Here is a 72,089-nt window from a genome sequence, read left to right as displayed (position 1 = left end):
TTAATGACTCTGCCAGCCCACCGCCTAAAATCCTTAAATAATATTGATTAATTACCCTCCAAGTCTTCTTTTAATTCAACCGAATTCCTTCTTTAGTAAGAACACGATTTTCCTAGAAGATGCTGTTGACTTATGATGACTAATGCAAAGTTATACCGCCTCATACAATAATATATGATTTAATTGTATATATCTTGCTAATGCTACTAATCCGCGAGTAGTATTAATACACCCATGCGGAAGGTATTGACTCAGCTCAAACGATGCAGTCTGTTTCTTAAGCCTATTTATCCAAGTAGAGTTATGCTACTTATTCAGCATAGCTATACTAGTTATTTTGTCGAGCTGTTACTTGTTTCAGTCATTGGACTGTAGCCATGCTGGGGCACCGCCCTAAAGAGTTTAGTCGAACAAATCGACCTTAGCGCTTATCATTGTTGAGTCAAGTATTTATTCGATTGGTCTCTGTTATGCCGAACTGCTAAGTTACGGAGACGTAAACAAAGCAACACTGGTCGTTAAAAGATGAGTGGTGGGGCATAGAAAGCGCAAAGTCACACACATACACACACGCACACGTACACACACACATATATAGATATGCATATACATATGTATGTATATGCATTTGGTTGTAATGGATATATTTAATCAAGATAATAATTTCACTTATTTTGAATAATGTAATACCATCTGGCTGATAAGTTGTTGATCCCTCTAGCATAAAAAAATCTTCGGGTTTCGGTGCAAAGAAAAATTCAATTTCTGTTTTTACCTCTTCTCGATTTGTGAACTGTTTTCCATTTCCAATAATGTTGCAATGATAAGAAAAGATGATAATCCGATGAGTTAAGGTCTTGTGAATAAGGAGAATGTGGCAAAACTTCCATATTAAGCGTGTGGATTTTGTTCTGCATAATTCGAGCAATATGCGGTCTTGCATTGTCGTGTAGGAGCAACAAACCTTCACGATTAATCAATGTTGGTCGGTTCGTCTGCAACTTTTGATACAATGATTCCAGTTGGTGACAGTAACTTATCAGCATTAATTGTCTCGCAGGAGTTCAGCACTTCATGATAGACTACGCCACTCATGTCTCACCAAAGAAAAAGCGTAACATTTTTGTGGTTTGGTTTTCCCCTTTTGATTGGGTGATAACCATTGTCGTTTCCTTTGGATATTATTGTAAAGCACCTATTTTTCACCACTGGTTATTATTCTATCCCTAAAAAGGGTCACTAGCAAGTCTACTCTTTAATGAAGCGTAAATGGCAGTCAGATTATGTGGCATCCACTAGCCAAGTTTAGACACCTTTTTCAGTTTGTGCAGTTGCTTTACAAGAGTTCTGTGACGTGTATTGAATACTTCTGCCAACTCTAGTGCAGTCTGCTTAGCAGTTTCTTCCACCACATTCCGTAAAACCTCGAGATCGAAGGAACTTGATCGACCTGATCGAGAGGAATCACTGAGGGAAAAGTTTCCTGATCGAAATTGTTTAAATAATCGATGGCATGTTCGGACAGTTGGCGCTTCATTTTTATAGGCAGAACCAATATCTCTTGCAGCGTCTTTTGCTGAGGAACCCTTTTCGTATTTATACAGCATACAATGTCTTACATGTGTTTGGTCAGCACTCATTCTAGAGGGCTCAGATTGCAGAAATATTAAACACTTTAGTATTAAATTAATCTGAAAGAAACAAGAAAAGCATTAGGACAAAAAAGGAAAAGTTTATATTGCATTCAGCATTGACAAAGTGTATTCAAAATTAATATGTCTAAAATGCGACAGAATTTTGTATCCAAGCTAATACTTGATGGTGGTAGAGCTTGGTGTGTTCTGTCCAACATTTGCTTCTACAGTATATTGTTGATTCCATGGACAACAAGAGAAGATTTCTGTGGTCGGTCAAACTATCAAAAATATTAACCAAGTCACCCTCAAATTATACTTCACCATCTTAAAAATTCTAGTGGGGCTGTTGGGGGAATAATTTTACTTGGATTAACGATTAAGTACTAGCGTTGTTGTGTAGTGGTGATTCGTTTAACACGGATTGCTAAAGTTATGGGTGATATTTAACAACCAAAAGAGACTTATGTATGGCTACAATCAATGAAAATCAAAACAGCAACCATGAAAAACTTAAAGTCATACAGTTAAAAGGCTAAACGCTTTGCCATCCCATCACAAAGTCTTTATCTCCCTTCTGTCTACTCTCACCGACCCTCACATAGTGCAGAATAGCCATGTAGTTCCTCTGTAGCAAAACAACTGTACTTGTGTCTCATTGATATTTTAGCCTCCAGTATCTGGCATAAGGCCACCGCCCTTTTTTCCAAATACAATCTCTGTCGAGAGAGATTTCCTTTTCCTTTTCTTTATTTTGTCATATCTTGCGACCTCACTAGTGCTAGTGTCATGAAAAAAAAAGCATCCTGTATAAACTGTAAAGTGGTTGGTTTTAAGTAGGGCATCCAGGTGTAGAAACCATGCCAAAGCTGACTTTGGGGCCTGACGTTTGTGGCACGTTGGATCCTGTCGAACCGTCCAACCCATGCAGCATGGAAAACAGACGTTAAATGGTGACGACGACGATGACGATGATGATGGTGATAATGATTCATGCTCAAGTAAATCAAAACTAAAACTACACCTCAAAGACTGACCTTTTCCACTGAAAGTTTCCTTAAATGTTTCGTTATAAGAAACGGAGGGAAATTTCAGTTGATCAATTATTCAAATAAGAAGAAAGGAAAGCGAGAAGGAGAGAGAGATGGAGGGAGAGAAAGAGAGAGAAAGAAAGAGAGAGAGAGAGAGATGTAGGAAAAGAGGCAGAGAGAGGAGTCAAAAAGAGAGAAGAAAAAGACGAAGAGGTAAAACAAAGGATGATGAAAGAGATAGAAAGAGAAAAGCAAAAAAAATATGTGTGTAAAGGTTTTATATTACTCAGAACGTACGAAGCAAGGACCAACAAAAAGTCTGAAAACAAGCGCAGATATTTAGGACAAGCTTTAAAAATGTTTCGGACAGGCAAAGGGTTAAAAATTAACTGAATAATTTCATCATTTCTGTAATATATTAAAGCGGTCACATTATCTAATTTCCTTAATTAAAGAATTTAATTTTCGTTAATGAAAACTAAGCTCTAAACAACACTGAACTGCTATGTATCTTTATGTGCAGATATGTATGCGAAACTAGATAATTGGTGTCTCGTGTTTGTCTCATTTAGGGTGGACCAGTTCACTGCACATTTGACCGTAGTTTTGTTCATAACCTTCATCGATACTGCACGTGGTGGTCAGATACACGATAGCTGCTTTGGCCGAAAAAAAAGTCTGTAACAACAAAAGCCGACGCAGAAGATTACATAAGCTCAAAGTTATTAGATCTAATCCTATTCGACTATAATCGTGACGATCACACACACACGCACGCGCACGCGCGCATGCACACACACACACACACACACACACACAAACACACACACACACACACACACACACACACACACACACACACACACACACACACAGCTTAATCTTCAGGTGTGATGTTTAAGTAAGACAGAAACGAGTAAATCAGGTTATTAATTAGACTTTATGTAAAGGTTTTTTTTTTTCCTACTGACTGGCTTTACAATTTGGTGGAGTTCAAGTTTGGTATCGAAATGTGTTTAATTTGTGTGAAGCATAATGTCATAGCAATGTTAAGTGTTAACGTATAGCTGCACTGTCTTCCATTTATGCTACCTCCCTGTTCAACGTTCAATATTTTCCCATCGATTTCATGTCGGTCACCACCTCATATAAATGCACGAGTCTTACATTTGTGTGTGTGTGTGTGTGTGTGTGTGTGTGTGTGTCTTACATCTCTGCAGTTATACAACCTTGGCTTATCTTCCAACCTCATCTCTTTCGGATATGCTTTCCACATACGAGAATTCATTTATTTGATCTTATACTTGAAAATAATGATCTCCAACTATCCCTCTCTCTTTCCATACGCCTCCCACTCCCACCCCCACAATCTTCCTCACTCCTTTCTCTCTTCCTTATCTCTCCCTTGTCTCCCTCTCTATCTCTTTTATCGCCTCACTCTCTCTCTCAGCCTCCCTACCTCTTTCTCAGCCTCCTCTACCTCTTCCTCTCAACATCCCCTAACTCCTCCTCTCTCCCATGTCCTTTTTTACCTTATTCCCATTTTCTCTTGCATCCCAAACTTCAACAGTCACCCCATTACCTCATTCGTTGATGCAATCCCTTTAAAACAAACCGTTACAATAATTAAATGGTGAAAATAAAGTGTTCAATAAATACATCGATATACACCGTAACACGACGAGAAACCCTAGTGAGTTATCGCAAGTCGCAGAATTATCAAAAGAATTATCGCCTAAGGCGGCGAGCTGGTAGAAACGTTAGCACGCCGGGCGAAATGCTTAGCAGTATTTCGTCTGCCGTTACGTTCTGAGTTCAAATTTCGCCGAGATCCACTTTGCCTTTCATCATTTCAGGGTCGATAAATTAAGTACCAGTTACGCACTGGGGTCGATGTAATCGACTTAATCCCTTTGTCTGTCCTTGTTTGTCCCCTTTATGTTTAGCTCCTTGTGGGCAATAAAGAAATAAGAATTATCAAAAGAAATTTAGTGGGCTTTTGAGTTGAATCAGAACAGCTACCAATCCTACAAAAAGGAAAGATCCATTTGATTTATTACATGAAAGGGATGAAGAGCTGTTGCAACGGAAAATATTCCAACTACTCACGTTTCAGGACAAAGCACTTACACTAGAAAGCTAGTTACGTTGAGAAGAAATATACTATTCAACCTATGTATATTGATTACTGATAGTGATTAATATTTTCCTCGTCTGTTCTTCTGGTTTCGAATTTCTTGAAATGTTTGGTAATCCAAATGTCGGTACTGGTATTAGTACTGCCAATGTGTTACAGGTTATAGTCTTATTGGACGTAGACAGCTTTGATTTCCATACTTCTAAAGTTAACTGTCGTTACTATTTCTAGTAAAACAGCCATAAAAAATGCACAATAAATGAGTGTCAACAGACCAGTAGATATTGCGTTCCACAAAATTGATAACATAATGAGTTGCCATCAAAATAAACACAAAAGCAATGTCACAGAAATAGAACTGCCACCATTGCAAAGACATGCGGTGGCTGTTTGCAAACAAATAGAGTGAAGAATAGCACAAAATAAAGCTTACAGCAAGATTTGAAGAAACCTCATTAAATTAACAAGCCACAAAATGAACAAACCATTGTAAATGTTTGTGGCGTTAAAAACAGAAGCCCTACTGATTTGATGTTATCTGTGATTGCCCAAGTTGCTTAGATATATAGCATAAATTGAAACCCTCAGTTTTTTTAATATCCTATTGTAGTATGCTGTATTTGGCATTGCCAACAGATAGGAATAGCAGAAATTGGTTGAAGTGATAGCACACAACCAAAATAAGTTGCTTCTTTCCAAAAAACATCGACAGATGAGAGTAAACAACGGATAATCAGATAGTATCATTAGATGCAATAGGAACATTGAAATCATTAATCACCAGCTGCAATTCTATGACAGACTATTCAAAATCTATAGGACCTAATAACAGAATTGCGAATAAACCAGCTGCCTTTAAACACGATCTACGAAATGAAAGTCAAAGTTTTCGTTGTGGAAGGAAACTAAAAAGATTGGAGGACTATCAACTATTGGTTTCCATTAAACTCTCAAAATGTATATCGTAACATCAAAGTTGAAAATGTTCCTCCAGAGAATATTTCGTAGAAGGAGGTGATACTGATGCGGGCTGAGGACTGGAATGTAAATATGCTGCACAACCGCAATCTAATGTGGTTAAATGAGGTACGAAATGAGCATTATGTAAGCATTACCCTTAAAATATATAACGTTACCAGTGAGACTCTACTAACATTTTTTACAAAACTACCGATCGGAAAAATCGCCTGAGAGGGATCTAATAGTTGGCTAATGGCATAAGGAAGCCCAGGTTTCACAAGAAAACTTTCTATCTATTTAAAAAAAAAAAAAATAATGGATGCTGAATTCTATGTGCCTCACGGGTAGCTGCATGGACATCACTCATGTCTAAAAACTAGGAGACGCATGTAGCAAAAAGCCACAAAAAGCTATGCGGTGGTGGTGGACAAACACACACACACGATGGACTTCTTTCCGTTTTCGTCTACCATATGTGTACTCAATAGTGGAAATATTAACATCTTGGGAGGAGATGAAGGGCCCTTTATGTAGAACTGTTCTATCTGAATCAAAGTTATCTGAACTAACCTACATGGTCAGATACATTAGGAAGAAGTACACGTTGTATCAGTAGAAAGTTGTGCAGGGGTAGTTATCCAGCAACCACGAAGATACCGACAACATTGATAAGGAGAGTAAACTTTCTTAGATCTGTGATAATTACATCACATCCTGCCAACGACTTCGCTATCTAGAAACAGGAGAAATTTACTAAATACCTGATCAAAAACTAAGCCTCAAAAACTTCATATTGGGATAGATAATGCTGACCGTGCTAGGCTAGTGTAAAAGATATCACCCACACGATCCTCAGCTATCCCAAAAATGCCTGCATAAGTGTATACACGCACTGAAAACATCCAAAATTTTCCTAAATTTCAATATGTAAATCTTCATTGAGGCGGCGAGCTGGCAGAATCGTTAGCACGCTGGGAAAAATGCTTAACGGCATTTCATCCGTTTTCACGTTCTGAGTTCAAATTCCGCCGAGGTTGATTTTGTCTTTCATCCTTTCGGCGTCGATAAAATAAATACCTGTTGAGCACTGCGATTAATGTAATCAACTTACTCCCTTCCCTGAAATTGCTGGCCTTGTGCCAAAATTTGAAATCTGTATGTAATTCCTCATCGTTGTTTCTTTGTTAAAAAAAACCCCCAGCTCCTTCTTTATAGGAAGAACTAAAATAATCTAAAAGGAAAGAAACACATTCATACATAATGTACAGGCGTATATTACATACATAACGTACGTTGCATACGAGGGGGTACTGGAAAGTTCCTGGATTTGGGTAAAAGAAAACACAGGAGGATCAGTTAATTATGATTTTATTCAACATATTCTCCTCTCAGATTCACACATTTCAGTTTTTCTAAACCCTGTAAAAAGAACTCGGAAGGTTGGGGCTCCAACCAAGCCTCTGAAGCAGCAGTCACTTCCGAATCGCATTGAAATTTCGTTCCTTTGTTTCTTCAGTTTTGGAAAGAGGTGATAGTTGGAAGGGGCCAAGTCAGGGAAGTAAGATGGGTGGTTCACGAATTAGAAGCCAAAGTCGCGTATTTTCCATGGAGTTTCATGTGCTGTGTGTGCTGGTGCATTCTCCTGCAAAAACAGGACTCCATGGTTCAGCTTTCCACGGCGTTTCTGCTTCAGAGCTTCACGCAGTTCGTCCAACAGAGACGTAGTATTCTGCGTTGATGGTGCGACCCTGTGGCAGGTATTTTATGAGGAGAACTTTTTTGTCCTAGAACCAGTATATTTCCAGCTGACTTTTGGGTTCTAAATGTCTTGGGACGCGGTGAACCGCTGTGGCGCCACTCTATTGATTGCTGCTTGGTCTGGGGATCATAATGATGAAGCCAAGTTTCAGCCATGATGACTAAACGATCCATAAAACCAGCCTCTCCCGCTGCAAACCGGTCCAAAATAGCCTTTGATGTCGTCCATCTGATGCGTTTCTGATCTGCGTTCAGGCATTTCGACACCCGTTTTGCGGAAAGCTTTCTCATGTCCGGAATGCTGTGGGTGATGTAGCCAACTCTTTTGCAGAAAATCCCCAGAATCTCGACTATGAATTTAGCTGGAATCCAGCGTTCCTTGAGAAAAATGACGTGCACAGCGTCGGCTTTGTTCTTTGCGGTCGCGGAAACTGATGATTAGTCTGATGATCAAGTTTTCACTGTGGAGTAAGATGGGCAAGTGACCCTTTAAGATTTCCTTCATTTTGCCATGGATTTCCGCCTTTCCTTTGCCTTGCAAAAAGAGGAACTTCATGATCGCCCGTGCTTCAATTTTACCAAAATCCGCTGTAGGAGATGCTATCATGTGTTAAATCTGCAAAAAGGAGAAAGATATATTGCATACAATCATGATTTTTTGCATATCTTCTCTTAAATAGTTGTCCTACTTCTCCTGTAAAGGTAACAGCTCCACCCTTTCGCGATACTCTTAAAGCCAGAAACTTTTCAGCAACGCCTCATACATAGACATTTTGCTATTATTTTAAATCTTTCTTTCAGATGAACTCTAATACAGATACACTTACACCGCTCTTCTCTCTCTCTCTCTCTCTCTCTCTCTCTCTCTCTCTCTCTCTCTCTCTCTCTCTCTCTCATCTACGTATTTCTTTTACTTTGGATCTATCTTTCTCTCTGTGTTTCTTTACGTGTGTGTGTCTCTCTCTCTCTGTTTAATTGCTTATTTCTCTTTCCTTCTCTTCCTAGACAAACGTTCACGTGAATATTTCACACGTGATAAAAGACATTAGAAATAATTGAGAGATTAAGAGGTGAACTGTTGCCAAATATAAGCTGGTTAAGTAGCATTCAACTTGGACGCAAAACATTGATTTGAGAATTTAGAAAGCAAACGTGTGGCTGCTGTGTTTGAGATAAATTACTACATCTATGCATGGCAGCCACTTACTTGTCAAGCACGAAAGGTGGAGTAACAGTGGAATATCGACTCTTAAATAGTATTGAACCAACATGTGTTAGTTCCACAATAGTTTAGTAGATTATCACTAACACTTAATCGAATACATAAAATATTGGTTTCAAATTTTGGCACAAGGCCGGCAAATTCGGGGAAGAGGCAAATCGATTGCATCGACCCCAGTGCTCATCTGGTACTTATTTTATCGACTCCGGAAGGATGAAATACAATCCAGTTGAGTACTGGGGTTGATGTAATTGACTAACTCTCTGTCGCTAAAATAGCGGGCCTTGTACCAAAATTTTAAAACTTTTCTTACAAAAATGGCGTCTGTGAATATTTAGATTCCAATCTCTCTGCCATTCACCTTGTTGTCAGCAATAAGGACTTCCATTACTCTGCTCCACAGCCTGTCTTCCTATATCAGTACTATAAATTAATTTCTTACCACTACTATTCTTCGAACGTTTTCTACAATCAGAAACTCTTCAACCATTTCTCATCCTGCACCGAGAACATTTATCTAACTTCACCTTTCCCTGAAATCTTTATGCTCGAAGACTTCAATGTTCAGAATTCTTTTTGGTTATGGTACTCTTCCCAGAGATACTGACGTAAAAACCAAATCCGATACCATATTAACTCTCTACAACAATTAGTACCATCAGCCGTACGTATCTTTGATCGATACACAGAAAACCTAAATACCTGTGGCTTCAGCTCCCAACATATTCTCACATTTGAACAGGAACCATTCGGGTCTATTGAATCTTTCAACCATTTCCTAATCAAAGATGCCTATCGTACATGTACTACATTATGGCATTTCAAGTCAGTTTACAGGCAAAAACTTCGCAAGTTTTGCACTCGTTACATCTAGCAACTTATATAGGTCAGCTTTAAAGAGGGGACCAAAACATTCCTCCAGACATATACACCTTCACATAATTATATTCCCAAATCCCACAAATACTTCATACACAGCTACACTGCAGAGGTACATGTGAAGATTATAGGTTACAATCTCTGAAGAAATTCACCTGCCGACCAACTAGGAAATGCATTCAAAACTATCGGCTGAAAAAGCAACGTATACTTTCTTTTGCAGCCTGTAAATTCACCTGCCTCCTGGACTGTAATCAATCGTTTTAGTAAATTTCCCAGAGGATCTCAAACAAGTTTGTAGAATCAGCGTATCCACCTGTCCTCAAAGCAAGATGGTTCCGCGGCTATCACTTATGCAAAAGAAGCTCCCAGATCTTCTGTCTACTATGCCTCCACCTCACACGATACATCATAGAAAGGGTGGGAAAAGAGCCTTGCTAGGGTGGAGCCTTGATCAATTTAGATCAGTCGAAAGCTTTAATACTAGGGTCGACCATTAATACTAGGCGACTGTCCTGAAGGTGGATGCCGCCTTCTGAGGCTGGATCGCTGCAATGTACATCAGAATAAATGACCACCTGTCGGAATCGTTCAGTATCATGTGATCAGTCCGTCAAGAGTGACTCCTATCTCTACTTCTGTATGTACTGACTCTAGAGCCACTACTACAGAAGTTGGAGGCTTCGAGGCGTATCCCCGCGAGAACTAGGATGCAGCAGAAGATCTGTGATTGCATATGCGGACATCACTGTGATTGTACCGAACGCAGAACAAATCAAGATGATCAGCATTACTCGAAGAGAATACGACGCGGTGACAGGAGTAAAAATTAACCAGAAGTTGTGGACCGACAACTCGACACCTGGAGAGGCAGGTTTAACGGCATCGTTAGACGCTGGACGGACAGGCCAGCTAAATTGCTCGAAGCTTGGTTTGGTCCAGACCTCCAAGTGAACAAGAACTGGAATGAGGTGATATGATGATTAAGTTGGCTAGTCTTACCCAGAAATGAGCTGAGAGGAAGCTTTCTTAAAGAATCTGGTGAGGGTGGCGAATACCTAGATTGCATTTGTCATCTACTACCGCTTGACCGTCGTACCTTGCCCCGTTTCAACGGCAAATCTGAATGAAGCGCTTACTCCTCCGCTTTTCGTGGAAGGGACGCATCTCGCTAGGCAGAAGGTTTATTTACTGTCAGAATCCGCTGCAGTGGTAGACTGGGCATACCATAGCTGATAATGTAGAGACATGCACTAAAACTACTGCAACTCCAGGTTTTCCTTGACGGTTAGCAGGTATGGTCACCGTTTGTTAGACGTGCTTTTCCGCAGCTTGCCTCTTCAACAGAGTTGCACACTTGGATGAAGCGTTGACTAAGGATGGGTACCTAGCATCATAAGTGCCATGAGGCGCTCACAGCCCTCTTCCGGTCGGGCAATGCGGTCTGTAGATGCTCTACTATGAAGTTCTGTAGGGGATTAGTGCTGCTTAAAAGCGGCGGCGTCCTTACGAAGACTGTGGGTTCAAAGTCTTCGTGGGGAAACTGGTTAATCTAGTCCTTTGGTGCCTGAGCCCATGGATAATTTCCAGAAATCTCTGGCTTGGCAGTGCTACCGGGCTAGGGGTGGTGGCATTGCCAACGCAGGATAATGTGCTACCGATTGTGCCGGCCCGAGATGCGTGCATAGATGAAACTGCTTTGCACGCGTTTGTCCAGTGCTCGAACATTGCTGACTTGTGGAGTTATATCGAACAGCAGCTACCACGTATAGGACTATCAGCCTACTCTATCGTGAAGATCGCCCCCACCGCTTTCCTTTGGTCGGGAAATGAAAACAATTTTCCTCTGTCTGGTGGCTAAGCCCCACTCCAAAAAAAAAAAAAAAAAGACTGTGTAGTGGACGAGATTGTAAAGACACTTTCCTCTTCGGCCAAGCCTTCATCGACTTTTTAAATTCCATTAGAAAAGAGAGATGAGATGGAATATGCTTCTTCCCAATAAATTTGTTGAAAGATGAGTAAATGTGACAAGAATGGTTCGAGAGAGAGAGGGTCGACTCTAACTTGGTACCCGTAGGCTAAGAACTAAGGATGAGAAAGGAGCTCTTGCCATGACATGATACGCCTGGTGAGTTGGGTGGATCGGGTTCTGTGGCGTTTTCCTCCTTTTGATGAATTCATTAAAAAATTCTTTTGTTAATTGCTATTGTCTTTAATTGCTTACACAATTTTTTAATGCGAATCATGACTGTCCTTTCTCTTTGTATTGTCCTAAATGTCTTTTGCGTCCCTTGTGAACCACTACAAAATAATAATAATAATAATAATAATAATAATAATAATAATAATAATAATAATAATAATAATGATAATAAAGAAAAAAAGGCTTTCTAATTGATGTATCAATACCAGCAGATGACAACGTTTCCCTAAAAGAAATGGAAAAACTTTCAAAATACAAAGACCTGGAAATAGAGGTAACTCGAATGTGGAATCTAAAAACAGAAACAATTCCTATCATAGTGGGCGCCTTAGGTATAATAAAAAAATATTCAGACAAATGCATAACAAAAACAGCAGGACTTACAAATATATATAACATACAGAAAATTGCACTACTGGGCATTGAACACATCCTACGCAAAACACTTTCAATACAGTAACCATAAGAGCATCACAGCAAACCACAGCACATACCCAAGGCACACAGAGCTGCGCTCGGTAGTGAAGTGAAAGCACGTTATAAAAATAAAACTACTGAATAATAATAATAATAATAATAATAATAATAATAATAATAATAATAATAATAATAATAATAATAAAGCCAATGAAATAAGAGAACTAGACGAAAGCCAACCATATAAGTATTTAGGAGTCAATGAACTAGATAGGATACAACATACACAAATGAAAGAAAAAATAAAGAAAGAGTACTATAGACGAGTTAGATCAATACTAAAAACAGAGCTCAATGCTAAAAACAAGATAATGGGTATCAACACTTTAGCTGTCCCAGTTATAAGCTACAGCTACAACATCCTTAACTGGACACTAAACGAACTATGTAAAATAGACAGGAAAACAAGAAAAATAATGACAGGATATAGGATGCACCACCCAAAATCTGACATAGAAAGGCTATATATACAACGCACAGAAGGTGGCAGGGGTCTTATACAGCTAGAAAACTATTATAAAATAACCACCATAGGACTGCAAAAATACCTACTCCAGAAGCAAGGGAAACTAATACAAATAGCCACAAAACACGAGCAAAACAAAAAACTGTTTTCAGTAGTTAAGGAAGCTGACAAATACAAACAAGAAATCAATCTACCTAACAAATACGAAGAAGAAGAAGAAGAAGAAGAAGAAGAAGAAGAAGAAGAAGAAGAAGAAGAAGAAGAAGAAGAAGAAGAAGAAGAAGAAGAAGAAGAAGAAGAAGAAGAAGAAGAAGAAGAAGAAGAAGAAGAAGAAGAAGAAACAACAAAAGCTATAAAACAAATGAAATCCAAACTAAAACTAGAACAGCAACGGACCATGATAAAACGATGGCAAGAAAAGCCCCTACATGGTAAATACTGGGCTAAACTAAATGCGAAGGAAATAGACAGAGAAAAATCCCAGCAATGGCTGAGAAGCTCAGGACTCAAAGCAGAGACTGAAGGATTTTTAATTGCTGCACAAGACCAGAGCCTCCCCACCAGAAATTACCAAAAACACATAATGAAAAGAAATATAACAAGTAACTGTAGAATATGTGGAGATCGACAAGAAACAATAAATCATATTATCTCTGGCTGCCAGTCCTGGCTAAGAAGGAATATATTCACAGACACGACAGAGCTGGGACCTATATACACTGGAAGCTATGCCAACACTATGGAATAACAACAGAAAAAAGATGGTATAAACACACGCCAGAAAAGGTCACAGAAAACGAGAAAGCAACCATACTCTGGGATATGCCAATACACACAGATAGAGAAATTAAGGCAAATAGACCAGATATAGTTGTCAAAGATCATGAAGAAAAAAAATGCTTTCTAATTGATGTATCAATACCAGCAGATGACAACGTTTCTCGAAAAGAAATGGAAAAACTTTCAAAATACAAAGACCTGGAAATAGAGATAACTCGAATGTGGAGTCTAAAAACAGAAACAATTCCTATCATAGTAGGTGCCTTAGGTATAATAAAAAAATATTCAGACAAATACATAACAAAAACACCAGGACTTACAAATATATATAACATGCAGAAAATTGCACTACTGGGTACTGCACACATTCTACGCAAAACACTTTCAATACAGTAAACATAAGAGCACCACAGCAAACCACAGCACATACCCAAGGCGCATAGAGCTGCGCTCGGTAGTGAAGTGAAAGCACGTTATAAAAATAAGACTACTGAACAATAATAATAATAATAATAATAATAATAATAATAATAATAATAATTATTATTATTATTATTATTATTATTATTATTATTATTATTATTATTATTATTATTATCATTATTATTAGTGAGTGTGAGAGCAGTGCATGCCATCAAAGTGACAACACTGGTGTACAAATATTCGAAGCCCAGTGTACCCATCATGACTACCCGTCAGATAATGGTACACCAGGCACATGCATCAAAACCATATGTGCGCGACATGGTGATCAGAGGTGCACGTATCGTCAGCCACTAAGGGACATGCTCAACTGGTTAAGGTCAAACAACTGAGAAGCAAATCTGTGGTATTGAACAGAATATTTGCTGTAGCCCATTTTTTATACCAAGACAAAACAATGTACATGATAACACTTCCAATCACTTAAAATCACAAGTTATTATTATTAAGGCGTCGATCTAACAGAATCGTTAGCGCGGTGGACGAAATGCTTAGTGGTATTTCGCCCGTCGCTACGTTCTGAGTTTAAATTCCGCCGAGGTTGACTTTACTTTTCATTCTTTCGGGGTCGATAAATCAAGTACTAGTGAAACATTGGGGACGATGTAATCGGCTCATCGCCTCCCCCAAACTTGCTGTCCTTGAAGCAAAATTTGAAACCATTATTATTATTATTATTATTAAGCGCTGCAGTAGACTATTTCAATGTGAAACATATAGGCGGGGCTTTACAGACTTTTATATTTATTGCAGATTATATTATTTTAACCTCTGTTTTGTTTGTTTATTATGTTTTTAATCTGCTTAGATGGGATTACTAACACAAATGCAAGTTGAATTATTTTTTGTTGTTGTTTGATTGGTTAGCCAATCAAAGCATGACTACAGCTTTGTTTTGTATGTTAAGCTTAGAGAAAAGAATATTTACTATTGCATGTTCCGTTGGTCGTCCTAGTGAGATCGTTGAGAACCTGTGGTCGACATATCAACACGGCAATCATCTGCTTATCAAGTTTTTGAAAACATCAACATAAGCAGACTAGCAAGTTGACTGAACTAAACCGAAACAAACTTTCATTTCATCAGCATGCCGCCAACAACAAGTCCTCCGGCGCCAGCTGTTCAACAGAACCCCATTAAGCCGCCACCCCCAGGAAGTCTTCCGATGGGTCCACCGCCTGGAGCTCCTTACAACATGCCGATGACACCGCCGACGACCCCGGGCCAGCCGCATCAGCAAGGGCCTTATCAAGTTCCGTATGGTCCCCCTCGTCCCCAAGGCCCTCCTGGTCAACCGCCTATGAATTATCCTGCTCAAGGACCACCTCCACGATACCCTGGGCCTCCAGGCCCTCCAGGCCCTCCAATGCAAAGACCTCCAGGACCACCTGGCCCGCCAGGACAACCTGGTCAACCGCCGATGCAATATCCTCCGAGATATCCAGGTCCGCCGGGTCCGCCAGGCCAACCAGGCCAACCAGGCCAGCCTCCGATGCAAAGGCCACCCTATCAATATCCTCCCTATCCACCACCTGGACAACAACCGATGCAACAGAGGCCTCCGGGACCACCTGTTCAAGCTCCAATGTATCCTCCAAGACAAGGTGGACCTCCACCCCAAGGACAACCAGGATACCCTCCTCAAGATCCGCGAATGCAAATGTATCCCTACGGAGTCCCACCGCCTCCACGTCCTCAAGGGCCACCACCACCACCTTCGGGTCCCCCAGTAATTACTATAACTGAAGCACCTAAAGCTGATGAAGAGAAGAAAGACGATGCGAAAAAGACCGAAGAGAAAAAAGCTGATGCGAAAAAGACCGAAGAGAAAAAAGCTGATGCGAAAAAGACCGAAGAGAAAAAAGCTGATGCGAAAAAGACCGAAGAGAAAAAAGCTGATGCGAAAAAGACCGAAGAGAAAAAGGCTGATGCTAAAAAGGCTGAAGAGAAAAAAGACGATGCCAAAAAGCCTGGTGAGAAAAAAACCGAAAGTGGAAAAGTTAGCGACAAAAAAGCTGACGAGAAAAGTGTTGGCAAAACTGTTGAGAAGAAAAGTGATGACAGGAAACCAACGGCAAAAGAAACCGAGCCTGGAAAATCTGAACCGGGTAAACCAGTCAGTGTTCAGAAAACTCAATTTAAACCGAAATCTCCTATGAACCCTGTTGCAAAGTCAGAAAAACCACAAGCAGGAAAATACGGTTATAATCCAGTTGGTGGTCCACCGCCTTCACCAAAGAAAAGCAAGGTGCCAGCAGGTCAAACACAATCCAAGAAAGAAGAGCCGAAAACGACTGGCAAATATGGCTATAATCCTGTTGGAGGTCCACCTCCCTCACCAAAAAGGTCAAGACCACCACCAGTTGTTCAGCCAGCGAAAAAACAAGAAACTTCTACTGCTGGAAAATATGGTTACAATCCAGTCGGTGGAACTCCGACATCACCTAATATCGTAAAATCATCTGTAGTTCCGCGAAAGCATAACTATGTTCCTCCAACTAGTCCAATCTCCTTTATACCGACAGCGAAACCTCCTGTTACGAACACCGGTGAAAAGCCGCGACAATTTGGTTACAAACCCGTCGGCGGGCCTCCGCTTTCCCCCAAAGCCACGCACACTTCTTTCCAACCGACTAATGTAGAGATCGTTAAAGGAACTGATCCTAGAAAGTCAAGATCCCAAGAACCAACTAGACCACCTCCGAAAAAAGTGGTTCCACCACCAACGAGACCTCCACCGATTACAGACCCAAAGAAAGCCCCACCTCCAAGACAAAGCGGGCCAGCGACTAAACAAAGTGCGCCAGCATCAAAACAAGGTGTACCAGCTTCAAAACAAACTGCGTCAGCTTCAAGACAAAGTATGCCGGCACCAAAGATTGAAGTTATTGAGAAAAAACCTGAACCAAAGAAAAGTGAGCCGGCAGTTTCGAAAAAACCTGCACCGGAAGCATCATCTAAACCAACAGACAAACCACCCCAGGCTACGGTAACCAAAGAAAAAAAAGAAGAGAAGTTGGAGCCAAAACCTGCCGAAAAACCGGCGGAAGCGATAGTGTCAAAATCAGAAGAAAAACCGAAAACAGTATCAAAAGAAGACAAAAAAGTAGTTGAAAAAGAGAAGAAAACTGAAGATGTACCGGCTGATAAAAAGGAGGAAGCTACTGGCAGGAAAGACAGTAAGATAATCTATATTCTTTTATTCTTTTATTTTTTTATTTGTTTCAATCATTTGACTGCGGCCATGCTGGAGCACCGCCTTGAAGGTTTTTAGTCAAAGAAATCCACTCCAGTACTTAGTCTTTGTATGCCTAGTACTTATTCTATCAGTGTCTTTTGCCGAACCGCTAAGTTACGGGTACATAAACACACCAGCATCGGTTGTCTATCGATGGCAAGGGGACAAACACAGACTCAGACACACATAGATATATACATACATATACGACGGGCTTCTTTCAGTTTCCGTTTACCAAATCCACTCACAAAGCTTTGATCGGCCCGAGGCTATAGTAGAAGGCACTTGCCCAAGGTGCCACGCGGTGGGACTGAACCTGGAACCATGTGGTTGGGAATCAAGCTTCTCACCACACAGCCACGCCCGCGTGCCAGAAGCCTTTAATAACTCTGTTGTTCTGTTGTTGTTATTTCATGAAGTTTTGTTGTAATGTTATTTCATGATCGTAATCATTCAGTGTCAATCTTAAATGCGTTGTGGTATTAAACTATGTTCTTTAACATTCTACATTCGAGTTTCACCGAATTCGTCTCAGCTTTTCGTGCTTCCAGAGTAAATGAAACACTTACCAGTCATTACCAAAAACATTTAATTGACTATATAGATACGGACGGCGCGAAACTTTTCTGCTTTAAGGTTTTAGCTTTACTTCGAGTAAAAGTTGCACCACAATTTTTGGGGTTAAAATCAAGTATAAAGTAGTGCCGACTTATACGCGAGTAAATACTACACGCGCACGCACGCACACACAGCCACACACACACACACACATGCACACAGACACACACACACACACACACACACACACATCTGCCCTTTCGAATTGTTACCCTAAGGAAATTAGAAAATCGTCAATTCTTTAGTTGTAATCAAAGAAAATAAAATGTCTGTGATGTTGATGTATTTCTCAAAATAATTCAGGACGTCGACAAAGTATCAATATATCGTATTTCGATTCCATTGATAACCATTCTACAACTGTGTTTCGATTCTTGGTAAAAAAACCGGGAATCGAAATAGGGTTGTATCGGAGTTATGCAGCAGTTTCTTGTTAACGGGCGTCCCTTGTTTCTTTACCATGTATCATATTTTACTATTAATGGATACGAGTAACTGTATGTGTGTGTGCGTTTTACATGTAGCTCAATTATTAAAATAGTGTTATACACAGCTCTATCGTATAAACATGTCTATATTCACGTACGTGAGCGTGTGTATGAGCATATACATACATATGTACACACACACACACACACATACAACGGAGTTCTTTCATTTTTCTACCTACCAAATTCTCTCACAAAGCTTTGGTTCGCCCGAAGCTGTAGTAAAAGGCACGTGTCCATGGTGCTACGCAGTAGGACCGAACCCCAAACCATGTGTTTGGGAAGCAAGCGTCATACCACGCACTTGTGCCTGCGCAGATAGATAGATAGATAGATAGATAGATAGATAGATAGATAGATAGATAGGTTACGAGTGAATATTATTATGTTTCCCAACTTATTTTGTAAAGTCATATTTTATCTCCAGTACAATATTCTGGGATAGAATATTTTTTTGAGAAACTCACAAATTATATACGTGTGTGTGTGTGTGTGTGTGTGTGTGTGTGTGTGTGTGTGTGAATATGTGTGTATGTATGTATATATATATATATATATATATATATATACAGGGTTGGCCAAAAGTCATCTGACAGGATAGTAAATCAAAATTCCATAAATGCTTAATATTCAATTTTATTTATTCATTCCAGTTATGAATGCTGTGAGTTAAAATCACCGTTTTTTTTTTTTTGTGTATTTTTTCTTTTTCAACATTTGTTTGTTTATTAGCGAAGTCTCATTCAGTTGTTAAACATAAATAAATCTTGGAATTAAGTGGTTTTGATTTTTTGGCCAACCCTGTATATATATATATATATATATATATATATATATATATATATATATATATATATATATATATATATATATATATATATATACATGTATACATGCAAACAGAAAGGGGAAGCAAAGACTGAAGATTTTCAGACGATGAATATTTAAGTAGAAATATATAGATACTTATATATTAATAGATCAAACTTAAACAGAGTGCAAACGACAGAGAAGATTGAAGGGGTGGAAGTAGTGTTATAAATCCATCGGAGTTTAAGTTCGAATCATTTGAGCGCTACTAAGTGATTTCTATACCGAGAATCTCTGGATCTTATCTGCTGACTATGCATGTGCGTATGTATGTATGTATGTATGTATGTGTGTATGTATGTATGTATGTATGTGTGTATGTATGTATGTATGTATGTATGTATGTATGTATAGATAGATAGATAGATAGATAGATAGATAGATAGATAGATAGATTTATAGATATTGTTGCCGTCATAAAATATAGAAACTTCGAAAGAGCGTGAAATAAATCTTTGTTTGGAAGGTGAGATTCGAAGCAGATAAAGCTATAAACAACAGCTTGTAGATATTAGTTGAGAGAGAGAGAAAGTGAATAATAGAAAGGGAATGATTCAGTTTAAATTATGTATGATAGTGTTGGGAATAGAATTCTTTGGATGGTATTCCAGTCTATTTTTTGCCACCGGTCAGCCTTGTTCACACAGATCCATAGCGAATGCATTTGGTCATCCTATCTTTTTTGCAATCTCGTCCTTCTTTGTGAGAGACGATAGATTCTGATAAGAGTCAGATTTGGCTGCTATTCCTAATATGTCAAGCAACCAGGTCGAAGCTCCTTCATTGGCTTGCTGTTGTCGTGCCAGCATGGGCTGCTCAAGAAGACTAGTTTTTTTTTCTGTGAGTGTCTTTAAATAAGTGGTAGCTAATTGGCAAAGTCGTTAAAGCATCCGATAAAATGATTCGTTGTATGTGTTCTGTGATTCGAAACTCTGAGATCAAATCTCGCCGTAGTCAATATTGTATTTTCATTCTTTCGGGGGTTGATGATAAAAAAGTAACAAACCAGAACGGTGAATTAAAGAACTGTAAAATCGTAGGACTGGATGCTTTGCAGTATTTGTTCCAGGTCTTGCATTCTGAGTTCAAATTCCGCTATGGCCTACATGAATGGTAGACTTCCTCCAACGCCTTAAGCGGAGACCTCTCTGTTTCAAGCATTCAGGGCAGGTTTAAGGATACCTTCCTCGCCACCCCCGCTCACTAATCCCGGAAGGGTCATTGGCACTACTTTCCTTTCTGGCTAAAAGACGTATAAAATAAACTACTCACCAAAAGTGTATGTTTCGGGACATAGGTGATTTACGGATGTGGTCTGTGTGCTGTGACGTATCTAAAGCGTGTGCCGCCAGGAGCAGCCCTTGAGTTTGCCGCCCCACCCCGTGTCACCAAACCATTACAGACTTAGAAAATTACTATTTTTAAATCTCATAACATGAGATATTCAGTACTTTGTAGTAAAGTTTGTTTGCCAACATAACATGGCAGTCCCGGTCCCGGAAATCGCGATACACAGATATTGTTCTGAGCTGATTGGGGGTGCTAGATTCCCTTATTCGAAAATGTAAGGACACAGATCGTGTCATATAGCCAGCTGGAGACGACGTCTCCTGGGGCTAAATTACAGCAACATTCATCCTAACATGGGACTGCCATGTTATGTTGGCAAAAGATCTTTACTACATTACAGGCTTATTCAGCAGTCCCAAAAGTTCCACCCCCGTAAAAGCGTCGCACGGGACAAACCTCCCGCGCCCACACACATATAAACTGGCGCTCCGTCGGTTACGATAACAAGGGTCCCACTTGATTCGATCGACGTAACAGCCTACTCATGAAATTGACGTGCAAGTGGTTGAGTACTCCACGGGTACACGTACCCTTAACGTAATTCTCGTGGAATTTCAGCGTAACACAGAATGTGGTGATGCTGGCCCTTTGAAATACAGATACAACCTATTTTTGTTACTACCATCAAATAGGTTCTATGCAGACCGAGATGATGTTGAAGTGTGAAGCATGTTGAGATTTGCTGTTGCGAGATTGGGAGACGAAACAGGATTGATACAATCTACGGTAGATCTACAGTAAAAGAAAAAGGATAAATATCCTATGGACTCGTAAGGAACGGCTTTCCGATTTCCGTAGCGTATATATATATATATATATATATATATGCGAGTAAAAATAAATACAAAAAAGGTGGGGGTTTTTTGTATGATTGTGTATAGAGGAATATATTATTTTGCTTAAAAGAGTTCCAACACTGTCTGTTTTTTATGTTTTATTTATATTCCGGCAGAACTAATGTGGGGTATAGAATATGGAATATACAATATATAATATGATATACAATATACAATATAAAATAAAATAAAATAAAAATGGATGGCACCATGAAAGAAAGTATTGAATGTAGATGAAATATTGAGTGTTCAATATAAAGGATCAAATATATAAATATATAAATATAAATATATATATATAAAGGCGACTCGAGTTTCAGGGCTATTTCCCTTCGTCATGGCCGGTATGACAGACTTTAACAGACTATATATATATATATATATGTATATATATGTGTGTGTGTGTATATATATATATATATATATATATATGGAAAAAAAGTCAAGGTAGAAAATGCTAAAATAGTTTTATAAAAAACATTTCAGTACCGGTTTCAGTCATTGAGACTTTTTCAACTGTAAGTATGGAAAACAATTAAATTTTAGAAAAATTGAAAGAAAAGTTTTTTAAAAGAATATTTGCATAGTATTCAAACACAAGGTGCATTTTCCTTCTTTCTGCCTGTCTCTGTCTCTCTTGCAAGAAACAGCCAGATTTCTTTCTCTAACATATTACTTAGTTCAACCTACACAAGGGAATGTGTTAAAAACAAAACACGAATGGCTATGGGGATCCACCAGAATATTATAGTAAAGGGGTCCAGAGATAATAAATTGTTGAGAACGCCTGATTTAAACAGTGGTTCTCAACAATTTTTGTTTACCTATGAATCCCTTTTAATAAGATGGACCCCTCCTCATTCGATGTTTTAAAAATTCTATCATTTTCGTAATTAAATATTGTTTTGTAATCTAGACACAAGGCCCGAAAGTTTTTTGGGAGCGGGGGTGCCAGTCGATTATATTGAATTCAGTACGCAACTAGTACTTAATTTATCGATCTCGAAAGGCAAAGTCGACCTCGGCGGAATTTGAACTCAGAACGTAAAGACAGACGAAATACCGTTAAGCATTTCGCCAGTCGTGCTAACGTTTCTACCAACTCGCCGCCTGTAATTAAATCTTACTAGGAATTGTATAAAAATTTGTTAAAATATTTTGCGTTCTGTAGACGTATAACCAATTTATGGCACATAACTCTTAACAAAATTTTGTAGGAATTTCCAAGGGTCATATGGACCCCAATTGAAAACCATTGCTCTATATTTTGCCATCGTTTCCCTTCTAGTCTTCTTACTTGTTTTTCTCTGTCTTCTTTTCTACTTATCTACTCTCCCATCAATCCCTCATCCATCTATTTGATTTCGATTTCTACTTGGAGCCATTTCATTTGTGAATTTAACAGAAGCTGGGAAAGTGTATGGATGACAAAACGAATTTATTGAAATAAAAATATAGCTACACGTCCATAAACTTACACGAACTCGTACTAAGTGCAAAACATTAGATACGTCTGCCGATCAAAATGTACATACACACACAAGTATGTGTGTGTGTGTGTATGGCCATCTCTCTTTCCTTGTCTGTCTGTCTATATATATATGTATATATATATATATATATATATATATATATATATATATATATATATATATATATATATATATATATATATATATATATATATATATATATATATATATATATATATATATTTCTGTCTATCTGTCTGTCTGTCTTCGTGTCTGTGTATCTATCTATCTATCTAAACTATACTATCGTTTTCTAACTCACAGGTTTAAGTGCAAAAGGTGAAAAAAGCAGTCGAAGAGGTTCGCGCGTCTCATTTTCCAGTGCTTCCGGTGCTGCTGCGAAACGGTTGAGTATAGGAAGCCAAAAGGATGAAATGCAGCCACCCATGACACCATTAAGAAAGAAATCCATCCAGCAGTTCCTTATGGAAAAGGCTAAACAAGAAAGACACAGACTATCAGTGTTGCCTGGTGACGCAGGACGAATATCCATATCTCAAGCTAGACCAGGAGAGCGAATCACATTTGCTAACCTCGTTTTAAAAACACAGGTATGTTCACTTAATTATCATCATATCATATTGACAGTTATATACACGTATATACATATACAATTATATGCGTGTGCGTAAGTAAATATATATATATATTGTGTGTGGATAATATGTATCACCTCTCTCTCTCTCTCTCTCTCTCTCTCTCTATATATATATATATATATATATACATATAAGATGAAAGTGGAAACAGCACAGAAGTAAATTTAGAAAGAAATTAATAGAACAATTTAAAATTTTATATATATAGAAAATATTAAATATTACCGGTTTCCATGATGGATTTCATGTTATCAAATATTAATAAAAATTTGGAATTTGAAGTAAAAACAGTTCGTATTTATCTTCTGTTTGGTGGTTAGAACATGTCCGGAGTTTTTTCGTACAATCTTCTTTAAATATAGTTTATTTGTAAATAATTTGGTATAGAGCTCAAGGTGTTAGAAAGAAAGAGAGGGGGGCTGTAGTTGTCTATTGTCTAAAAAAAATCTCTGTAGATTCCTGTCGAGGGATTGGCTTAAAACATTTATTGAATGGGTTTTATGTCCAGCTCCGCTCGAAACGTCAAATTCTCTTTCTTTCCTTTCCCGAGCGTCCAGTAACACAATCTGTATCACGTCTTCACGTTGTTGTTTTTTTTTTTGTGTTTTTCCTTTTTTGAACTTATATATATAAATTTTTTTTAAAAAGCGAAGAAAAAACATAACAAGAAAAAACAACAACGCAAGGACGTGGTGCATGCAAAATATTAGCAGACGCTCACGGAAGGAAAGAAAGGTAGTTTTACGTTTCGAGCAAAGCTCTTCGTCAGAAACAGAAGACGGAGGAAAGTCCAACAGAAAAGGAAGACGGAGGAAAAAATCGCCAACGATCCACATGTGATTACGCATGGATTAGTGGCATTTGGCTCTCGATCATAGCGTCGTGAGTTCGATTCCTGGTGGAACGTTATATCCTTGAGCAAGACGCTTTATTCCACAATGCTCCAATCCACTCAGCTGGCAAAAATAAGTTGTACCTGTAATTCAAGGGGCCAGCCTTGTCACATTCTGTGTCACACTGAAATACTCTGAGAACTACGTTGAGGATACGTGTGTCTGTGGAGGGCTCAGCCACTTGCATGTTAATTTCATGAGCGGGCTGTTCCGTTGATTTTTTAAAAAATTACCAATGAGGGGCGGTGGGTTTGTAGAACTTGTAGCGCCCTCTCAGTTAATTAGAAAGAAATTTTTAAAGGGATGTAGCTTAAGTGACCTTCCGTAGAATGTTCTGGAACATTCTATGAATTTCCGGATGACGTGAAGTGAGGGACGGGACTTCCGCTCCACGTATTATAAAACGAAAAAGCGAAAGTTAATCTTCCGTTTTTGTATTTGAGCTTTGGATGAGGAGCGTTGTGTGTATGTACGTTGTTCTTTCAACCGTCCTCCAATTATAAGATTATCGTTTTTATTTCAAGGTATTCTTATATACTATGTCGCATACACAACATTGAGAAACTATTATCTGTAAAGTTGCTGCACACCACAATGAATAACACCATTATTGTTCCTGTTTAATGATTTTCTTCGTGTTGTTTTGCTCTGTTGAACGTTGAGGAGTTTTCACCTAGAAAATGAATATGTTATAGTGATCCTGCCAAAGTTTCCTTCAAAGCCAAATTAGTGGTTGGCATGCCAGAGATGTCTACTGGAGTAGACAATCCAATGTCTAATTCATTAAAAACTGTTAGAGAGTCGGATTGAGGGCAGTATCATTAGTATGCCGGGCAAAATGCTTAGTGGCATTTCGTCCATCTTTTCGTTGTAAGTTCAAATTCCGCCGAGGTTGACGTTACCTTTCATCCTCTCGTGCTCGATAAAATAAATATCAGTTGAACACTGGGGTCGATGTAATCGACTTATCCTTCTCCCGAAATTGCTGGCCTTGTAAAAGTTGATAGTAGTAATAGAGACATTAGTCTCTCTCTATCACCTTTCAACAGCATTATATATGAAGGAACAGTAGAACAATTCAACAACATAATAAAAATAAGGTTTTACTTTTTTGATGATGCTTGGTTATATAAATCCTGTGTCACTCAGCTTAGCAGCCGCTGATTAATTTGTAATCGGTATTGGAAGATTAAGAGCTTCCTTGATGCATGCCAGAGGAGCAAATAGCTATCATATCGATAGCATCGTGGTGAAGAGTGCTTCGATGATTCCTCAATGGCGGCTATAATTTCGCGCCACTACAGCCTTATTCCAAAATTTGAAGCCAATGTTAATTTTTAGATTAGTGAGAACGTGAGCAATGTTTAAGCGTTTACCTCATGTAAAGGCAAAGGTTTATAAACAAAAACAAAAATACCAAACTGTCAAAATGTCTAAATGCCAACATTTAGAAGTTACTTATTTGTAGCTGTGGATTTTACTTAAAACTAGAATTAAAACTTTTAGGAGTGAACTGTTCTTAATCCTTGTTAATTCTTGTTAAACTTTATTCAAAAACACAGTATCACAATGTCGGAGGCATATATGCATTAAAACAGCATCCTTATAGAGATTTTAAAAAAACCGTAACTATTAGTCAATGAATCTGCTATCGAACGAACTTAACAATCAATGTTTAGATTGCAGCATGTGTTAGACGATCAATGAAGCAGATTCAACGCCCTTAACCACGAGTTTAATAACACAACCTGCTAAATTTTTTTTTTATAATTGTCCAGTTAATATGGTCTTTTGCTTGAAAGTCAATGCGACGAGAGAAGGGGAATAGAAAAAGAAAATTAAAAACAAAACAAAAAAGATGAAAAAAAAGAAAGAAAACACCTATAGAGCCGAGCAGATTAATAATATCAAAATTAGCACTCGGCCCATTTAAGCTGGATAATAAGTAATATTTATATTATTTGGCAAGTATCATCTTCTCGTAAAACCCGATTAACTTAGATGAGTTGCTGTCTAAAACGTGCGCACGAGTTAAATATCAAACACGTTTTTTTAAATTTTACTAATCTCTCTCTCTCTCTCTCTCTCTCTCTCTCTCTCTCTCTCTCTCTCTCTCTCTCTCTCTCTCTCTCTCTCTCTCTCTCTCTCTCTCTTTCCCTTGTCCCCCTCTCTCAATCTAGCTTTCATCTTTCATCTTATCTTTTACTTGAAGGCGTTGAGCTGGAAGAAACGTTAGCGCGTCGGGCGAAATGCCTAGCGGTATTTCGTCTGCTGTTACGTTCTGAGTTCAAATTCCGTTGACTTTGTCTTTCATCCTTTCGGGGTCGATTAAATAAGTACCAGTTACGCACTGGAGTCGATATAATCGACTTAATCCGTTTGTCTGTCCTTGTTTGTCCCCTCTGTGTGTAGCCCCTTGTGGGCCGTAAAGAAATAAGAAACGTTAGCACACCAGGCGGAATGCTTAACAGTATTTCGTCGTTTTTACATTCTGAGTTCAAATTCCGCCGAGGTCGACTTTTGCCTTTCATCCTTTCGGGGCCGATAAATTAAGTACCAGTTGCATACTGTGGTCGATCTAATCGACTGGCACACATCCCCCAAACTTCGGGCCTTGTGCCTAGAGTAGAAAAGATTATCTTTTACTTGTTTCAGTCATTTGACTGTGGCCATACTGGGGCACCGCTTTGAAGGATTTCAGTCGAACAAATCGACCCCGGGACATAATTATTTTAAAGCCTAGTACTTATTTTATCCGTTCTTTTGCCGAACCGCTAGATTACGGTGACGTAAACACGAATCGCTGTAAGAGGATATGATTTGAAGAAAATTTGGTTGATATTTCTAGCAGGTTGAGCCACCACATAGAGGTACATATCGCCCAACGCGTCACTTATATCGTAATAAGTGATAGTAATTCATTCCTTTTGGTTGTTATAAGGTGTTTAGTCTGAACGAGTAATCACTTTACTAATTAATTGAGTAAACATTTTGCTAGTTTCTGGATTGAGTTATTTACACACACACGCAGGCACGCACACACACACACACACACACACACACATGCATACACACATGTATATATATATATATATATATATATATATATATATATATATATATATATATATGTATATATATATATATATATGTATATATATATATATATATATATATATATATATATATATATATATATATATATATATATATATATATATATATATATATATATATATATATATATATATATATATATATATATAAAAGCTGTTTAGTCTGATCGAGTAATCAATTCACTAATTACTTGAGTAAAAACTTTGTCATGTGTGTGTGTGTGTGTGTGTGTGTGTGTGTGTGTCTGACAGATGGGATCAAATGAATCGAGCAGGTTATGAACAAACGAATACAACAGCGATTGGGCATGTTCGCGTTCGAATCTACCGGAACGAATTAAAAATGACGATGCCAGTCATCGTCATTTCATGTACATATATATCTATCATGTATACAGTGACATAGATAAAGCTTGCGCTGCCGGGATAATCGTGCAATTTGCGCATCATCTTTGCTTCCCAAAAAACACGACATGTATTCTCAACCTTTTCTGTCAAAGAGCGTAGGCTCGAAATGTCAAAGACTTATCCATTCTTCATGAGCGTCAAACTAATACATCTCCTCGTTGTTCCCTCACCTCTCTTCGTCTTTTGTTTTCTGTAGATTTCATATATACATATACACACACACATACACGCACACATCTATATATACATATTGGCACGGGAGGGAACTTATCATTATTCAGAAGTTGCATAAGAATGTCTCTAACATAAAATAAATCCGACATTTGTGTACAAAGAGAAAGAGGCAGAGAGGGAGAGACCGAGTTGTTAGAGAAAAAGAGCTAGACAGGCATATAAGAGGTAACGCTAACACTACCTTCCTATCAACCTACCTACCTACCTACCTACCTACCTACCACCCAACCTATCTATCTATCTATCTATCTATCTATCTATCTATCTATCTATCTATCTATCTATCTAGACAGACAGACAGATAGACAGACAAATAGATAGATAAATAGATAAATAGGCAGACAGCCAGACAGCCAGACAGCCAAACAGATAAATAGATAGATAGATAGATAGATAGATAGATAGATAGATAGATAGATAGATAGAGAGAGAGAGAGAGAGAGAGAGAGAGAGAGAGAGAGAAATAGACAGACAAACAGACATAGATAGGTTTCTTTATTAGGCACACAGGGCTCAACACAGAGGGGACAAAATACAGATGTAGAGCTTTTTCTTTTCGAGGGGGGCGAAAACAAAGCAGAAAAAAAAAACAAAAGTGGGGACAACGATGAAAAAAAACATCGCAAAACGTTTGGGGTATTTACAAAAAATACGAAATAATACAGAAAATTCCCAATAAATGGGGAGGTTATCCGTGGAAAGAAAAACCTACGAAAAGACCACGGTAACCTCGGTCCTTAGTGTCACAGTTTGTTAAATAAAATTTCTTTTATTTATGCAAGAAACGTAAGTAACTCTCTGTTTACAAAATTTTAGAACGTTTTATAGAATCATGGTCAAGGTGGCTTCGTCATTTATACGTGCCATTCTTGCTACATGTATCCATCTTTTTTCGAAACATTTGCTAGACAACACTTGCCTCTCTACTCTCACCTTCCTTTTCAAGTGATACTTGAAAAAGTTGATGAGAGATTGACCAGAGAGGAAAGTATTTGTCTCTAATCCTTTCAGACGCGTCCACTAGATGCATTCTTTCGCCATAGCCACAAGTACGATAAATACAGCTCTTCCTTCCCGTTTAAAGGAAGGAGGCGTGACGATATTGACGATAGACTCGGTTGATAAACCGACTCGTCCCACACGCGACAGCAGTCGTTCGACATAAGCCCACAGCTCCAAAATGGTTGGACACTGCACGAGTGCGTGCAGAACGGTTTCATCGCTCTGACCGCATCTCGGGCAGGTCGGCCCCGCATTTCACGAGCCGTGTCTATAGAGCTTATCCCGAACGGGTAGCGCCTCTCGGTAACACTGCCAGGCCAGGGATCTCTGGAAGTTGTCCATAGGTCCCGGCCCGAAAGTCGTCCTGAACAGGCGGGTCAGGTATTCCTCGTCGACGCCCAGGTTCGCCCCGAGATCGTCGTCGTACCTGCCCTCCACTAATCCCCTATAGAATGACTTCGTTGTGATGCAGCCGCTCAAGGTCGACCCGGGACGGCAAAGTTGTTGCAGAGCAACGAGACACTCACGGTGCCATTCGCCATTCCTCGGCCTCTTTTTGATCCACGACTGCAGCTCGGTCATGGAGACGAGCTGCGGGAAAGCGCGTCGCACAAACGGCGACCACACCTGCTCACCGTCGTCTACGTAGAGCCGGAGATGTCGCAGTCTCAGCGCATGTCTGCGCATCATCAACCACGGCATGCCCAGCCCTCCTTTCAGCGGGTGTTGGCAACAAACGGATCGCCTCACCATCGGAACGCTTCCTTTCCACAAAAAGCGGAAGAGGATGCGCTCCATTTCGGTGATGGCGCGATCGGGACAAGGCACGACGGTCAGGTGGTATTCGATGACGGACGCGATGTACGCGTTCACCACCTCCGCCCGACCTTTTAGGGACAGCTTCCTCTCGGACCATTGCCGGCAGAGAGTGGCCACCCTACTCGTTATCTCGTCCCAGTTCTTCTCCGTTTGCAGGTCCGGACCGAACCAGACTCCGAGCAACTTGACCGGACCGTCCGTCCAGCGTCCCACTACTGAGGCGCTGCTGGACGGTATGGGCTTGCTCCTCCAGGTGCCGAGCAGCAAACCCACCGACTTATCCCGGTTGATTTTCGCTCCCGTCACCGCTTCGTAGTCTAGATAGATAGATAGATAGAGAGAGAGAGAGAGAGAGAGAGAGAGAGAGAGAGAGAGAGAGAGAGAGAGAGAGAGAGAGAGAGAGAGAGAGAAAGAGAAATAGACAGACAAACAGACAGACAGACAGATAGATAGATAGATAGATAGATAGATAGATAGATAGATAGATAGATAGAAAGATAGATAATCACATTTCATGGACTCTATTTAGAGATTTGAAGAAATGCACTTAAGTATTATTCTGTAATTTCTGCTTTTATTTATTTATTCCTTTTTGCTCGTCACAGCAGTTGTCGCACGAAAAGCATAATGGTTATTGTCATGGTGATTAATGAGATTTTAAAACATGGAATAATAATCGAGGCGTTGGCGATTGTGATGTCGGAAGTGGTGCAGGTGAGAGTGTTAATGGAGAAGCAGTAACAGTAGTTAGAAGGTTTGCCACGCGAAGAACACGCAGATGTGTGTATATGTGTGTGCTTTATCTCTTTATCTCGCTTCAGTCATTGGACCGCGGCCATGATGGGGCACCGCCTTGAAGGGTTTTAGTTGAACAAATCGGCCATAGTAATACTTGCTTTCTAAGTCTGTTACTTATCCTAGAGGTTCTCTTTCTCTTGCCGAACCACTGGGTGACGGGGATGTAAACGAACCAGCTCCGTCTGTCATGCAGTGATGGGACAAACACAAAACACAAAGGTATACACATATATACATATACATACATATATATATATATATATATATATATATATATATATATATATACAGTTTTTATAATAGTTATATACATAATTATAACAAGGGGTCAGCTTAATGCAGACGATAACAATATCTCTCTCTCTCTCTCTCTCTCTCTCTCTCTCTCTCTCTCTCTCTCTATATATATATATATATATATATATATATATATATATATATATATATATATATAAAGTGTAGTATATTGCCACTTAAGTGTGGCTGACCCCTAGGGGTGGATGTTGGGGCTAAAAGCAACAGTAACATCCACCCCTAGGGGTCAGCCACACTTAAGTGGCAATATACTACACTTTATCGTGCAGTTACTGTTAATACTTCATTTAGAGAATTAACATATATATATATATATATATATATATATAAACAAAGGTAGAACAGAAAGAACACAACAAACGGAAACCATAAGAATACAACATGAAGAAAAAAGGACGATAGCACAACAACGGCAAACAGGAAAAAACAAGATACACAGATTATTCGTGTATCATTACCTCTTCAGACGGAGCCCGGAACGTCTTCGCAGTTTCGCTCACTTATCTCCGATACTACCCAAAACCGGCTGGGCCAGGGACTTGAGTTAAATATATAAATATATAAATATATATATAAACGCTTACTGTAAAAAAAATAAGGGCACGTGGCGTTCCATTATGCAATCTGTGTATCATACTAAGGCACATACATTGTTGAAGACTTGATCAACTGAGGTATTCGTCTTGGGAATGCATCTCTTAAAGATGTTTAGCGTTAAAAACACAGAAATCTATCTGTAGCTGACGAAAATTGTCCATCAGTAGTGGTGGCATTGCTAAATGTGTGCATTTCTGCCCTTTTGTGCTTCGTCAGTGGCAAGTGTCCACTGGCAAACTCATACTAAGGCACATCCGTCCTTACTGACTGAAAAATCGCTGATGTCGCATTTAGCCGGCAGGTTGAATAAAAATTTATGCGCAACAGAAGCATTGATATATATTGATTTTAGTCACTGGATTGCGGCCATGCTGGGGCACTGCTTTCTAGTGCTTAATAGATCATATTGTCTCCTGTACATATTTCAGTGTAGCTGATACTGATATTAATCTTATCGTGACTTGGAATATCAAGCCTCTCTCCCCCTCTCTCTTTCTGTCTATTTCTATCTCTCCCTCCCTCACTCTCTGTCTATCTCTCTCCCTCTCTCTCTGTACATGCGTATGTATATGCACACGCACATAGACACAGACACACACACACACACACACACACACACACACACACGTACGTACGTGTGCGTGTGTGTATTATGGGAAGTGAAGGATATGAAAGAGTTAGATACTTCGCGATGATCTAATCCTTTTTCACACGAATGAAATGAACGCCAAATGGTCTGCACTAAGGTTTTACACACACACACACACACACACACATAGAGTTTCTCCCTCTTTCTCTCTTTCTTTCTCTCTCCCTCTTTTCTACGCATACACAGTTGTTCATACACACATACTCTCCCAGCTACTTACGTGTTCTCTCTTTCGCACATACACAAACGCATGTAAACACACATACATACATGTATACACACATATATGTATACACGAACACATATTTACACGCATACACACACAATTCTTACATACACACTCAAAGGGAGTTTTCCTCGTCTCTCTTCTTTCTCTATCCGGCTTTCTGTCTCCATAACTCATTCTCTATCCTTTTTTTGTCTGTATCCACTCTCCATGTTATTATCTCTTCCATGTTATTCTCTTTCTTTCTCTGCTACCTTATCTCTACGCCCTATCATTAACAACAACTAAGTCAACATAGCAGTCGTCTGCTTCATTTTTAAAGTTTTTCTGTGTTCAACAGAAGTCAGACAACTGCACAGATAAACGGAAGTAAGGCTTTTTGGAGTGAAAAGAGAAAATCAAGTTTTGCAAGCAAACCAACTGTAAATGCTATAAGACATGGAAACAAGTGAGAAATGTAATAACAATTGATCAAAATTTATTCACTATCAGTGCAGTGGATGTTATTTTATGTGAAATATGGTCAGAACGGTCAATAAATAAACTATTTCCCTTGCTTAGAAAGATGGGGCAGGCTGGCCATAAGCAGAAGCAGAATTCAGCTGAGAATGGCAGATATTCAAAGAATAAGAAAGTTCGTGATTCGTACGAATCTTCATCATCTGTAAGATACAATGGGAATGAGCCGTGTTTACCAAGTTTTTCTATGAAAAATGCAGAGAAAGCATGCAATTTGTCGTTCCAAGAGTTAGAAATGATGGACAATAGGAATTTGGCCATGGAGCACAACACAGCTCAGAATAAGTATGACATGGATCAGATTTGTGTAGACAGGATGCCGAACATGTATCCAGTTGAGCCAGGAGAAAACCACTCATACGGTGGTCCTGTTGGACAAGAAATATGGTATACTGAGGTAGATTTTAATCCTCATTACACTAACAGATCTTCATATAATAATCAAGGTTTCGAAATGGAGCCTGGTGACCCAATAGGAACATCAAATAATGTCAGAGTACAATTTAACATTCCAAATATGCCGGAAGTTCAATCAAACCGGAACGAGTCAACGGAAAACATGGACGTGCATTACCAAAATAACAATACTGTTGAAGGAGACATGTCAGAAGACAACGGGATCATATTACCATACAATACATTATACTCTCAGGTTGAAATACATCCGAAACCTAGTGATTTCGAATGTAACAGTTCAGGAGAGCAATGTTACTATCAATGTGTAAACACGGAGGATGAAATATCTTCTGATGAGAAAAACAAAACGGTTAGCTTTGTTGAGAGTGCATACACAGACACAGCGAAAACAACAGAACCGTTATTTGACATACAAAGAAACTTAATGGAATCGGTTGTTGGAAATAGAGTTGATATATCTGCGATAGATGTTATTGAAACGAGACATTCACCATCTTGTTCCTACGATGAAGATGGACAAAGCATTGAAGAAATTGATACAAATACTGATGTTAAAGATGAAACGGCAGGAACGTCGTCAAGTAGCAGTGTGGTTCATCGGATGGTGGCAAGAACCGTCAAGAAAATTAGTTTACTTAGCGACCTTATCAGGCAATGGAAATGTAATGCTAAAGAAAAAGATTGCTTTGACGAATTACAGGTAAGCACTAATTGTTACCGTTTACCAGGAAAGATGCTTCTACTGTTATTGTTTCTTCTGTTGCTGCTAATTATAGATAAGCACTAATTCTTTCAATGCCAGTGAAACACTGTGTTCCACAACACAGAAAGAAATCTCTCTGACTATCTATCTTTGGTTTTGATGGTCTCTTCATAACATTAATATCTGTAAATCTCCCACCAGATCCATCCCCTGTTTTTTTTTTTCAGTTGCGGTTAGATATTCATGGGTAAAAACTACAGAATAGTTTTTTCGTGTCAAAATAAGAAAACATTGCAAACGAGCTTGACCGTTTTGTATATTAATTGAGAATGATGGGCGGTTCCAGACATAGTATACTTAGGACTCAATGTATCTTTTTCTGTTTTAAAATGGCAGAGAAGGATTGCAATGGAAATCTAGCTGGTATTTCTAGCAGGATGTTCAATCGCGTATAAGTCTTTTCGTTGGTGTCATCATCGTCGTTGTCGTCGTTGTTGTTGTTGTTGTTGTTGTTGTTGTTGGTGGTGGTGGTGGTGGTGGTGGCGGCGGCGGATTTGGTGGTGGTGGTGGTGGTGGTGGTGGTGGTGGTGACAGTGGTGATGGCGGTCTTGCGCGGCCTTTTATCCCAAGCTATATATGATATCCAGTCAAATATTTCACAAACGTTTCTTTCCTATTTGTTTCAGCGTATGAAAAAGAAGCTATTCATCAACCCAAAAGAGGTTTTGGGAACCACTCCACCCCAGGGCTTGGCTCTTAGTATGACGAACTTGGTCAGTAAAGTTCTCACCGAAGCTTCAACTGTTGAAAAAGATATCCATCCTTACGGACGCGGAAATATGTACACCAATGCTTTCGCTGGTAAAAAATCGCTGGTGAAACTCGATCCCGGAAAGCTTATGTTCTGGGGTATCGTCATATGCATGGTGACTGGAGCGGCATTTGGAGTTATTATTCTATCAGGTGAGTTGTTCTTCTTTCTCATTGTGTGATCGTATAACAAGATGTGGCAGGACTGTGTATTTCTTGCCACCTTGGCCAGTTATTTAAACACAGGCACAACTCAGTTCACTCCCTTATTCTTTTTTTTTTTATCATTAATTTACATAAGATTTGAATAACAATTTAATTACAAAGAAACAAAGATTAAAAAAAAAAGTGTGGATAAGCAGCAGAACAAATGGTTTGTTCAGCTGCGCCCTGCGGACATGACTACGATGGCGTTGCTGCAGAGAATGTCCAGTGACAGTTACTGCAGCAAGCACCTCATCTCATTTCTCAGACGGGCCGCAGTTATACTGATTCTAAGGAGGCGATCGGTAATGTTATGCTTCTGCTCAGACTTACCTTTCAGAGTATTAGTCGAGCATTACCTTTCTTGTTTATCCATTTTTCTTGAGGTAGCAGGGAAGTTCGTAAATTCAATTCCTAGAGACAGTGAAATTGCCGCTTCGTAATTGGTAAAGCATGAGCTTTGGGCCGCACAGGGCGGCCCAAATTGACTGTCCCCTTCTTTAGACGTAACGCCGATTACAACAAAACATGTGTATAAAGTGGCTGCTTTTATGATACACATGTTCCATGCTACGCCACAAATAAGAAAGTAAAAAAAGAAAAACAAAACACACATAAACATGATGGCTTAACAACGAACAAAAATAAAAAGGATCATCTCTCTCTCTCTCTCTCTCTCTCTCTCTCTCTCTCTCTCTCTCTCTCTCTCTCTCTCTCTCTCTCTCTATATATATATATATATATATATATATATATATATATATATATATATATATATATATATTAATAACGAGAAATACTTCGTGGATGGAGATTTTATATTTTTATTAATGCATTGCTACATATGTTTCGGCACGACATGTATTTTTATGGGAGGTAGACATCTAGATATCTACCATATACAAAATACAAGGATATATTTGTATATATACAAAAAAAACAAACAAACAACGATTGACAGTTTTTTTTCCCCATAAACATCGAAATTATCTCTCCCTCATCACTGAGGAAACTGAGGTACGCTTCAGCATATCCCGCTCACAGCAAAATAATAATTTATGCCTGGATACAAATAACATTTCTAGTGAAGACTAAATGAAAAATCTTTCCCTTCGTTTCACAACGTTGAATTAATTGACGGCTAACTAACCCCAGTGTTGCGCAATAACCTGGCCGAACAACCTGATCGTTACACAATGACTGTTTTGCGCAACTAATAGATCACTATGTCAGTGGTGTCCAGTTTCATTAGGCCTCGTGTGATGGCTCTTTTATATTATATCTGTTTCAGTTATAAGACTGCGGCCATGCTGGGGCACCGCCTTGAAGGGCTTAGTCAAGTAAATCGATCTCAGTGCTTTTTAAGTCGGTCTTTTGTGCTGAATCGCTAAGGACGTAAACAAACCAACACCGGTTGTCTTTCAGAGTGTAGGTCACACACACGCACACACACACATACACGACGGGCTTCCACGTAGTTTCTGTCTACAAACTCACAAAGCATTATTAGAACTCGGGGGCTATAGTAGAAGACATTTGCTCCAGATTGGGCTCAGTGCGACTGACTCGAAACCATGTGGTTGCAACGTGAGCTTCTTGTCTACATCGAAAGGAAAATTTTGTCTACTTTTATTATTTAGCTCCAGATCAGCTCTGATTAAGCAGAACCATCATCAAAGACCTTCTTGCCCCCCTATTTTTTTAGAAGTAGGTGTAAACAGTATGGTTTTTATTTGGGAAAAATTCGGCTGCTGTTTCTAGCGAGTCTAGTGATTACGTAGAGGCTCTCTTTGTTCGGTAAAGAGAATCTGGAGTCATTGCTCTTTGTTTTCAAGAGATAAAATTAAAGTCAATCCTGATCTATGATTTGAACTTAAAACCACGAAACAGCCAATTAGACATAAGATATTCGTTAACGATGCGCCTAGATCGGCTCTTGGTCATCTGTACACTCTTGGCTATCTGTACTCACACAAATAACAAAATAAGTAGGCTGTAACAGAGCCTCGACCCAACCACTCAATTTCCTACAAATAGCAATCAGATCTCCCTTAAAACACACCCTACTATCTTCAAAAGGAGGAAGGACTCCTTAGATAAGGTAGTTTTAGATACACTGGTTGAAAAAAAAAAAGAGAAAAAAAGACAAATGGTCACAACTGGGACATTGTTGATCTCTGGTCTGTTAGGTTAAGGTTGACATGGGTCTAAATCTGTTAAAACTTGAAGTGAAACAAATATTGCTATTTATGTTGGAGTAGGATGTCAGAAAATTAGAAGTTTGGATAATCATGGCTCTCGCGTGGTTACTAGCGATGTAAGTACTCAGTTGTCTTGGTTTACCAGGGACGTACACGTATTTAACTGCTACAAATACATCTTTATTATAATCTTCATTAGAGTAGCGCCTACATACTCATTTCCAAATTTCAACGGTTGATCTTTATTTCCTGTTAGAGAAGATTAGAAATACCTCTCGCCTCGGATAAAATATTCGTCTATCATACATAATTTGTATGTTTGGAAGAAATGAAATCTATTCTACAAGTCAGCGAATCACTCGTCAATTTTAAGGCAGTGTTACGCCACCTACAACACTAAACTATACTACCTTGACAGACATCAAAGATCTATATTATCCCGTGGTACCTGTTTACTATAGTGTGCTGTACCATCCAGTGGCACCTATTTACAACCTGTGGTATAACTCATTGCTTGCCCGCTAACTTTAATGTATCCTGTTTTCGGGCATGTTTTGCTGTTGGCAAGATACAAACTGCCGAGTTCTTAGTCGACTATTTAATCTATCATGTTAACTATATACACTTCCAAAAGTCCAAATATCGTGCATATCCTTTGGTAAACAATTGATCATTACTTTGTATTCCCGAAAAATACCGAACATGCCAAATAATAACGTGTTTATTTTTCAGAAATTCATCGTGGATCTTTGAAACGCTTGCTACAACGATACAATGGCTCGTTCCCGGATTGGTACTAACTTTACAACAAACCTTTGGTGTTTAATGTATTTCAAGGAAAATTTTTTTCTACCAAAAAAGCTACATATTTCAAACAATTTTTTCAACCATTTTTCAGTATAAAATGGTGGGTGAAGTAAGATATCTAACAACTAAGTTGGCGAATGACCAGTTCAATCATACAACATGAAGGCAAGATAATGCAAATTATATAAGTAGCTTGTATGAATGTATAATACAGATTTTAGATTATCATTTGAGACTGAAACACTAAAAATAGGCGTCTTATTTTTATGTGCTTATATCTGTATGTGTGTGGATGCATTTATGCAGTATATGTATACATACATATGCATTTATATTAGTGATAAAAATGTGTGTGTGGATAGGAAGGGATAGGGAACGAGTGTTTGATATAAAAAAAAAAATGAAAGAAAAATGTTTGAATGCCTATCTTTAATAAAATCTAATCAGATTTATTTGTAATAGCAAAAAAAAGCAAAAAAAAAAAAAGAAGAAATTCTTGGAACATTCCACCACTAAGAATCTTTACGGATCATAATCAAAAATTTGAACAAAATTGATATAGATATTTTGTTTAAGTAATTTTATTTTTCAGACAATTGAATGGATGTAGATCATATGTAAATATTAAACATCCCTATATCATCAACCATTTGAAAATAAATTTCATTTGCGTTGATGAGTTTCGAATGAAAACATTTTTTCGTTGGCCCATTTCTTGTGGCCTTTTTCATCCAAATAAATAATGAAATATTAGCTTGATCAAATGTGATGAAATAAACAATGGTTGAGAGGCTTTCTTTTAAAAAATAACATCCTCTTAATCAACGCCTATTTTCTTCTACAGAAGGAGCACACTCATGTGTATAGCACACGATATACAAAACGATAATGACTGTATATGCGTGTGCGCTCGTGATTTAGTGCATGTAATTGTTGTTTCAAATTACATATTTATTCTTGTATTTTGAAACGTAAATATAAAACAATGAAATATGGATGAATTATTCTCATCCTTTTTCATGTTAAGGATGTTGTTTCTGACTCAGTGCCTATTGGAAGAACATCTGTATATGAACCAAATTGAAAGGCTTGCCATCTGGGTCAATAGCTTCGTCAAGGTTAATAGCCGTTACTCTAAATAATATTTTCAGAAGTATCTAAGAATTAAAAATACATTTTTATACTTCCCAAAGGTAGATGATAAATACAATACTAGTTAATACTGTGGTAATATGAAATACGTTTCAAGTTGGAAATGAAAAGAAAAAAGAAAAAAAAAATCACTGGAAGTTACTGATTGCCATCGTTTTGTTTATTTTTTAATATATTTTAATGAAAACCGTATACACATTTGAGAGTAATTAATTTCTTCACAAAATCAATAATAACAAAGAAAATTCAAATTCGTTATGAAGGAAGGTTTTTGTGTTGATTAAACCACTAATATTTAACTCGTAGAAAACATAACTACTTTCCAGTGATTATTTTTAAAACATTGCTCCATCTATTATATTTGTTTAATCAAATATGCTATTTGAAAAAGGTCAAAATAATGGCGTCGTTTTATATTCAAAGTCTACAAAAATGGCGTCCACGATATTTTCAATTAATCCATCAAAAATACACCTAAAAGCTTATGTCGATACTTGCCATTTTCAGTTTCTGTATACTTAAAACACCATCTGTCCTTGTCAAAATATCATTAAGGGACTAATAATAGCCCCTTATTAAACTCTTTCATGAACTTTCATTTCAGTGTAAGACAAATATATTTTATAAAACCATTTTAAATTTAAAAAAAAAAGAGAATTAAAAAAATAAAAAATGCTAATTTCCAAGAAAAAAATTTACCAAGATTTTCCGTAAATTTCAAGTTGATAAACAGCACACAGAAGAAGAAGAAAGGCATTAAAACTTTACACTCCTGTACTTTTGCTTTATATAGTTTATTCTGTAAATAAATATAATTTCAAATATCTGATTTGTTACTGATTTTCTTTTAAAACATTAAAAAAAAAAAATTAGTCAAATCTTGTACAACAGACGTGATTAGAATGTCTTAAGAAAGAATTGCAAAACAGATTCTTCAAGCCGAGCCACACAGCAGGAGACCTAAGGGTAGACTAAGAACGTGATGGTTGGGTAAGACTTATAGTCTCAGTTAATCGCGCTTGGGATTCCAGCTGGAAAATCAAATGACGGTTGCTTCACATAGGACCTTATGGATGAAGTGCATGAGGACTATACTTCATCGATCTTAGGAATAGTGAGCGGAGAAGACAGACAGACAGACAGACAGACAGACAGACAGACAGACAGACAGACAGATAGATAGATAGATAGATAGATAGATAGATAGATAGATAGATAGATAGATGATCGGTTGGTCGGTCAGGGAATGAACGATAGTGACCATAGTTTGCGCTTCCTCTCCCTTCGACTAGCAAAACTAATGCGACTGATGGTTAATCTACACATCTGAATGGAAAACACGATCTGTATGAATGTGAAGTACGTGTGCGCTAGGAGGGCACAAAAGAATGAAACATGGCAAAACAGTTGTATGAACAATTGAAAAAATACAATTCAAGTATGTACAAAGAAAAAACGTTCAGCAAAGAAAGGTGTCCAATCAAATAGAACAAAGTATATATGTTCAATAGTACAGAAAAGGAGAAAATATGAATGCGGTGTTTTTAACAACATAAGTCTATTCTCCGGAATAGTCACTGGCGAGGCAAAGTTAAGAAATGTAATTAGTCTGAGACAATTTCTTCAGCCGATGAACCGATCTGCCAGAACGTGTCCTGTAAGGTGAAGAATGCGTTTGTGTAGATGGTTTTTTGGTGATTGGAGGTGGTGCTTGTGGGAATGAGGGTGGCAGTGTTTGTGGAATGATGGGTGTATTAGCAAGTGGCATAAATGTTTCGGAAAATACTTTTTTTACTCTGTCGATAGAGACAGTCTCTTTTTTTCCGTGAATGTCCACAGTGAACAGTTTCGGTGTGCTTCTAAGAACGCGATAGGGGCCAATGTAGGGAGGTGTGAGCGGTCCCTTGACGGCATCATTTCTTACAAACACCTGAGTCCAAGTAGAAATATCTGGAGGTACTGTAGAAGAAATAGACTGGTTGCGAGGAAGCATTGGTGGAAAGTCAGCAAAGAATGACCTGAGTCGCGTGACGTAAGATGTGAGGTTCGCATTCGGTAAGTCGACAGGCGTCAACATTTATTCAGGAAGTGCTAAGGTGGTGCCATACAGGGGCTCAGCGGAGGAGTAGCCTAAATCCTCCTTGACAGCTGAGCGGCACCTCAGCAAAACAATGGGGAGAAACTCGGACCAACGATGAGGATCAGGAGCCGCGCGAATAGCGGCTTTAAGCTGGCGGTGGAATCGTTCCACCATTCCGTTCGCGGCAGGATGGTAATTTGTGGTGTGGATGTGCTGAACGCCGAGCAATCTCGAAAGCTCACGGAACAGGCAGGCTTCAAATTGGCGTCCACGATCAGTAGTAATTGTAGAATGTACTCCGAAGCGAGATATCCATTCGAGATGAATGCTATAGCGACTGTTTCCGCAGAAATGTCCACAAGAGGAATGGCTTCAGACCATCTGGAGAATCGGTCGACGCAGGTCAATATATAAGTAAATCCGCAACTGACCGGCCGAGGACCAACCAGGTCGATGTGTATGTGACGGAACCTAGTGTCCCGTGGCTGGAAGTGCCCAAGAGGTGCTCTCACGTGACGATGCACCTTGGAACGCCGACCAAGCAGTAATAGACCGACGCATATTCGGCCAGAAAAAGCAGACCGAGATAAGCTTTACTGTGGCCGCAATGTCGGGGTGTGACAGTGAATGCAGTGCTTCAAAAACAGTACGACGGTGATGTTCAGGTACGAGGGGTATCGGTGATCCGGTAGAAACATTGCAGAGAATAGTTCCTTCAGAAAAACGCAGAAGCAGGTGTTCAAACTTGCAGCAGGAAAACTGTGGTGAAGAGACGTGTAGAGAGTCCATGGAGGGTTGGCCAGTAGCCATAGAAACCAAATCAATCGAAGCAGGAGTCAACAATGCACCTACAGGCAGGCGAGATAAGGCGTCGGCGGGGATGTTGTCAGTGCCAGCGATGTGGCGAATGTCACTAGTGAACTGTGATATGTAGTCCAAATGCCGTGTTTCTCTGGGCGAGTACCGGTCCGTTTTGGCAAAACAGCAAACGTTAACGGTTTGTAGTCGGTGAAAATCGTGAAATCTCTACCTTCGAGAAGGTGAGAGAAATACTTCAGCACTAGATAAATTGCTAAGAGTTCTTTACCAAACACACTGTATCTCAGTTCAGCATTTTTCAACTGGCGAGAAAAGAAGGTCAATGACTGGCTTCGGCTGTTGACAGATTGCTCTAAAACTGCGGCAATGGTGGATGATGGCGCATCGACAGTGAATGCCAATTTTGCAATAGGGATAGCGGGGAAGGGTGCTTGAGCAAGGTCAGATTTAAAAGCTTGGATGGCTGTAGGAGACAGCGTTATCGGGGAGTCTTTTTTCCGTTGATCTTTCAAGATCTTGGTCAAAGGAAGCAATTTTTCCGCACGTTTAGGAATGAAACGACGATAATAATTAATTAAATCAATAAAATTTCTGAGCTGTTTTAAGGAAACAGGCGTTTGATGGCTTCCACTTTAGAGGGAAGCGGACGAATACCGTTGGCGTCAATGAGATGCCCCAAGAATTCCAAGCTGGGAGAGCCGAATACACACTTAGTTGGATTGATCTTCACATCATAGGAACGTTGGCACTTGAACAGTGGGTTAAGTGTTAGAGGTGCTAAGACATAATTTGAAGGGTTTCAAACAATCATATCATCCCCAGGACCTATTTTTAAGTATGCTATTTACTTAGTGATCTCTGTTTATCCTGCTGTTAAGTTATGGAATATAAACAACGACACTGTATTTTTAAGAATGTCAATGTAAAAATAGACATAGAGACAGACATAACAAACCCTTGCGTACATATATCATAATCCTGGCAGAGATTAGAATGGTTGTCACAGTCAAAGCCATTTCTTATTGTTGAGGCACGTGGCTTAGTGGTTAGGATGTTGGATTCATAATCATAAGATTATGGTTTCAGTTCATGGACTAAGCGGTGCATTGTGTTCTTGAGCAAAACACTTCATTCAATTCACATTGTTCTAGTCTACTCAACCAGAATAAATAAATAATTCGGTGACAGACTGGTGGAATATATGTGATACGGAAACCGGCCCTATGGGTCTACATGACTCGGGGAGGATCGATGCCATTTCTTATTGGCTGCTATTCCCACTAGTGCTCAGACATGTAATTTGGCTTGGTTTCTCTGATAGGATGCTTTTTCTGTCAGTACAAAGTGTACTGGATCTATGTGGGATCAGCCTCACTGCTTGGCACCTTCGGCAAGTGTCTTCTACACTAGCCTCGGACCAACCAAAGCCTTGTGAGAGGGATTTGGTAGATGGAAACTGAAAAAAAGCTTGTATATTATATGTGTGTGTGTTTGTCCAACACCACCACAGTTTGACAACCGGTGTTGGTGTGGTTGCGTCCCCGTAACTTAGTGGTTTGGTAAAAGAAACCGATAGCATAAGTACCAGGCATAAAAAATAAGTACTAAGGTTGACTCATTTGACTAAAATTCCTCAAGACGGTGCCCCAGCATGGCCACAGTCTAAAGACTGAAACAAATACAAGATAACCTTACCCTATCTCTATTCATTTCCCAACCACTTTACAGTATGTTCCGGGTGCATTTTTCATAACACCAGTATTAGAGCAGTTCAATTATAGGACCAGCAGGGGAAAAAGGTGCCTCGTACACAATAAATGTAGAGAGGACTTAGTAACATAAGACGTCAAGATCAAGAAGAGAAACACCAGAGGAAGTAATGACAACAGGAAGGTGAGAAATAAATGGTTGTGAGGTGGAAGCAAGAGGCTAAGCTTCAAGATGACTTAGTAACCTAGGACTTGCACACTTACTCGAGTGATTGATTAAGGAAAAATAAGAGTTCAAACACATGAATATAGGTTTCTGAAGTTTCCATTTATCAATTTCTCTCACAAAAGAGACAGTGGAAAATGTGTCCATAGAACCACTGGCCCAGGAATGAAATTTGCTTAGGGGGTGTAAACCCAGGTCTGAAAATTTTTTACAAGGTCTTGTTTTTTTTTAAAATTTATTTATTTTTGTTCTTTGTAAAGAAACATAACCATGAGCTACTTTTTACAGGGCACTTTTTATTCAGTTTTCTAAACCTACAAAAAGTAAGTAGGGGGTGCAAATTTTGATTTTGCGTCCCACAAAAATTCTAAGGGATGCACTTGCACATCCTGTTCCCAGGCTCATGCAAATTGAACAGAGAAACATCTGCACCAATTTTTTGTGACAAATGTATAATCCTTACAAAACTACCCATCTCACATTAGTGGAAGAAATTGGACATTAGAATTCAATATAATACAAGATGTTAATCAATTCTATCTCCTGGAAGACAAAGTTCCACATCTACAAAGCATCAGTCTTCTCCATTCTCTTCTATAGAGCAGAAACATGGCTCCTCATGAAGACCCTGGCAAAAAGATTTCAACGTCTTAGATAGCAGAGCCCTGAAGACCATCAAGAACATCAAATGGCACCATCATGTTTCCAACTGCATGCACATACATATCAGCCCACAGCCTCCCACCTCATACCCATCCACCACACATGCTAGTCTGGACATGTCTTCCATCTCCTGCCAGATCATCTTATCAGGGCTCTACTCTTGTTCGATGCAGCAGCTGTGGGCTGGAGGAGACCTTGTGGCAGGCCTCGCACCAGATGGTTGGACATGATTAAGGAAGATCTCCAAAGGCTCAACATCATCTTGGAGGATGCAGAAAAGCTGGCATGGGACCGCCAGTGATGAAGAGCACTGGTGGACCTGGTCAGCTCTACGCATGTCACCTCTGAAACCACTAACCTGGGATGACTCCAGCCCCCTCGAGCAAGAGCATAAATGAGCAAGTAATCATCATCATCATCATCATCATCATCATTATCATTTAACGTCCGCTTTCCATGCTAGCATGGGTTGAACGATTTGACTGAGGACTGGTGAAACCAGATGGCTACATCAGGCTCCAATCTGATTTGGCAGAGTTTCTACAGCTGGATGCCCTTCCTAACGCCAACCACTCCGAGAGTGTGGTGGGGTGCTTTTACGTGCCACCGGCATGAAGGCCAGTCAGGCGGTACTGGCAACAAGTGCCATAATAGTGGGACCAAACTGAAGATGATGTCGGTGCCAAACAAACTTCTTTACCATGAGATCATGCTTGTGTCTTAAATCTAATAACATTGTTAAAGAATATAAATGAAATGTGAATCAGAAAGAAAAGTTTATGAAATATTTAATTTCATATGTAGTTAGAATTCATGATTTTAGAAAAAAAATTTATGAGTATTTTATTAGCAGTTCAACAAGGACAATAGAAAAAAGTTTCTTGGATAGGCAGGTAAAGATTAAAATTCTATTAAATATCAATTATTACAAATATATCATTATCTTCTTTTTTGTCATGAACTTGCATGTTGGAATAGGTGATGGCTTTTACTTCAGTTCCCTGCAAAGGTCAAGAAAAAAAAACAATTAGTCATAAAAAAAATCAACTATGAATAGAATAACATCATCATCATAATTTAATATCTGTGTGTCATACTGGCATGGGCTGGACAGGTTGAATAGATCTGAGGGCTCCAAGGACTGCATTGTGCTCCAGTGTCTACTTTGGCATGGTTTCTACAGCTTGATGCTCTTTCTAATGGCAACCACTTTACAGTGTGTACTGGGTGCCTTTTATCGTGCCACCAGCATTAGAGAGGATGCTACACAGCTCGTGGGACCACAAAATCCAAACAGGTGGTGGTGGTAGGAACTGAATTTATGTGAGGAGATAAGGGTTAAGGAGGGGAAAGCATGTTCTTGTAGAGAAGCTACATGGTTACTCGCCTTCAAGAGAGAGAGAGAGAGAGAGAGAGAGAGAGTGAGAGAGAGAGAGAGGGTGGAGGGAGAGAGAGAGAGAGAGAGAGAGGGAGGGAGGGAGAGAGAGAGAGAGAGAGAGAGAGAGAGAGAGAGAGAGAGAGAGAGAGAGAGAGAGAGATGCAAGCAATGTGAAAAGTGATGATAATAATCACAACCGGGATTGGTTTAAAGCACCATGGATCCATGGATGATCCTTGCACTTATTTCTCACCTGGGTTTTCTTGACTCATATGAAAGGCAAGGATGGTATGTCTGAGAGATGTAATTGGATATAGAAGTTGAGTAAAGACTTAGCAATACCAGAAACAAAAATCTTAATGGGCCTTGCTCCATTTGAAGGCATGATGGATGACCATTCACACCTTGTAGTATTCTTTGCCTTGTCATATTATCCTTTTCTTGTCATTCTCCACACTAGAATTGGAGAATTGTCATTCTTCACACTAGGGTGACGCATGAGACTTGCCTGCCTAACCATCAAAAGCGTGGGCATGAAACAATACTAACTGGTTTACATGAGTGTATACACACACACACATGTAGAAGTACCACTATCACCACTACTACAAGCATCAGTATTGCTACCATCGCTACTACCACTACTACAACTAGAACCACCACAACCACCACCAACACCACTACAACATAGCCATGCCCTACCACAATTTTAGTTACCATCCAGAACTATCACATGACTATACCATCATGACCTACTACTGCAGTAGAGAGAGAGAGAGAGAGAGAGAGAGAGAGGGTGGAGGGAGAGAGAGAGAGAGAGGGAGGGAGGGAGAGAGAGAGAGAGAGAGAGAGAGAGAGAGAGAGAGAGAGAGAGAGAGAGAGAGATGCAAGCAATGTGAAAAGTGATGATAATAATCACAACCATCAGGACCAACCATTCACTATCCTCATGTAGCCATACCATCTTCATTTACTACTACTTAAACTACCACCATTCACTACCTTCAGATACCCATACTATTCTGGCTATCATCCACATGTCCAGACTACCTCTAATCAGTCACTCAACCTCCTAAAAATAACAGCCATATCTCCCACATTTTGGACCCTACTGAGTTAAATAGGGCCCACGAGATAATGTAATTCTGGTTTAAAAACAAAAGGAAGGGAAGTCATGGCTGGAATCTCTTTTAATACAGGTCTGCTGCATAATGATTGAGACGGAGCTAAAGAACAACCTCCACAATAAGCAGCCACTACATAGTTACCCCTGTGGCAAAAAACAAGAGCCGAGTCTCCCTCAAATTCTACCCTGCCATATTGAAAATGAAGGACACTGAAATGGCTTTGATCATAAGTCTATTTGATCAATGTGAAGGTGCATGGCTTAGTGGATAGGGCATTTGGCTCACGATCATAAGGTCGTGAGTTCAATTCCCGGCGACGCACTGTGTCCTTGAGCAAGACACTTTATTTCACATTGCTTCAGTCCACTCAGCTGGCAAAAATGAGTAGTACCTGTATTTCAAAGGGCCGGCCCTGTCATACTCTGTGTCACGCTGAATCTCCCTGAGAACTACATTAGGGGTACACGTGCCTGTGGATTGCTCAGTCACTTGCAAGTAAATTTCACGAGCAAGCTGTTCCATTGATCGGATCAGCTGGGACCCACGTCGTCGTAACCAATGGAGAGTGCTCCATTTGATCAATATTGACCTAGAGTTCAACAACAATAGCTCTACATTACACTCAGTTTACCTAAACAAGCAGTAGTACCCCTAAATTTTGTTGCTTCACATTCAACTCATTGTCTTTCTTTCACCTCATCACTTACCTGAGGATGCTTATCAAGATCAAATTCTTCACCATACCTGCAATAATATAAAAAGAAACACGAGGAAAACATTATAAATTCATATCTAAAAAACACATTATATTGAAATGAGTAGCAATGATTGATAAAGTTTTGTTAGGGAGACAGTCAATAGAGTATGAATTTACTATAGTGTAATGTTTTTATTGCAAGATATACCATAGTGTGGAGCACCGTCCGAGCACAATCATTGTGTAAATAGCAACAGCGTGATCGTTACCAACGTCGCTTTCCTGGCACTTGTGCCAGTGGCATGTGAAAAGACATTCGAGCGAGATCGTTGCCAGTGCCGATGGACTGGCTCCTGTGCATGTAGCACGTAAAATACACCATTTTGAGCGTAGCTGTTGCCAGTAAGACATTCGAGCGAGATCGCTGCCAGTGCCGATGGCCTGGCTCCTGTGCAGGTGGTACGTAAAATACACCATTTCAAGTGTGGCCGTCGCCAGTACTGCCTGACTGGCCTTCGTGCCGGTGGCACATAAAAGCACCCACTACACTCTCGGAGTGGTTGGCGTTAGGAAGGGCATCCAGCTGTAGAAACTCTGCCAAATCAGATTGGAGCCTGGTGTCGCCTCCTGGTCCACCAGTCCTCAGTCAAATTGTCCAACCCATGCTAGCATGGAAAGCGGACGTTAAACGACGATGAATTGCTATAGAATGTGAACAAATACTGATAAATGGTGGATGCAGTGATACACTGCAATGGTACATGTCCCCATACCTGATCTGAGAGGTTTATTGAAATACTATGTTTGTTATAGCAAAAAGGTCTTTATAGTATGTGATTTATCATCATGTGAAGTTTAGTATTGTCTGAATTTTTCATTAGTATAAGGTATGTTAGAGTAATGGGTTTCATATATAGTGAAGTTTGTCAAAGTGTGAAATTGATTATAGAGAGAGTTGTCAGTAACAAAGGTCTTTAGCTGTGACCCATAGCACTTTTACACATAGACCTACAGAACTGATAAAAACCAGATTTATGGTTTTATTCAATAGCAAGTTATAAAATGATTGTAAAATCTGAGCTGTGAAAAGTTAACTTACCCTTCTGCATGTATAATAAAATTTTCTAAATCAAATTCTAATATTTTCACTTTCTGCAAGAGATTAAAAGTTAGAGAGAAAATCAGTATTCAGTTAAAATTTGAAAGTTTTAGTGGTTGAAGTAGTGACTAATTTTTTTTCTTTTTTCTTTTTTTTCTTGAGCCTTAGGATTCATAAGATCAGTTACCCAGCTTCTGTGACTTATAAGTAACTGAGATCACAACATCACCCCTAAATGGGATGCCAGTCTGTTGCAGGGTTTAAGGCCAGCAATTCTGAGGGGAAGAGATAAGATGATTATATTCATCCCAGTACTTGACTAGAATTCCATTTTATTGACTGACCCTGAAGGGGTGAAAGGCAAAGTTGACCTTGGTGTCATTTGAACTCAGAATGTAAAGTGCCAGAAGAAATGCCACCAAGCATTTTGTCTGACATGCCAATTTTGAATTCAATATCTTAACTGTTTCTGTACATGCTTATAAAATCAAAAATTTAGTGCAGCATCCATGACTTTTGAAACATATTTTCAAGATCTGAACTGTTGAAGCATGGAATAAACTACCCATGCCGTTTGTTAGCATCAGAACAGTGAATCTCTCATAACTGCCATACTTCCCAAAATTCATCAACACCATTCCTGATGGACCTATGCCTCCTTTTCTTGTCATGGCTCTTTTACTGTATTAAAGCATGGACAGGTGTAGGCATGAAGAGGGGCAGGGATAGTAATAACAACAGGGCATAGATGTTTGGTTGAGAAACTGGCTTCACAGTCATTAATGACACCTTAAGATGCTTGCAGTGGGACTGGAACTATGTAACTGTGTGCTACGAAGCTTGCTTCCCAACCACATGGTTCTGGATTCAATCCCACTACATGGCATCTTGGGGGAGTGTCTTCTACTACTGCCCCAGATCAATCAGTCTTGTGAGTGGATTTGGTAGATGGAAACTGAAAGGAAGCCTGTCATACATATATGTGTGTGTGTGTGTGTGCGTGTTTCTGTCTCCTTGCTTTTCTCGTCATGGCTCTTTTATTATATTAAATAATTCCTGGCTAGGATGAATGTGGGTTGTTTGATAAACCCATGTGACTTACAGTTGTTATGATAATGACAATAAATGCATCAAAAGTTTTAATGAGGAGAAAGATAACAACAATGGCATTAATTAAATTCAAACTGCATAAATATCTCTTCTTTATCACAATCCTTAGTCCAGACAGAGATTAAAAAAAGAAACAAATAAACAATTAAAAACAAGCATTCTACTTACTCGCACTATAAAGAAAGGTTCAGCACAGAATAGGAATAAGAATTCGTCCAAGAAATGAAACAAGAGCGACAGCAAATCATCACCTGAAACAAAAATCAAAGTTATAAACATACTTATACACACACACAAAGTTTATACTTTGTGGCTGATAAAAACTTTAATTTTTATAAGTTAGTCATGGGAGGAGGCTCTGTTCTGCACTAATAACTCTACTACTACTACTACTATTACTACTACAAACTAAATAATGAACCTGAAATGAAGAGTTACCGACTTTAATGGCATAAAAGACGCACAGACACATTAGATGCACCTCAATTTCAGCAACGCATATTCAGGAGAAAAGTGGGGTTTTAATGCATTATTGCATGTAATATAGGCTCAAATTCGCATACAGGACCAGGGTTAATTTTTGAAACATATATTTTAAAAAAGTGTGCGTATTATATACGCCGTCAAATACGATAGTTATCAGGAATTGGAAATGAAGTTTGGTGAGAAGAAATGTACTTCAACCTGTATGCTAGACTTCATGCATAAAAATGATTACAAGGGAGATAACTCATCGTAATACCCAGCTGAAGAAATTAAGTACAACTCCAATAATAATTATATATTCAAATTCCGCCGAGGTCGACTTTGCCTTTCATCCTTTCGGGGTCGATAAATTAAGTACCAGTTGCGTACTGGGAGCGATCTAATTGACTGGACCCCTCCCCAAAAATTTCGGGCCTTGTGGCTATAGTAGAAAAGAATAATTATATATTCAAAGTGTTTGGTCCTGTTGTAAAACTGACCGGAGAATAGAAATGTTTAAATTGATAAATTCAACCAACCCCTGGCTTGTAGAAAAAGGTATCGTAAATATTATCTTTCTTTTTTTTTATTATATTTGTTTTTGTTGAGTGATTCTGTCAATCCAAATATTTATATTGGTTAACTTCTTCAAGTTACTGAGGAAGCTTTATGCGAACTTACATGGTCAGAGTCAAATGGCTGAGTGAAAGAATGATTAATATTGGCATCTAAAAAGACAAAATGGAGAATATGATACGAGCAGCACTTTATCTCATTGTTAGTAACAAAAGACTGAGACCTCTGGAGATATGCTGTGACTGCGAAGACCCAGCAAATAAAGTGAGTTCATGATTGTATCCTACACCAGTTTCGCATAACCAGCCCCAGCCCATTCAAAAGTACCTTGGATCATAGGGCAACCTGCTGTACTTGAGGAGACCTACTGAGTCAAGTACATCAACATCAAAATCAAATGGAAATTGTAGTTGTGATACCCGTGCCGGTGGCACGTAAAAAGCATCATCCGAACGTGGCCGATGCCAGCGCTGCTTTGACTGGCTTCCATGCTGGTGGCACGTAAAAAAGCACCAACTGATCGTGGCCGTTTCCAGCCTCCTCTGGCCTCTGTCCCGGTGGCACGTAAAAAGCACCCACTACACTCACAAAGTGGTTGGCGTTATCAGACTGGAGCCTGGTGCAGCCTCCTGGTTTCCCAGACCCCGGTTGAACCATCCAACCCATGCTAGCATGGAAAACGGACGTTAAACGATGATGATGATGATAATGATGATGATGATGAACCTTCAGCTTTAATTTTCTGTTGTTTGTATGTTCACCTTTTTTTACAATCCAGACATAAACTTAATAAAAAAAAAAAAATGTTATTTTATTAAATCTCTCCAAATTTTTGATTATTTTCAAAACTAACTGAGACACGTAGGACAGTAAATTTCATTAAAATTATGGTAAAAAATGGTCCCTTTGTAGCCCTGTGCCCATATTAGAAATATTATTGCTATCATTCCTTGTGCCAAACAAACACAGAGGGATCTCAGTGTGACTGTTTTACCTAGAAATAGCAGTGAAATCTACCTTAAATCAATAACTTACAAAAAAGAAATAATAATAAAATAGCATTCTACTGTCTTAAAAAAAAAGGACACACTGAACGATACAATCCAAGATACACTATTCCTGAAACAAAAACACGATGGTCATAGCTTGAATGTTTTTATCACAGGTCTGCTTAACCAGGATTGACTTAGGGCTATAAAATAATCACAAGCACTGGCAAAATTTAGGGTTCTAAGTAATTCTGGTAAAGAAGATACTATTATAAGGTGCAGCACAGAAGTTTGTTAACCAATCCAGTATGATTTATAGCCATACAAGTGATAGCAGATGGTAGAGTCAGTAATGTGCCAGACTAATAGTCATTTTAGTGGTATTTAGTTACATCCTGTTGCATTTTGAATTCACTGATTTTCCCATTCATCATCCTTTCTAAGTTTAGTATTGTGTTGAGTCAAAAGTTCTGCAATATTTTGGTAACTTATTTGCTTTATTCGTGACGTTAGAACAAAAGCAGTCTAGTATTCAAAGTAGAGGTCATCATGTTGCACTGTTTGAAGCCATGTTTAGGCCAGTTTTTGATTCCATGATGATACCAGCTCTTGTCCGTCTTTCGAGGTGAAGAACTCCTTCATTGAAGCTTCCACCACCTCTTGGTTGATGAAACATCACAAGTGCAGGAAGTGAGCCATGAATCAGAACAATAACTGCAGTCAGATACTGGGTTTGACGTAACTGATTATACTATAGTCTTGGAAGTAGTACCCAAGCAAGACTTCAATCTAATAGCTGAAATTAATCATCATCGTTTAACGTCCGCTTTCCATGCTAGCATGGGTTGGACGATTTGACTGAGGACTGGTGAACTGGATGGCTACACCAGGCTCCAACCAGATCTGGCAGAGTTTCTACAGCTGGATATATATATATATATATCATCATCATCATCATCGTTTAACGTCCGCTTTCCATGCTAGCAGGGGTTGGACGATTTGACTGAGGACTGGTGAACTGGATGGCTACACCAGGCTCCAATCTGATTTGGCAGAGTTTCTACAGCTGGATGCTCTTCCTAACGCCAACCACTCCGAGAGTGTAGTAGGTGCTTTTATGTGTCACCGGCACGAGGGCCAGTCAGGCGGTACTGGCAATGGACACGCTCAAAATGGTGTTTTTTACATGCTACCTGCACAAGAGCCAGTCCAGTGGCACTGGCAACAACCTCACTCAAATGTTTTTTCACATGCCACCAGCACAAGTGCCAGTAAGGCGACGCTGGTAACGATCACGCTCAAATGGTGCTATTTACGTGCTACAGGCACGGAAGCCAGACAGCTGCTCTGGCAATGATCATGCTTGGACGGTGCTCTTAGTGCTCCACTGGCACAAGTGCCAGTCATCGAATTTGGTTCAATCATGAAGACAAAAAAGGCACATTGAGTGATGTAGTTCTAGAGAGACTATGTAAATCTGAAAAGTGGAAGGTCTTAAAAGCAATAAAAGAATATACCAAGGTTGTGTGGTTAGGAAGCTAGTTTCAGGTTCAGTCCCACAGCATGGCACCTTGGGCAAGGGTCTTCTGCTATAGCCTTGGGCTGACTGAAGCCTTGTAATTGAGTTTGATAGGCGGAAGTTATCGCCGTATGTGTACATGTGAGTGTAAGTGCTTGTGCCTTCGAACAGTTTCTTTTTTTTTTATCTCTTCTTTACTACATTGCATTTCAATCACTATTTCCATCTCATTACTTTTATTTCAATAACTTTGAGTTGAAAGTCAAACACTTGACGCTCATCACAGCCTTAAAACAAATACAAGAGAAGAACAATGTGTCTGCTACCTACCAGTAGCTTTAATTTCTTGTCTTTCCATCATATCAACTGTTTCTATATTTGTCATGTAAGCAAACATTGCCATGGCCGCCTGCAACAGAAACAAAGAAAAACACTTATAATAATAATAATAATAATAATAATAATAATAATAATAATAAAATAATAATAATAACAATAATAATAATCCTTTTTATTAAAGGCACAAGGTCTGAAATTTTGGGGGAGGGGACTAATCGATTACTTTGACCCCAGTATTTCACTGGTGCTTAATTTATCAACCCCGAAAGGATGAAGGGCAAAGTCAACCTCGGCAGAATTTGAACTCAAAACGTAAAGATGAATGAAATAATAATAATGATCCTTTCTACTATAGGCACAAGGCCTGGATTTAGTGGGGAGGGGAACAGTCAATCACATAAACCCTAGTACTTGACTGGTACTTAATTTTTTGACCCAGAAAGGATAAAAGGCAAAGTTGACCTTGGTAGAATTTGAACTCAGAATGTAGTGATGGGTGAAATACTGCTAAGTGTTTTGTCCAGCATGCTAATGATTCTGCCAGCTCACCACCTTCATGATGATGATGATGATAACAACAATGATCCTTTTTACTAAAGGCACAAAACCTGAAATTTTGGGAGAGTGGGATGCTAGTTGATTGCATTGACCCCCAGTACTTGACTGGTATTTATAAAGAAGGATGAAATGTTAAACACTTTACCCAGCGCCCTAATGATTCAGCCAACTTACTGCCTTAACAACAACAACAACAACAATAATAATAATAGCTGTCATCATTTAACTTCCACTTTTCTGTGCTCGCATAATGTATTTTCCTAATGTACAATAAAATGTCTGTGTTAGGATTTGGGCTTACACGGTACCATAAGCTCAACTCAATAAGCTTAGTTAGGCTTAGCCATCATTACGTATCCAGGATGTCATTCAGAAGAGAAAAGCATAACACATGATGTTGTAATGTCAACAACATCATTTTAATGTTCTCTTTTCCATGCTTGCATGGGCTGAGTGGAGTTTATTGAAGCAGATATTCTACAGCTGGATGCCTTTATGCCCTCCAATTGGCCAACCCTCACCAGTTTCCATGGCCAGATGCTTTTGCAGAATATTGGTAATGAATGAAATTGCCTGTACGATTGTTTACCACTATCACTCACTGCACAGAGAGAGAGAGACACACACAATGGGCTTCTTTTAACTTCCATCTTCCAAATTCACTCTCAAGGCTTTGGTCAGCCTGAGGCTATAGTAGAAGACACTTGCCCATGGTGCCACGCAGTGGGACTGAACCCGGAACCATCTGGATGGGAAGCAAGCTTCTTAATCACTCACCTACATCTGCTTGTAACAAACTAAATCTGCAAATGTATTTTGATCCTTGACTGGACATTAATTCACATGTTTTATACATAATTTTGTGCAAATGTATGAACGACACAAAATCCAATTTTACTTAATTAGAATATAAATCTGAAGCTTTAAGAAATCATTGATTTATAGAAAAATGGAAGGTTTTTACCTGTTCAAAAGACTCCTGAAGTGTGTTGCCCCCTAGAGAGATGTCAGTTAAGGAAATATGAGTGGTGATGACTCATGAGTGATGATTGTTCACGATGGTCATGACAGTATTGTCGATGGTGCATTTGAACCTCTATGTTAAAACCTACAAAATTCTGACACCAACTGGAAATCTCCACAGAAATAGTTGATGTCAGTATCTTGCAGGTTTTAATGTCTACGGAGTGGGTTTCCTCTACAGACCTGTCAAGGATCCGAAATGTTGGAATCAGCACAGGTACTGAAAATGCATTATGGGATATTGCCTTGTTGTAAGAGGAGAATTCTGACTGGTGTGTGTGTGTGTGTGTGTGTGTGTGTGTGTGTGTGTGTGTGTGTGTGTGAGTGCCTTGGCATTGCATGATTGTTGTAAATTAATGTGATTCATTTCCAATATTCTGCAAAAACATATCTGGCCACAGGGAGATATTACCTTGCTTGGAAACAGATAAGTGTTGGCAACAGGAAAGACATCCGGCTGTAGTAAATCTACCTCAATAAAATCTGTTCAATGCATGCAAGCATGGAAAAGTGGATATTAAAATGATGATGATGATGATGATTGTAGAGTAGCAGAATAGCAGAAGCAGTCAACTGTAGGCTAGCTTTGTGATGTTTAACTGAGTCCTTCTGCTTTCTGCATTCAAACCCTCGCCTCATTGCTTTAGTCTTCTATCCTTTCACGTGGCAATAAAAGTACTAATCAACTACTGGGGGATATACTGAATCTAAGATTCCCTTCCTATTCAAATTCATGGCTTTATGTCAAATATGTAAAATATTGATATCATTGCAACTTGAGCAGCAAACTATATTTCATGGGATGCAATGATAAGTGAAATGGATTGAATATGATGATGATGATGATAGTGATGATAGTGACAGTGATGATCAGTGACAACATAGCTTCAAATATTTATTAGATTTTAAAGGATACAGGCATGAATTCTGAAAAGACAATAGAAGACGAAAGTAAAAGGTTTAAATCATTATTAATAACAGAAATGAAACAAATTAAAGTTCACAGCTATCGCAAAGAAATAACAAGACAAAATGAAGCTACATTGGACTAATTGCCAGTCAGAAGAAAGACTTCCCGAAACACAAGGGACAAACTTGGAGTATCTGTAACAAGCTTCAAAACATCTGTCAGTTAGGGGTGTATATTCTGGGTGTTGCTAGGTGTGTGCTGTACACCCCTCGAAAATGGCAAATTCATTATAAATATTAACCTTACTCATTAATTCAATCACAAATCTTAATGGATTGAAATTTGGTGGCATTGGGTGTGGCAGCATACCCAATACAACAAACACCATACACCACTGCTGTCAATCAAATACTTCCAAGTCCTTCTTTAGGGTTTATGCAGAGAGCATTCTTCTCATTGGAGCTGAAACCTGGACTATGAAGGAGTTTTGAGGTTGTCTTCATGGTACATACACCAGGTTTTTCATGAGAGCTCAAAACATGGGATGTGAACACAAGACCAAAGTGTAGACTTATGGACACACATTCTCTCCAACTCCACTATTATTGCTAAAAGCAGAGTATGCTTTGCTATCATACTGAATACCAGATCAAGTCAGATGTTATGTTTTGAAGACTTTCACATCCTAATAAGGGATGAAAACCACTCAACTCTGTTGATGTTGCTAATAGAGATAAGCAACATGAAATTGAAAACCTACCAAAGACAATGGAAGACAAAAAAAATTCCTTGCATGGCATGGGGAAGCATATTTCACCTATAAATGCCTGAAGTTAAAGAATGCCACTAAAACTAATGAAATATATAGGGGTTTATGTCACTACACTTACAAAGTACAGGGAACCATCATCATCATCATCATCATCATCATCAACAACAACAACAAAAACAATATCCATGTTTCATGCTGGCATGCGTGAGACAGTTTGACAGGATTAGATGAGCCTAAGGACTGGATTATTCTCCAGTGTTTGCTTTGATATGGTTTCTATGACTGGACATTTTTCTTAACCTTTCGTTACCAACCCAGCTGAAACCAGCTCTGGCTCTAAGTACAAATGTCTTGTTTTCATCTTGGGATCATCAGCACCATTCAGATTGTGGAGTTACAACTGCATGCATAGATTATATCATTACATTTTCAGGCACAGAGTTTAACGTCATTACAATTACCTATGTAAATTATGTAGTCATAGTTACATAATCTCTTGTACAAAAAATGTATAGGAGTTCATTTTAGATATAAGAGATAATATCAATACAGATTCAAATACACAGAATTATGTCATTATAACTACCTAAACGAAGGATTATGTCCTTACAACTACATATACAGGGGATTATATTACTACAAGTACAGATTAAAGTGAATTATCTCACAACAACTAGATATACAGTGAATTATGTTACTACAACTAGAAAACAAATCATATTTCAGTTAATTAGAATCCTTGATATAATAGGTACTTGTGGATCTTTCTAAGAATGTATTAACCCTTTTGTTACCATATTTCTGCCATTGTTTCATTTCAAAATGAAGAAGAATTTAGTAAAATAACTTTGTCATTATCAAGCTGGTGTTTATGACATAAATAAATATGAAATTTTGATGGAAGGGTTTAATTTAGACCAACCACTTTAACTCTTCCTATTCAAAGCATTTTCATAAGCTTCTCCTAAATGGCTATGACTGTTTTCAAGTTTTTAGCTAGGCTTTGCTTCATACATTCTGAGTAATATAAGGCTTTCTTTTCATAAGTTCCAAGTTACTTTAGTGGTTGAAATAAAATTATGATTGTGTATCATACATAAAGCATGGACACTAAGAAACTATGTCCTTTGTATCACATATGATACACAGAACAGGCAAAGGTTCAAAATTATAAAGCTTGTATCATAGGCAGTTTGGGATGGGCTGGTATTAAAAGGGGTAAAGGAGTTGGAACTTACTGGACATCAGCTGGATGGTCCAAGTCTGTGAAAAAAAAAAAAGTTATATAACAATTAAAAAATATAAAATGATTTTTATTAAATAGTTTTTAAAATTGTTTGTTAATGTCATTAATACCAACATATTAACAGCTTTGGAATGACCCCAGTACTCAACTGGTACTTATTATATTGGTCCTGAAAGGATGAAAGGCAAAGTTGACCTTGGCGGGAATTTGAACTTAGAATGTAAAGATAGCCTAAAACCGTGAAGCATTCTGCCCAATGTAGAAAATGAAATGCTTCGTGGCATTTCATCTGTCTGTATGTTCTGAGTTCAACTTTGCTTTTCATCCTCTCGGGGCTGATAAATTAAGTACCAGTTGAGTACTGAGGTCGATATAATCAAATGCCAAAATTTGAAAGCAATATTATTTTCAACACCTAATTACATTTTCATAAGGGGTAGTGCACAACATAAGAGATATTGTGCACTCATTACTGACCAGCTGATTTTTGCCATTGGTTCTTATTGAGGGCAAGGTCAACAGCTTCATTAAATCAAAGTTTGTATCAGGCTAGATAATCATCATCATCATCATCGTCATTGTTTAACGTCCACTTTCCATGCTGGCATGGGTTGGACAGTTTGACTGAAGGCAGGCAAATCAGGTTCTAATCTGATCTGGTGAAGTTTCTACAGCTGGATGCCCTTCCTAGCGCTAACCACACCAAGAGTGTAGGGGGTGCTTTTTACATACCACCAGCATGAGGGCCAGTCAGGCAGTACTGGCATTGACCACGCTTGAATGGTGCCTTTTACGTGCCACTGGCATGAGATGAGACCAGTCAGCCGGCACTGGCATCAACCACGCTTGAATGGTGCTTTTTACGTGCTTCCGGCATGGGAGCCGGTCAGGTGGTACTGTCATCGGCCACAACAGGTCTTCAAGTGAACAGGACAGCTTAAGAGTCATGAACAGTGGAAAAAAGCTGTTGATGGCCAATGCCCCACAGGGAGTGAAGGGCTTAAGACTGGCCCTCACTACACTCTTGGAGTGGTTTGTGTTAGGAAGGGCATCCAGCTGTAGAAACTCTGCCAGATCAGATTGGAGCCTGGTGCAGCCATCTGGTTCGCCAGTCCTCAGTCAAATCGTCCAACTCATGCCAGCATGGAAAGCAGACGTGAAATGGATGATGATGATGTGTGTGTGTGTATTTGTCCCCTCACCATCGCTTGACAAGCGATGTTGGTATACTCACATCCCTGTAACTTAGTGGTTTGGCAAAAGAGACCAATAGAATAAGTACTAGGCTTACAAAGAAAAAGTCCTGGGGTCAATTTGTTTGACTAAAGGCAGTGCTCCAGCATGGCTGCAGTCAAATGACTGAAACAAGTAAGAGTAAAATGTTGATGATGCTCTGGTTTCATGGTACAATCTCAGGTAAAGTGAGGCAATGTAGAATAAAGTGTTCTGTCTTCAAACACAACAAAATGCTAGCAGAAGAATGTGAGGAGAGATGGTTAGTGATGAGACAGAAGTGACTGTTGTAAGTGATGGTCGTGACAGTATTGTCGATGGTGTATTTGAACCTCTATGTTAAAACCTACAAGATTCTGACACCAACTGGAAATCTCCACAGAAATAGTTGATGTCAGTATCTTGCAGGTTTTAATGTCTATGGAGTGGGTTTCCTCTACAGACCTGTCAAGGATCCGGAATGTTGGAATCAGCACTGGTACTGCAAATGCATTGTGGGATATTGTCTTGTAAGAGAAGAGTTCTGACTGTTGTATGTATGTACATGTGTATGTCATTGTCCAGTTTTATTTCGAGATTTCTTGCCAACAGAGTAAAAGCTGGTTTCTAACCTAGATTTAAGGCTCCTTCATTGGAATTTCAACATCAACAACAGGGTATTTTTGTTTGTATGTATGTATGTATATGTGCAGATTTGTATGTTTTACTTTATGTATGTATTCTCATGCATATAGTTATATATCTAGACATGCTCATATATATTTAAATGATAAACTTCTGGAAAGTTTTACAGATTTTTACATACATACATATGTATGCAAAAATCTATAAAACTTTCCAGAAGTTTATCATTATATATGTATGCATGTATGTATGTACCTTGACATTGCATGTTTGTTGTAAATTAATGTCATTCATTTCCAATATTCTGCAAAAGCATATCTAGCTATAGGGAGATATTATCTTGCTTGGAAACAGATAAGTTTTGGCAACAAGAAAGACATCTGGCTATAGTATGGGAATGACTCGGGGGAGGGTATGTTAGATACAGGAGGGCACTGGGAGTAAATCCTCTCTGAGACAGTGGTTCTCAAACTGACAAACAGCAGTGACACCCACCACCACCAAAAAAGTATCAGTGAAATGCTTGAATTTCTTTCCACCTCCTTATCAATGAGATAACAAAATAGATTAACCCATTACCTACCAGTGATCTCATATGAGATCACTTAAAAATTACACATTTCGTAATTATCTGTCAATATTTACACATATCTAACCTTTTTGCTATATCTACTAGGAATATTTCTCTGATATTCAAATGAGGTTTGCTAATTTTTCACCCAATATCCCGCTTATTTCTATTTAAAATGTTATTTTGATCATTCCAGCGTGCTTCTAAGGCTGTTTTATGCTAAAAATCAAAGTTTCATAAAAAAAAATTCCAGTTAATAGAATTATGGGAGGTAATGGGTTAATAGATTTTGCATCTGTATAATTCTTCTTTCTTCACTAGGGTTTGACAAATTTAAAAAATTTTAAACCAACTGAATTTTTATTAAACATGGCCATTTGTCTATCTCCTTTTCAAACCTCACAGTTTCTGCCACTTATGAGAAACTCCACTCAAGTAAATAGTATCTCACGATTACCACAAGCACCTCTTATATCATAACCAACATGCCGGTAGTATCTTAGCCACGTACAACCAGATCTACGGTTATAAGTCCACAAAATGGAATAAATTTGAGTACGATGAGAACGAGAATTCTGATGTTCCGGATCGGATCCTCTATCCGTGTATATACGAATGTATGGAGAACGCGGATAGACTGTTTACAGTATCAGGCAATCAGTTCAGAAGTCAGTGATCACCAGCTAGTGTCTTTAAAGTCAACAGGGAAACTCTCAAATGCCCAGTTCACTTAGCTGCTAAGCAAGTTTCACCAGAACAATATAGTACATTATGCACGAAAGATCCTTCTCTCTTTACCTCAAATCTATTCTATTTTGTGAGCTTTATCAAACTGATTATAGCCAATAAAGATTACGACTAGTTCTTCCAAATCTGTTACATTTTATTAGAAGCAACCACCAGATCATCTCATGAATAAGGCAGATTTAATCCGGCCTTCGGATGTCTTTAGCGATGTCCACTATGTTGTAAGTATCCGGATCGAATCTCCAGTCTGAGGGTACCTTTCTCTCATCGTAACTATTAAAACAGAAAGATCGAAAAAAAAAAATGCTGTTATCCATTCAGCAGTCTATATCAAAGGACTTTGCCTTGAACCTGATTAAAAGTTATTACTTTTAAATTTCGGTCTGATCGTGTAGCATGCTATACAGAAACTGTTTTAAATCGAAACTACGCATTTTCTCTACAACTAATAACTTCTTAGTTAAGAAACGAAAAGACGAAAATCATCAATGGTAGCCCCATCCAAACACGGTGCTTACCCATTTCTACATTATCTGATGTGTATATTAACACACTCAAAAACAAAACAATGATTCCAAGTCATTTTGTTTACATGTAAGATTGCGCAATGAGTGCGCTGAAACGGTTTCAAAAGCAGGTTATTATATCATCAAGGAAAAGACAAATGGTATGAAGGATAACAAGTAAATACAGAGCTAATAAACGATCAAGACAAAATAACTGAAAGCAAAGAAAATGTATTTTCTAATAATTACATTCATATTTAATAACAGGCAGTTCCGTGTCCAGGAAATCATTGTTGGTAGAATTGTTCGCCATCTTCTTAGAATGAAGAGCCGACTGACGATAAAAGGAGGCCTGTGATTGGCTAGCTTTCTTGGTTACCAAAAGCTACCAAAATGACTTCTCAAAGTGGTACATACTCTTTCAGCCGAAGCAATCCTTCTATTGCACTCCGTCAGATTCTCGTACTGCAGGTATTTCGAGATTTTCGTGGCTCTAATTACATACTGATGTATCGCTTTTGTCTGTAGATAGTGGTTTGTATTCCATTAGGTGTAAAGGTAAATGTTGTTGTTATGCAGCACTGCTAGCTATGATCGAGCGGGACATCCCATTAAACCAATATCTTTTATTAAACCGAAGGTTCGTGAAACCGGTAAAAGGAAATAAAACAAAAAAAAGGACACCGATTTAGCGAAAACGGAAAGTTCTAACAGTTACATATGTGTGTGTGTTTATTAGTCAATAAGTTAACTCAACGCTGGTGTTAACAAAAATTAAAGCAGTAATCTGAAACAATAACCTTTTACTTATTCGTTTCGGTTATTCAAGGACGCGAATTTATTTTTGCACATTCCCTATTATTGTTGGTTCACTTTTAATTACTACCACTTTAGTTAAAGATTGTTCTTTTCTTATTAAATGTTTCTTCAGATATTTAATGAAAGGGGAAACGAGATTTTGTGATACTTGTTCTGCTCAAACATTAATTGTAGTCAAAAATTAATAATCGACACCTGTTTTTGAACTAAGACACGTGTAGATAGATGTCTCACTACTCTTCACTCTTTTAACTAATTATCTTCGTCTTTTATGACTCAGTTGATGAACAAACAATGTCACCGTAATTGATTCATTCATATCAAGTCTACTTTAAATGTGGAGAGGATAAAATTTGTTCAGTAAGATTGTAATATGAGTGCTTATATCATAGCTTCTCTCATAGCTTAAGCCAACAGGCGTACTTGAACTTAGCACTGCAATCTAATGTAAACACTTGTCTATTATGCATTGCTCCTGTTGTCACTTGGTGAATTGAGCTAACGAAGGTTAATTTTGCAGGACATTGCCACAACACCTGATTCTCCAGCATCCTTCACTTTGGTACAACAAAAATATGATGGAAACATTTGGGTATAACGAAGTAGTTAGGTTACAGTTAAGGGTAACCAGTATTGTGTGATGAGGTATATTGCTACTTGAGTGACAATATTTTTTTAATGTAGATGGCAAACTGTTAATGCGGTGCAAAAATAACAGAAGTTGACCCTTCAACCAGTAACTATATTCCCTATTGTATTTCAACCAATTGCAACTGTCGTAATTACTACTTGTCAGTAACGAAATTCGGACCTACTGTCCCTTGGTTCAAATTTCATGCAGTTTTTACTTAGTCTTTCACCTTTCAACAAAACAATTAACTTCAGCTAGCTTTGACTTGAAGTACTGAAATAATTTGATGTCTGGTGTGAACATATCACCGTTCGCAATTTGGCAACAAAGCTCAGATAAATTGGTGCTGTAATCCAACTGGGTTGACATGTCTTCAACACAACTCCATACCACAGAAAACTAGATTAAAACTTTTAATAAAAGCTAGATGAAGGGCTCTTGTAACCTTCAACTATCCTATGATGGTTTCACATTTCCGATATATTTTTCTCTCTGTTACTGCTTTATGACTTCTGATTAAATTTCTCTTTATTTGTTTAATGCCTGTTTTTTCCCAATACTATCGTATGTTGCACAAATGTTAATTACTGTGGAATTATGTTACAGTTGGACACTAACACTCTTCTGTTTTTTCAAGTAAAAGTTTTTTTTTTTATTCCTCTTGTCTTCAGAAGTAAGTGTTAAGCTACAGGGCAAGTTTTTGACAGAGTTTGCCTTACAGCCATGTGGTTTTGGGTTTCACCCCACTGCATGGCACTTTGGTTAATAATCTTCTATATCCTCAGGCTGACCAATGTCTTGTGAGTAAAATGCACCCAGTATGCTGTATAAAGTGGTTGGCATGAAGAAGGGCATCCAGAGCAGACAGCAAGGCTTAAGCCATCAAACCCATGACAGCATGGAAAATGGTTATGAAATGATGATGATGATGCCACCACGCCATAACAAGGACTGGACCAAGAAAGAATACAAAGGTGCATGGCTCAGTGGTTAGAGTGTCAGGCTAACAATCATGAGGTAGTGAGTTCGATTCCTGGACTGGACTGTATGTTGTGTTCTTGAGCAAGACACTTTATTTCACGTTGCTCTAGTTCACTCAGCTGTAGAAATGAGTTGTGATGTCACTGGTGTCAAGCTGCGTCGCCCTTTGTCTTTCCCTTGGGTAACATCAGTGGCATAGAGATGTGGGGGGGGGGGCTAGTATGCGTGGGTGTCTGCTGGTCTTCCATAAACAACCTTGCCCAGACTTGTGCCTTGGAGGGGAAGCTTTCTAGGTACAAATCCCATGGTCATTCATGTATTTAGGACTTCATTACACTTCCTTTTCTAAGGTAGAGTGTGATTTGAAGGAGATTTGGCAGTTATTTCTTCTAATATGTTAAAAGTGATTCACTTCAGTAACCCCTTCGGGCTAAAGGCCCTAATACAAATGTAAACAGGCCTGTTATATCATTGACACCTTGTGTCGCAAGCTTATATCTATTGTTTTCTTTCTTCTTATATCTCAGACGGTCCAGTTGTTGCCTATTTATATCTTTATTTATGCTGTTATTACTCCCAAAGTATCATATCCATTATATGTATTTATTTATTTATTTATTCCTATAGGCTCATATTCGTGGTTTTGTTGTCCGACATCGGATGAAAAAACTAAGAACAGAATTTGAGGAAATTATGCAGGAAATTCATCCCAATGGAAATCTTCATGTTGTTTGGAAAAGAAATTTGTTGTGCTTACCTGAATTTTCTTCAAAGAAAGAAAGTTGTAAACCATTCCAGTTGAGTTCTAAACCACATAAATCAAAACCTCCTGAACTTCTAACTAAACAAGAGAACCATTCGATTCCTGGAAATTTTAACAAGCGTTCTTCAAAGACATCAAATTCTTTGAACCAGTGTCTAAATAATCAAACACCTGTAAATACCACTGAACTTTACAATATACAAGGAACTAATAGTGAAAGAGACAAAGAAGTACATAGAGGTGAAGAATTGGTTGAAAAAGATCAGAATCATTTTATAGAAGACTCTTTTGAGTCAGAGCAACTGAAGAAAGAGAGAAAAATTTCCTTGCATACGGACAGCAGTGAGACAGAATTTGATAGAAAAACTTCAAATCATTGTGATCATTTGTTTAGAAATGGAAATAGCCTTCCAAGAAATTCAAGAAAAGAACAGTTCATGAAAAATGGCAATGGCTCCATTTCTACAGCATCATTTTGTCTGCCTGTATCTTCTACATCATTTGACTGTTCATCTTTCACTGATGTCACCTCAGTTTGGGACAGTACCCCATCATCTCCAGGTAATTATATATTTGTATTTCAGTAGCAGAAATGTTAGGATGTCTGACTGATTACCTTGTGATATTTAGTTACGGCTTTTTTACATTCTGAGGTTATACTGCCAGAGTTGACTTCCTCTTTCATTCTGCCTGGGTTGATAGGATAAATTCCAGTGAAGTACTTGAACTGATTAGACCAACTGTACACTCCCACTTCCCTTCTGTGTCTCTTTCTACTAAACTTAAACATTATCATTGTCATTTTTATTATTTTGCTGTTAATAGTGTTAGTGTTGTAACTTGCTTAATTTCTATTAGACCACAATCTGTGGTTCAGAATGAAAAGCATTCTTGTTTCTTCTCCTGTTAAAGTCCTTTTATGCTAATCATCATTTAACGTCTGCTTTCCATGCTAGCATGGGTCGGACGATTTGACTGAGGACTGGCGAACCAGATGGCTACACCAGGCTCCAATCTGATATGGCAGAGTTTTTAGAGCTGGATGCCCTTCCTAACGCCAACCACTCCGAGAGTGTAGTGGGAGCTTTTACGTGCCACCGGCACAAAGGCCAGTCAGGCAGTACTGGCAACAGCCATGCTCAAAATGGTGCTATTTACGTGCCACTGGCACGGAAGCCAGACAGCTGCTCTGGCAACGATCACGCTCAGACGGTGCTGTTAGCGCTCCGTGTCACTCTCGTACAAGCAGTGTCATTCATTTCCAGTATTCTGCAAAAACATGTCTGGCTAAAGAGAAATATTACCTGCTTGGGAACAGGTGAGGTTTGGTGACAGGGAAGGCATCCAGTCATAGAAAATTTGCCTCAATAAACTTCTGTCTGACCCATGCAGGCCTGGAAAAGTAGGCATTAAAACGATGATGATGATGATGATGATGATATCTGTTTTTACTTTGTATTGAGGACTTTCAGATATAGTTCTTGCTGAAACAGATAAACAGGTTATCTAAACTGAACCCATTCCCAGTGAAGGTATGTGGCTGAGTTTTAAGGGTATTTGGTTCACAGTTGTAAGGTCATGAGTTCAATTCTTGGTGGCCCATTGTGTCCTTGAGCAAGACACTTTATTTCATGTTAGCTGGTGAAAATGAGTGGTACTTGTATTTCAAAAGGCCAACCTTATCACATCTTGTCTCATGCTGAATCTCCCTGAGAACTACATTGAGAGTACACGTATCTGTGGAGTACTCAGCCACTTGTACGTTAATTACATGAGTAGATTGTTCTGTTGATCAGGTCAGCTGGGACCCTTGCGATGACTGATGGAGTGCCAGTAGTTGTACCTGTTCCCAGATCAAGATCAAACTTTCCAAGGTTTACACTAAAATTCTTTATTATAGCTCCCAAAACCCCACCGGTGATCGGTTGGATCATGGCCTTGTTAACCATCATATACAAACATTACTTTGTCATATTTCATAAACACAGTGTAGTATACTACATGTTATATATCAATACTGTAATCTGAGTTGCTGTTATTTGTGCAGTTTAATGATAATAATCCATTTGCTTTTGTTCTCATCATAAATCAGACATCACACTGGATGACATCCAATCTTCAGAAAGTGCAAGCTCTTTACTGCAGGAGAGACAGAATTTGGCCATGGAGTTAGTGTGGATACAACAAGCAATATCAAGTCGGAAAAATGTGAGTTGAAAGCTTCAGCATAACTCTGGATAAAATTTATAAAACCTTCAGCCTAATTGTTGATAAAATTTGCAGCATGAAAGAATTTCATATGCTACGAAGAAAGGTGTATATTGATGTTTTAGGCAGATAAATAAGGTACTAAATGCACACTTGGGTATAGGTGCAGGCATGCTGTGTACTTAAGAAGTTTGCCTTACAGCCATGTGGTTTTGGGTTCCACCCCACTGCATGGCACCTTGGTTAATAGTCTTCTATATCCTCAGGTTGACCAATGTCTTGTGAGTAAAAATTGATAGATAGAAACTGTACAGCAAGCCCATTGTATGTATGTATGTATATGTGAGTGTGTGTTATTTGGCTGAAGAAGAAATTAATTTGTAATTCTTGAACTTGCATTAAGAATCAATTTTTATTAAAAGCAACAATTAGCATATTACCAAAAGTGTTTCAGTATTCAGTGAAGGTGCATGTCTTAGTGGTTAGGGTATTCGGTTCATGAGCGTAAGATCATAAGTTCAATTCCTGGTGGTGTGTTTTGTCCTTGAGCAAGACACTTTATTTCACATAGCTCCAGTACACAAAGCTAGCAAAAATAAGTAGTACCTGGATTTCAATGGACCAGCTTAGTAACATTCAGTGTCATGCTGAATCTCCCAGAGAACTACGTTAAGGGTATAACAGTCTGTGGCATGTTCAGCCACTAGCAGGCTGTTCTGTTGATCAGGTCAACTGGAATCCTTGCCAATGTAACTGACAGTGCCAATCATTCAGTATTCTGATTTACCTCTAATTTTAATACAAATTTCTTATTTACCATATTTTCTGGCATACAAGTTGATGTATATAGTGGAAACATTCAAACATTGTAACTATCTTTCCAAATTCTGATGCATTTTACATGGAATTTTTGGTCCTCCAAAGTCGTTTTGGTGTAAATGTTGACCTACCTTTTTTGATCTGATAAATCTGACTTGTATGCTGGAAAATGCAGTAAATCTTAATCTAAGCAGTGATGATGTACAGGGTGTCCACAAAGTCTGGGTACATGGAGTAAATAATATAACATAAACAATTAAATATAAGAAATAATAATTTCTTAAAGTATGTGTTAATCCCCATGTGGGTACATGGAGTAAATAAAATCATAACATAAACAAGTAAGTATAAGAAATAATAATTTCTTAAAGTATGTGTTAATCCCCATGTACCCAGACTTTGTGGACACCCTGTAGATCCTGTTCCATTGTGGCCCTCATGGTGTGGAAATTGTGGGAGAATGGCAATATTATGATCATAGTTTAATTACAAGTATGTGACATGATGTATCTGTTTTATCTTTTCAGTATCTCCAGCTGAAGTCCCAGATTGAAACATGATTCCATACCAAGCCTCAGCATTTGACACAAGTGTTTTGAAATATGGAGAGTGTTCTTATGGTTCAATCAGCCAGAGAATAAATGAACCCTTGTGTTAGCAGTCTGTATATCAGTAGAGACTACAAAACTATGGCTGGAGACTATATGCAAGACTGACTTTTATTGGAGAGCTAACCAACTGAGGCATGACTAGAAAGTATGCTTTCCGACAGCCTTCAGGTGCAGCCATGAAAGAATGCAAAAGTGTCTCTGGTCTGTCATGCCTATTAAGGGGAGGGCACCAAAAGTGTGTTTGCTCTTGGATACCGAGAAACTTTGTTATGCTATTGGAAATCAGTACCAGTATATTACAGGTATTTATTTTATTGAGCCCTGCAGGGATAAGATAAAGAACAAGGTCAACCCATAAAGTTGAGAAATGTAGTTCAATACCAAGAGGTGTTTAATATCATTTCTATCAACTGACTGTCTTCGGAGCCTATGAGAATATGAACACTCGAAAGATGTACACATTCTCAGGTACCTATATTTGTAACAGTCAGTTTTATGCTATTTACATGTCAACCTATTTGGACCCTGTAGAGAGTCTACAGTTATCCAAGACAAATATGATGACTGCAGATAATCTTTTCTACTGTAGGCTCAAGGCCTGAAATTTGGTGGGAGGGGTAAGTCGATTACATCCACCCCAGTGAGTAACTGGTACTTATTAAAAGTCAACCCTGGCAGAATTTGAACTCGGAACGTGAAGACAAATGAAATACCATTAAGCATTTCACTAATGATTCTTATTTCTTTATTGCCCACAAAGGGGCTAAACATTTCGCTAATTATTCTGCCAGATGGCTACCCTTGATGATTGCATATAATGTGTTAGAGTTTTGAATTATGAACTTTCACGAACTGTGGAATAATAGATGTCATCTGAGGAATAAGTAATACTTGTGGTTTGGTGTTATCAAGTACTATAATATAGTCTGGACATCATTGAAGGTTACGTGTATTGTACGATACAGCTTTATTATCACTACTATAATGGCCTCTGTTCCTTTGAGCTGACTGTTCTTGTAACTCTTCCACTCAGGTGCTCTCGACTCACTCATTACCCTTGTATGCAATTGCCAGGTCTTGCACTAACCACTACAGCCAGTCTTCCCTTCCCAGAACATTGGCTCCTTGGAATCTCCTCCCTGTTCATGTCTTTCCTGCAGGAGCCAACTTCCAACAATTTAAACGAAACATTAACATCATCAACTTCATTAGTCTCAAAGGAATTGCAAAAGTCATGGGCACAGCCCTTCCTCTAGACTTAGTATGTAAGAAAGAAAAATTGAAGTGTAAATGTACTACACCAGATTTAAATGGCCCCTTCCCCTTCCATTAAAATAACTCCTTTACATAAGTAAAAACTAGAAAAGCACTCAGAGAGCGCAGACCTCCGCCAAGCAGCTCATTTTAAGATAGATACACGAGTAAAATTACTAATAGAGAAACGAAAATAAACTTTGGAAACAGCAACACCACCATAGGTTACGTGAAAATAATTAATGTTTTCAAGGGAGATAAAGAACATAACATTGTAATACTTCATGTAAAGTAAATATAACAAATGAAAAATCCTTCAAGAATCCATAAAAACTCCCAGATCACTACCAAAATTTCATCATCTGTTCCTTGTGTCGTTACCAACTTTTCCTGCAAGTTTCATCAAATACTGTTCAAACCTTTTTGAGTTATTTTGCACACAGACGGATAAACCAACACCGATGAAAACATAACCTCTTTCCTTGGCAGAAGGTAATCAATATTGAAATGTAAAAGAATTATTAAATACTGTATTGTTAAATTTTTATTAAACAACATATTCATCTTCATTATTTTGTTTTAATAGTCTTCAGATTTGAGAGAAATTATTACAATAATGACTAATATTCTGATTTCCTCTTGAATCCACTTCACTTTCAGCTAAATTTTGTTCCCCTAAAGCTACTGCAGCTACCAGAATAACACCATTCCAAAACAATTTTCAAATGGACACCATTAGTGGGGAAAGAAGAAAGCGAGAAAGACCAAAAACTGTATGGCACAAAACATAACCAACATGAGAGAGGCATGTGGCTTAGTGGTTAGGGTGTTGGACTCCTGACCGTAAGATTGTGGTTTGATTCCTGAACCAGGTGATGCATTGCATTCTTAAGCAAAACTCTTCTTTACTGCTATTATAATGACATTGATCAAAGCCATGGGTTAAAATGAACATAGAACGTAAATATGGAATACACTGAACAGGATAATGATTCACCATCCTTTCGCTCTTTCCTGCTGGGTTACCCTTCTACCTCTTCCACGACGTGACACTGTTCCTATGCGTCTTTTCTACTTCAGCCTCTCTAAACCTGACACAAAGACACCTCCCTCAATACTGCAGTTCCACTCATTGAAGCAATCTTGTCTTGTAAATTACTCGGTGACCTCACTAGTGCAGGTGCCATGAAAAGAAAGGTGTTCAGTATGCTCTGTATAGTGGTTGGCATTAAGAAGGGCATTCAACTATAGAAACCTTGTCAAAGTAGACAATGGAGACCAACACAGCTCTCAGGTTAGTCAAATCCTGTTGAACTGTCCAACCAATGCCAGTATGGAACATGTATATTAAATGATGATGATCACACTGAAAACAACCATAGGCGCAGGAGTGGCTGTGTGGTAAGTAGCTTGTTTACCAACCACATGGTTCTGGGTTCAGTCCCACTGCGTGGCACCTTGGGCAAGTGTCTTCTACAATAGCCTCGGGCCGACCAAAGCCTTGTGAGTGGATATGGTAGACAGAAACTGAAAGAAGCCCATCGTATATATATGTGTGTGTCTATGTTTGGTTGCCAAGCGATGTT

General features: G+C 38.7%; 4 protein-coding genes across 5 annotated transcripts; 2 read left to right on the top strand and 2 right to left on the bottom strand.

The window, feature by feature from the left end:
- Nucleotides 1-1,295: 1,295 nt before the first annotated feature.
- LOC149136259 (histone-lysine N-methyltransferase SETMAR-like) lies at nucleotides 1,296-7,779 on the bottom strand. The gene is made up of 2 exons (XM_089350126.1): nucleotides 7,720-7,779; nucleotides 1,296-1,691 (listed from the first exon to the last, which is right to left on the bottom strand). Exons 1-2 carry the CDS (start codon nucleotides 7,777-7,779, stop codon nucleotides 1,296-1,298), a joined length of 456 nt encoding a protein of 151 aa, XP_089206252.1.
- Nucleotides 7,780-14,928: 7,149 nt separating this feature from the next.
- Nucleotides 14,929-40,255, top strand: LOC106875375 (uncharacterized). Its single transcript, XM_089351499.1, has 4 exons — nucleotides 14,929-17,209; nucleotides 23,227-23,513; nucleotides 34,944-35,220; nucleotides 38,205-40,255. Exons 1-4 carry the CDS (start codon nucleotides 15,118-15,120, stop codon nucleotides 38,270-38,272), a joined length of 2,724 nt encoding a protein of 907 aa, XP_089207625.1. The 5' UTR covers nucleotides 14,929-15,117; the 3' UTR covers nucleotides 38,273-40,255.
- Nucleotides 40,256-45,699: 5,444 nt separating this feature from the next.
- LOC106875373 (tRNA-splicing ligase-activating factor archease) lies at nucleotides 45,700-62,856 on the bottom strand. Its single transcript, XM_014923470.3, has 9 exons — nucleotides 62,667-62,856; nucleotides 58,729-58,753; nucleotides 56,725-56,735; nucleotides 55,750-55,781; nucleotides 54,219-54,297; nucleotides 50,508-50,590; nucleotides 49,230-49,282; nucleotides 48,141-48,177; nucleotides 45,700-45,929 (listed from the first exon to the last, which is right to left on the bottom strand). Exons 1-9 carry the CDS (start codon nucleotides 62,728-62,730, stop codon nucleotides 45,840-45,842), a joined length of 474 nt encoding a protein of 157 aa, XP_014778956.1. The 5' UTR covers nucleotides 62,731-62,856; the 3' UTR covers nucleotides 45,700-45,839.
- On the top strand, nucleotides 62,795-71,072 carry LOC106875371 (uncharacterized). Of its 2 annotated transcripts, none has more exons than XM_014923468.3 (4): nucleotides 62,795-62,888; nucleotides 65,476-66,172; nucleotides 67,704-67,819; nucleotides 69,166-71,072. In XM_014923468.3, the coding sequence occupies exons 1-4, from the start codon at nucleotides 62,811-62,813 to the stop codon at nucleotides 69,196-69,198; spliced, it is 924 nt and encodes a 307-aa protein (XP_014778954.1). In that variant the 5' UTR covers nucleotides 62,795-62,810; the 3' UTR covers nucleotides 69,199-71,072. The 2 variants fall into 2 exon arrangements, with proteins under 2 accessions (XP_014778954.1, XP_014778955.1); XM_014923469.3 differs by lacking the exon at nucleotides 62,795-62,888 and adding an exon at nucleotides 63,289-64,841.
- The last annotated feature ends 1,017 nt before the right edge of the window (nucleotides 71,073-72,089 follow it).

This window comes from Octopus bimaculoides, chromosome 4 (assembly GCF_046866305.1).
Source record: "Octopus bimaculoides isolate indiv1 chromosome 4, ASM4686630v1, whole genome shotgun sequence".
Lineage (NCBI taxonomy): Eukaryota > Metazoa > Mollusca > Cephalopoda > Octopoda > Octopodidae > Octopus > Octopus bimaculoides.
Note: the sequence above shows the minus strand (reverse complement) of the source record. Positions and strands in the feature narration are given on the sequence as shown.

Bases quoted from the DNA above. Each gene is read 5' to 3' on its own strand.
- LOC149136259 (XM_089350126.1), bottom strand. From the start codon at position 7,779: ATGCCTGAACGCAGATCAGAAACGCATCAGATGGACGACATCAAAGGC. The intron at 1,692-7,719 runs GTTTGCAGCGGG...TGTTTCTTTCAG, and splicing joins TCAAAGGCTATTTTGGACCG to ATTAATTTAATACTAAAGTG.
- LOC106875373 (XM_014923470.3), bottom strand. From the start codon at position 62,730: ATGGCGAACAATTCTACCAACAATGATTTCCTGGACACGGAACTGCCT. The intron at 50,591-54,218 runs GTAGGTAGCAGA...TTTTTGTTTCAG, and splicing joins ACAAGAAATTAAAGCTACTG to GTGATGATTTGCTGTCGCTC. The intron at 48,178-49,229 runs GTAAGTTAACTT...ATATTATTGCAG, and splicing joins TTTATTATACATGCAGAAGG to GTATGGTGAAGAATTTGATC.
- LOC106875375 (XM_089351499.1), top strand. From the start codon at position 15,118: ATGCCGCCAACAACAAGTCCTCCGGCGCCAGCTGTTCAACAGAACCCC. The intron at 23,514-34,943 runs GTATGTTCACTT...TATTTGTTTCAG, and splicing joins ACCTCGTTTTAAAAACACAG to CGTATGAAAAAGAAGCTATT. The intron at 35,221-38,204 runs GTGAGTTGTTCT...TTTATTTTTCAG, and splicing joins TGGAGTTATTATTCTATCAG to AAATTCATCGTGGATCTTTG.
- LOC106875371 (XM_014923468.3), top strand. From the start codon at position 62,811: ATGACTTCTCAAAGTGGTACATACTCTTTCAGCCGAAGCAATCCTTCT. The intron at 66,173-67,703 runs GTAATTATATAT...ATCATAAATCAG, and splicing joins CAGTACCCCATCATCTCCAG to ACATCACACTGGATGACATC. The intron at 67,820-69,165 runs GTGAGTTGAAAG...TTATCTTTTCAG, and splicing joins CAATATCAAGTCGGAAAAAT to TATCTCCAGCTGAAGTCCCA.